General features: G+C 38.5%; 2 protein-coding genes across 2 annotated transcripts; one reads left to right on the forward strand and one right to left on the reverse strand.

Annotated features, from left to right (window-relative positions):
- Positions 1 to 3078: 3078 nt before the first annotated feature.
- On the forward strand, positions 3079 to 20916 carry LOC145060479 (uncharacterized). Its single transcript, XM_079008133.1, has 4 exons — positions 3079 to 4381; positions 20016 to 20285; positions 20348 to 20539; positions 20717 to 20916. Exons 1-4 carry the CDS (start codon positions 3079 to 3081, stop codon positions 20914 to 20916), a joined length of 1965 nt encoding a protein of 654 aa, XP_078864259.1.
- A 38014-nt stretch (positions 20917 to 58930) lies between these two features.
- On the reverse strand, positions 58931 to 60471 carry LOC145057549 (1-aminocyclopropane-1-carboxylate oxidase-like). The gene is made up of 3 exons (XM_079005416.1): positions 60285 to 60471; positions 59888 to 60117; positions 58931 to 59802 (listed from the first exon to the last, which is right to left on the reverse strand). The coding sequence occupies exons 1-3, from the start codon at positions 60384 to 60386 to the stop codon at positions 59172 to 59174; spliced, it is 963 nt and encodes a 320-aa protein (XP_078861542.1). The 5' UTR covers positions 60387 to 60471; the 3' UTR covers positions 58931 to 59171.
- Between the last annotated feature and the right edge of the window lie 11618 nt (positions 60472 to 72089).

Raw genomic sequence — 72089 nt, forward strand, 5'->3', positions numbered from 1 at the left:
GCTCATTAAAAACATTAATTTATTTGAAGAGAGTTGTGATTTAAATATGAAGACTTAATATAAATTTTATAATAGATGTTTTAGTGTTTTATGTTATTAAAAGTTATAGTGTTTATTTTTCATATTTTTTATTAATTGTTGTATATATATCTTTTTTAATACATATGTTATAATATATGTTTTTCTATTTTTATGTTACTAAAAGTTGCAGTTCATATTTTTTTTTTCATACGTTTTGTTATCCGTTATATTATCATTCATTCGATATATAATTTACACAATTTTAAACGGTTTATAAAATTATCAAATAATTGTATATATCATAACGACTTAAAAATCAAACTATAATGTTTAATAAAACTAATATGTTAACTACATGTTTGCTTTACTACTAACATTTTGTTTTAACGTACAAATATTAAATAATAATTTGGTAAAAGTTATTACTTTAACTATATAATTCTATTCTCGCGCAACGCGCGTGGATTCGCCTAGTATGTATATATATGTGTACGTATATACGATTTATACTTTATTTTAATACGTAAATATGCTATTATAATTTGTAACTCGTTCATACAAACTCTGTTTTTGACGTTCTTTATATCCACGCGTAGCTGGAGACGTACTCTACAACTTTCGTTTAGACTCTGTCGGCTAATTTTGAATTGATTTTTAAAGTTATATGTTTAGCAGGCCGGGACAAGATTGGTCCGTTAAATCCTCATAACTTCTTTATCCGACGTCCGTTTTCGCCCATCTTTTTCTCGTTATGCTACTCTTAACGAGATCTTCGATTCTTGTTCAGGTCGTGTCGGCTAAAAATCGCTCGATCTAATATTCGAATTTCGGGCTGTACACTACTAATCCGAAACTTCGAAAAATCATAACTTCTTCATACGAAGTCAGATTTGGGCGTTCTTTTTATCGAAGTTCTTAGTTTAACATATTCTACGACTTTCGTTTTGATCGCCAAGGCTAAATCACGCTCTATCATAAATTCACTATTTACGCCTCCCGGTATCGAGCCGGTTCCGTCTCGAAACTTCGACGGGTCATAACTTCTTCGTTATAACTCGGATTTTGGCGTTCTGTATATGTACGGAAACCTAGTGACATATACTACAACTTGGTTCAAATTATTTATAAGCTTCTGTTGAAAAGTCGTTTTCGACACTTATTGCCTCTAACTTGACTAGCCCGGATTTGAGGGGGTGACAATATTCATTTTACTTGTTAATGCAAGTGCAACCTGTGTTTCATGGGTTCCCCACCGCCTAGTCTATAGGTCATGGTGGGAGTTTGACTTCCTCTTATGAAGTTCAAAAATCTAAAAGGAATTAACGGATTTTATCTTGTGAATACAAGATTGCCTAAGCTTCTTAGGCCCTCACCACTTATTCCACGAGTCTTGGTGGGAGTTGGACTTATATTATAATGTCCCAATGGTTTCGGCAAGGAATTGACGGGTTCGAAAGAAGAAAAATTTATCACGAGCAATTAAGGCGAATAAAAGATGTTTGACAGATTGACCACGTCTCAATGTTTTCATCATATCTGGCTCATCGGGACTCCGATTTAGGCGATTCAAGAGGTTTCGGAAACTAGACACAATCATCTACAAGTTTGAAGTTTTGAGTTTTTGCTGAATTGGTCGTTTTCCTGCTCATAATCGACGTTGAAGATGAAGTTGGTTTGCTGTTAGAAAAAAATAAAAGCTGAAAATTGAAATAAAGTTGAAAGATCAAGGGCTAAAGTTATACCATGCTGAAAGCTGAAAGCTAAGGGATAAAATTGTGCAATGCTTGAAAGTTGGAGGATCATTCATGTAATTATGATCTATATATACTTGTTACGTGATCAACCAAAAAAATATACTTACGCATGGAAACGCTACGGCAGAAAGTGGCAGGCATTAGGACATGAATTCGTTCTTGAGGCTACATATGCAGTGTGCAATCACATATACAAAGTAATAGTTGTTTTGTTTATTTAATTATTTTTGTATATCCTTTGCTTTTCATCGTGGGTTAGTTTTATGGTTCTTTTTAATATGACTTTTAAACTTTGTTTATTTACTGTTATCAATTTTAATTTTATGGAGTAGTAATCTTGTGGGTTTGGTTGACTAGGGTAAGACGGTAATTTTAATGTAATTGATTTTGTTTGAACCAATTTTGTTGAAATCGAATAGCATATTCAAATGTATGCTTATTTTAAAAATATGAATTTTGACGGGTAAATTTGATTTTGGCTAGCACTTGATCAACGTTAGTTAGGGTTAAATTCCTTGGTTTAAATTTAATATTTACATGCTTATATTAACTTCGAGAGAAACTTTATTTATGACATCGCTTGAATATGAATGTGCAGTTTTGTTATCTCGCTTAAACATAACATAGACGTGTGTTAGGGCATTTTTAACAAAACTTTATTGGACTTGATGCTTTTTAAAATCATGAACTACATAGAGATATGAGTGAATGTTTTTTTTTTTTAAATCGAATCATAAGACCGAGAGGTAATTGATAACTTTTGTTGGTGTTAAATTATTCGTTTCTATATAATTGGTTTGATAAATTAGTTGCATTAGAAGAACCATTGAACCCATATAAGTCAACTAAACCCCATATTTCTCATAATTGTTGAATCGTTTAATTGTTTGCCTTGTTTGTTCGATTATTCTAGTTGTCATTTTTACGTTGTTGAATTTAGTTTATTTTTATTTTAATAGTTTCTTTAGTTTAATAAAATCAATCACTTTTGCAATCAATTGCCTAGTTCTCTCTTCCTTAGAATAGGATAGTCCATGTGGGTTCGATATCTGGTCTTACGACTATATTACTTGCACGACCTCGTATACTTGCGAGTACGCGTTTTCGTCAACAAGTTTTTGGCGCCGTTGCTGGGGAACTATTTTTATTTTTAAGTTAGAACATTAGGTAGTTGTTAGACTCTTAAACATCTTGAGGATATTTTACTCTGGCTGGTCGAAGATTCAGACCACCTGAATTTGCGCTTGATTGGGAGATTGAAAGAACTTTGAGTGGGTTGAGGAGACTTCGGATTCAAGAAGATATGGGAGACAACGTAAACGAAAACAATAATGGGAATAGAGGTTTCGAAGGAACAAACCCGCCGATTGTCAGCACAACAACTAATGCTGACAATTTTGAATTCAAGCCTGTGATGTTTCAGATGATAATCAACAATGGTCTCTTTGGAGGCATGCCTGGTGATGAGCCTTTGTCCCATCTGCGTTCCTTTAACAAGATGTGCGATAATTTCAAACAAAGAGGCATGACGGCTGATGCATTTAGGCTGAGATTATTTCCTTACACACTACAAGGGAAAGCTCGAGACTGGTTTGAGTCTTTGCCTTCTGATTCCATCACCACTTGGGAGGAATTAAGAGAAAAATTCCTAAAGAGATTTTTCCCACCCACGCGAAATGCAAATCTAAGAAATTCCATCACATCATTCCGAAAAATGGATGGTGAATCGTTATGGGAAGTGTGGGAGAGATGGAACAATTTGCTAAGAAAATGTCCAACACATCGACTCCCTGATGATGTTAAACTAGAGACATTTTACCAAGGTTTGGATGCTCAAACACGCATGCTAGTAGATACATCAGCTGGAGGAGCTTTACTCACAAAGAGCTATGAGGAGAGCGTGGAGATATTGGATAGAATAGCAACCAATAATTTCCAGTGGCCCACAGATAGGGTACATGCAAGTTGTTCGAAAGGAAGTACACCGGATGAAGTTCGTCTTGTAGCTCAAAATGATGCATTAGCAGCCGAGTTGGCCACAATCAAGAGCATGATGAAGAATATGATGTCAAGCAATGGGATGAAAGAGAAGAAGGTTGACTTTTGTGCGGTTCGTCAAGGCGTCCATGATTATAGTGAGTGCCCACAGAATCCTGAATCTGTATTTTTCATGAGAAGTCAAAATTTCCCACGACAAAACAATCCATACTCTGAAACATACAATCCAGGATGGAGAAATCATCCTAATTTTTCATGGGGTGGACAACAACAACAAATGCATCCTCAACAAGAGCAGTTTCAGCAAAGGCCTCAAAACCCACCGGGGTTTTGTCAAATGCCAAATCAGCAAGTGAGACCACAAGGAGGTGCATTCCACCAGGCATCAGGAAGTAGTTCAAAACCAGCAGCGCCTTCATCAAATCAAGAGATGTCACCTTTTGAGAAAGCCATGATGGAGTTTATGATCAAACAAGATCAAAAGACCGAGGCACGTAAAAATAATCAAGCAATTGCTATGAGAAATTTAGAAAATCAATTAGGGCAATTAGCACAGGCACTGAACTCACGAGAACCTGGAACGTTGCCAAGTAACACTCAAAATCCAGGTAATGGCAATGATAAGAGGTAGTGTAATTGATGAGTTATTAAAATAAACTTGAAGATCGATTAGATCTTTGTAACAGGTATTACGATGAACACAAAAACAATAAATAACGCAAATGTGGATCAAAATATGTCGAATGATTAGATCAAACAATCCTCAGCAGAGCTCGACTAAGAACTTCCGCTGTAGAGGATTTAGGGTTACAAGAACGATAATAATAAACTTGCTGAATAATACTCTGATCGTTCTATTCTTTCGTTAACACCTAAGATGCATGCAAGCACCTTTATTTATACTAAACCCTACAAAACTCACGGATGGATAGGCCCATACCGGAGATACAAAATGGACTAGCTAATGAGCCCAATAGACGCAACACTTTATACAAAACACGACCCAACAATCTCCCCCTTTGCGTCAAATTGGAGCGAGACTACTTCTTCTTCTTACTTGGGCCAGCAGCGGGAACTTTCTTCGTAGTATCAAACAGACGTGAGATTAGAGCGAGAATAGTCTGTCTAAACCGAATGTACCATTGAATCATGTCATCAAAGTACTTGACATCATCCGCTGTGTTCTGCTTGCATCTGTGGATGATCCCCAAAACGTGCTCTAAACAGGCAGTGGTGTAGAGGTGTTTGTCAGCCAAGGCGAAAAGACATTTTTGTCCTTCGTTCCTGGTAAACATGACCGAATTCCTCCTCGAGTCAATTTTACCCATCTGCATTTGGTTGAGATCACTGGCAGAGCCAACAGGAGATATTGTAGGTTTCTTCTTAAACACGCTCGCAATCTCCTTATCCATCAATGCAACTTCCATGATGTAGCACACGAGCATCCTCTTGAAATTGTCGATGATCGGACCGTATTCAGCTTAGTTGGTGAGGAGGATGTTGTGCAAGATAATCCAATCATGGGGATTAAGGTTGGGAAGATCTGCAAGGGAAATAGCATGTTCAGTTTTGGCAGATCCCCAAAGTACCTTGAACCGAATGTTGATGAAGTTCCCTTCACTGTACGGCTTCAAGACCCGAACGTTGACAATTTTCTGAGCGCTCCAAGTCTGATAATGGGGTTGAGCAGCCTTCAGATAGAAATTGATTAAATCCCGATCAACCTGTGGATGAGGATGAGGGATCTCTGCAACGTTGGAAAAGACATGAAAGATAAATGTAACATCCCGGGTTTTCTCGGTACGTTTGGTTATTTTAATTTAATTATCCTTGTAACCTTGGGTTAATTTATTCAACCAATGTCTGATTTCTTATGTTAATGGACTCTTTTGATCATTTTGTAAACTCCTTTTATCGAAGTCCATGGACTATGGGCCTATTTGCAAAGTCCATCTAGTTAATAGTACTTAATGTGTAAATTGAATCATTTGGAACACACACAAGGAAAACACTCTAAACCCTCCCTCTCTCTCAAAAATCGTCCCTCTCTCTCTCTTTGGGATCAAGAGCAGCCAAGGGGCTGTTTGGAGCTTAATTCTTGTTCATTTCCAGCCTTGATTCGTATTGGTATGAACCTCCTTATCCTTTCTTACAACTTGATTCATAACCTTGTTCTAGTTTTATGATTTCATCTTCACCTCTTCTCCTTCTTATTTTATTTGTAATTGTATGTTACACATCAACTCAAGATCCTATCTTCACCCCATATGTGGTGGATGATGGATCTAGGGGATTACATGTGGCAAAAGATCATGGAAACCCTAAAAGGAAGAATGATGATTTTATGTGCTTATGTTTATTTTCATGTTGATTATTATTACATCCTTGTGGCTAAATGAAATCCTAATGATCCCTAACCCTTTTTAGTACCACCATATCATGGGGACTGAATTGGGATGATGAACACATCTTAAAATGTGTTTCAAAAGGAGAAGGATGGATAAGCCAAAAAGGAATCATGGGTGGCTACGATTCTGTTTTCCATCAGATCTGTAGTCATTTTGTAAAAATCATATCTGGAGCTCTAGAACTCAAACGGACCCCAAACCAGTTCCAAAAGTTCACAAATTGAGTTGGCTAACTTTATTAAGAAGGCCAACCTCACTGATAAGGGCTTTATCTATGTGAAAGAATGGCATCTTTGCTGTTAGGTCTGATCCGGGTCTGTTCTGATATGTCATTTTGTTTTCATCATTTCTAAGGCTTGGAAAAGGATCCAGAGTGATTCCAAGTTTCTATATGTTCCTTATATTAAGAATTTAAGATCTGGAGAATATGGGGTGTTATTTCCAATTATAAATTGGTTAGAATGGATCCACACTCCAGGTCAGTGGGCAGTCACCAGCTTTTGCTAGTGCTGTGATTGTCCACAATGTGAATTTTATATCTGGAGTTTGAGAGATGCTTTTCATTCAATTCCAACTCTGAGACTTTCACTTGTATGTCCTTTACTTCTCTTAATTTTCTTTTGGACGAATTCTACTCACAAGTTGGGTAGAATTGGCCAACATCACTTGACTGTATTGTTGGAGACAGAAGTGATACACCATTTTGTAAAATTCATATTTAATTCATCTTTTGGAGTTAGAATTAGTTCTTTATAGTTATGGAATCCTGAGCAATCATAGTTTCCTATAAAATTTAGTTAAAGCTATGTTTCTGTTTTAGATTTTGGAGTAAATCCGTTTTGAACAGCAGGTCTGTTTTAGAGACCTTGCTGTGATTACTCTTTTCTCAACTCATAGCTTCATTACTTCTCGTTTCTAACCTTTAGTCCTTCTTAGGCGAGGTTTTGAAGTTTGCTCAAGCTTGGTAGCATTATTTGATTGTTAGCCATCCTTAATACTCACTCAAGGTGAGTTCTCTCACACCGTTGTATTAATGATTGTGTTTGCTAGTTAGCTCGTGTGTGATTATTTGAATTTATTATAAAAGCATGCTATATAAGTATTGTTTTAATTCGTACATGTGCACTGTATGTAACTAATTATGGATATGGGGACACCACCAAAGGATACGGATTTACCGGTGCGGTGGGTAGGTAAGATCACCAACGTAATACTCTTCGTGAGGTGCGGTGATTAGGGCCAAATGATATGGGATCTTCCCGGTGCGGTTCAAACCTACAAGTCCTTCTCGTAATATAGACATTGATTCGTTCTTTGCCTTTATCATTATAATTGGAAAATGGATTAGGGCTAGTAAATATGAATGTTAGTACAATGTCTGTGTTTGAATTCACTAAGCTTCGTGCTTACGTTTTTCCCTTATAACTTTTCAGGTGTTAAGATTAAAGAGGCTAAGGCTTGACATGGAGCATCGGGACATCGCTACTAGTTATTTTGTTGGGACCTTATTATTGTTATTACTTCCGCACTTATTTTATATGATTATTAAGTTGATGGATTATGTTATGACTATTTCAGTTGTTTTAATTTAATTTAAGATGGGTTTTAAAAGTTTAAAATTTTTGCAAAAAAAAAAAATTGGGTGTCACAATAAATGCCTTTCGGGTCAGTGGCATGTCGAACTGTGAGTCGACAGTGTTGGACCGATCTAAAGAGATCACAGGTTCCAGCCACAAGATACTCGGTGTGTCAATGGCTTCTTTAATCATCCTCTAGAGAGTCCAAGCAGGAAAAAGAGTTTTCCTACTCTCAAGAAGGTCGTGGGTTTCCTTCTGTTTTCGTTCGGCTTCTTCAGCCTCTCTTGCCACACGAGCACTGATATCAGCCTCATTGTTTCGACTTTTTCGCTTCAACAAGTCAGCGATTGTCTCTTTATCTTCATCTTCTTCCTCCTCAGCAATCTTTTTGCCTTTGTCTTTCACACCAGAACCAGAGGGTTGGCCTACTGGAGGAGGTTCGGTAGTGTGAGTTGTCGTTGAGGTAGGAGGTGGTTGAGACATTGTTTCCTTCTCTCCCCCTTGTTTTGGAATGGACACGAAATCAAGTAGCCCTTCGATTTTGCTGAGTAGGGCAAGGGTGGGAGCGAGCTTCTCTGCAAGGTCACGCCTCACAGTGTAGTTAAGAATTGGATCATGTGCTTCTAGGATGTTGGATATGGCAGAGTGGACATTCGAAACACACGATTTTATCACCTCCGTTTCAGATCGAAGAGAGTCAATCTCCTGTTGAGAGTTGGAGAGTTGAATGCTCTTGACCTTCAGAGCGGTGGTCTTCCTGGCTAGAACATCCATAAGAGAGTTCTCGGTAGCCAAATCTTCTTGAAGCTTTGAGAGCCGGTCTTCAATGGTTGTTCGGAAAGCTGAGTTGTCGTCAGAAATTGTTTGACGAAGAGAAGCGAAGGACTTCAACTCAGTTACGACGGATGTTGCCAGCTGTTGGACAATAGGTTCCAGCGTAGTCTTGGCAGCATTGGCACTCTCCTGTAAAGACTTCAGCAGGGTAGAGGCATCAGTAAATAGTTTATCAACTTTTTCGGTTGCAGCTTGACATGCTTTTGTAGAGGCATCTATGGCGGTGGTTGCAGAAGCAAGGGAATCTTGCTGAGCTTTGGAGAAAGCATCAACAATTTTCTGAACTGCAGCTTCAGAAAGGGATGACTGAGAAGTGGAAGAAGAGGCGATGAGCAAGTCAATTTTGTCATGGAGCTCCTGGAGATGCCTTTTAGTGACAGGAGCGTCGTCATCGTCATCGCTTTGAACTTGAAACGGACTATAGTAGACCGAGTCAAACGTCATATTTTCCCCGCCAAGGAGTGGTTCTTCTCCCTCTGATGCATGACCAGGAGAAGGTGGTGGTGGTGAAGCTGGTGGTTCGGTAGTATGGGTAGGTTCGGGTTGAGTTGTTTCGGGTGTAGGTGTAGGTTCGGGTGCTGGTGTGGTTTCGGGTGCTGGGGTGGATTTGGGTGCTTCAGTATGAACCCCCGTATCAGATACGTTGGTTCTAACAGCTGCAGTGGTTGTTGTGGTTGCTTCGGTGAATATTAGTGTAGGTATTGGGATGGAAGTGGGTGGTATGTGAGTAGTGGAAGTTATGGGGGGAATAGAAATAGGAATGGTTTTAGGTGGAGAGGAAATTGGAGAAGTAGAGACATGAACTTCAGGGGTTGGAGATCTGGGTGGAATGTTGCCTCGTGGAGATTCATCAGAATCTGAACTCTCACCCTTAGATTCGCTTGAGGAGGAAGCGATAACCAGCTTTCGCCTCGGCTGAGTTTTTCTCCTCTTCTGCTGTGGAGACTGAGCAGCCCTTGTGGGTTTCCTCTTCCTTGGAGACGGGCCTTTTGCCCCCTTAACCACCTGTTTCCCCTTATCAGCCTTCTTGCCTCTTGGAGCAGGCTTGTCGACGTCATGTATGGATTTCAGCATCTCCGGAGTAAGATCCCTCGGACCAGAACGCTTGGATTCCTTGTACGTCCTGATAATCCGGCTATCAACGGGAACATCGCCATACATGGTTTCCGGAATAGACCCGTTGAACGAAAACTTTGAAGCGTCCGACACAATGATCTTCGTGGTATGAAAGGTACCAATCGAAGACATTGGAGCACCAGCGACAATGGGGACGTGGTACTTGTCCATCACCCATTTCGTGATAATAGTCCAGAACCTAGCATACGAAATCTCTGAATGTCTGGAAGTAGAGAAGAGACTCTGGATGAGTTGTTGCCATAGAACGGACCCGTAGTCCATGTTGATGCCATTGTAGATACCATACATAATGGAGAGAAATAAGCGGCTGGCTCCATCAGACCCGACACTTCGTTCAGATAAACCTTTGAACAAAACCGTGAACATCCCATTCCACTGTGGAGGTAGGCACGACTTCTTGAATTTCGTGACCGTAGTAAGCACCTCCGTGTATCCCATGTTGTAGAACATGTTGAACAAATGACCCATGGGGATGGATTCTGGATTGACCCTGGAAGAATCCACGTCAAACCCTAATAGTGAACAGAACCGCTGCTTTGAAATTGACGCCTTGTGCTCAAAGACATCAAAGAAAATTTTGTCAACGACCTTGTCGTAGTGAGCAGTCGCAAAGATCTGTGACAAGAACTCCATCGGAACAGTTTCAACCCTGGTGAGTGCAGAAGCGATTGGAGAAAACTTCAGACACTCAATAATGGGGAACATGAATGCGTCGTAAGCATGAGGGGTTAGATCGATGATCAAGCTTTGCTGTGGGCGAATGGGCAAAATGTGGGATGTTGCGTGAACTGAGGAAGAATCTGACATTGCTTGAAGAAAGTGAAGGAGATGATGAATAGTGAAGGATTAAGGATTACTTGCTCTCTAGGAATTTTAATTGCAGTAAAGAGGTAAACGGTGGATGATGTTGCCTTTTATACTGGGGGTTAAGGAGAGAGAAAGATCTTCCCAAATCTTCGATTGAAAAACGAAGGGTTTTTCGGAGTTGACTGATGCGTGACAGTTGGGGTTGCCGATGATCACGCATGAGAGAGAGTGTCAGGCCCCTAATAACACGCCTTCCCATCAGGCGCCGTTTGGAGACGAAACGGTTCAGATTCGCACACTTCCCTCTTGCGCCGTTTGAAATCAAATCGATTAGACTCCCGCCTGAGTCATCATGTAGTCATCTGATCCCTTTAAATTGTAACGGCATCTTTTTTTTAAAAATGCTCCCACGTGGATTAAAATCAACCACAGCCTTTAATCAACCGTCAATCCAATTAAAATGCCTTGTAATGAATAGAACCTGAATATTGGAAAATCAAAGATTTTCGTGCTTAGGGTGTAAAAAAAAAGAAATAAAGCAACACTTTTGGGAAAAAATGTGATGTCAATAAGGACACGAAACAAATGATCATGGGAACGAATCTCTTCCTTCAAAGTCAAGAGAGACTTTAAAGTGTTTGTGTGGTTTCCCGTTGAATAACGATCAGACACTTATTAAGAAGTGTTGAAAGGATTCTTTTAATTAGGCTTATGAGGGTGGCTATTGCTTCGATTCAAAATTCCTAATCTTGATATAAGACAGAAATCGAACGAAGTACTTGTGAGAACGGTGTAGTCTATTGAACAAGTAGGTTGGAGATCATTTAATTTGGCTAGGAAATTTATAAAATCTCAACAAAAATTAAAACTGGATCCCAAGGGAAGAAATGTTATTGGTTTTAACAATTTCATAGGAATCACACAAAAGAAAATTTTGAGATTTCATGGAGGCACGTCCGTCAATTCATTAGTGAAAACTAGAGCAAATTAATTGTTCACCGTCAATTCGTATTGGGTATTGAATTTTGGGTTTCACTTAGCTCGTAGTGGCACGAAGCTAAGATCATAAACGCAGAAATTTGCAACCATAAACCTCGGTGGTAATTTCTGAGAGTCTCAAGGGTTACGTTTGTGAAGCGAATGTGATGGAGAAATGCAATGTAGATGGTGTAAAGAAACCAAAGTACCTCTGCTATAAATAAATAGGACCAAGCAGAAAACTCATATCTCATGTGAGAAGAGAGTTAGGTAGCTCATGATTAGAATAAATAAGAAAGCCTAATTGGGAAGACAAGGTTTGTTTATACCAAATCAGTAAGGCTTATTATTCAGAATCAGGTGAGGCTTTGGACACATACAACAACATGCTTCTAGGGACACTTAGCCAATGAAATTATATATCCACAAGAAGAAAAAAAAAATAAAAGCCAAGCTAAATAAGATAAAAAAAATAAAATATTTTTGGAGTTTTTGAATTTATAAGAAAAATATGTTTGGAATTTTGATAAAAAAAAATAAAAAAAATAAGTCACACAAAAAAATTAAAGCCGAACCCGAGCGTTCGATCTATTTCGGTTGAGAAAAACTTTGGAACCGAACCTGAGCGTTCGGTCTATTTCGGGTGAGAAAAATTTTGGAACCGAACCCGAACGTTCGGTTGATTTCGGTCGCCAAAGAAAATAGATTTGAAAAAGAGAATGACTTTGATAATAAGGAAAATGAATTTGGAAAATTTATACATAAGAGTTACAACCAAGGAAACTACCTTTGAGTGATGAGCGAAAAGTAGATAATGCAACCGAACCCGAGCGTTCGGTTCATTTCGGTATATTAGCACAAGACCCGAACCCGAACGTTCGGTCTATTTCGCTTCTTGCCTTAGAGCTTGAGAGATAATTTTTGGTACTGACTCCGATTCCATCATACCTAGCCCTTGTAGTATTTTGTTAAAAGATGCTTCAGGAAGAGCTTTGGTAAAGATGTCAGCCAGTTGATCAGTGGTTTGAACAAAGTGTATTTCGACGTTCCCATCTTCCACATGATCCTTAATGAAGTGATACCTCAATGCTATGTGCTTAGTCTTGGAGTGTTTTTGAACAAAGTGTATTTCGACGTTCCCATCTTCCACATGATCCTTAATGAAGTGATACCTCAATGCTATGTGCTTAGTCTTGGAGTGTTGCACTGGGTTATGACAGATCCTAATTGCACTTTCAGAGTCGCAATATAGTGGGATCTTTTTCATATTGAGTCCATAGTCCCGGAGTTGGCTTTGGATCCAAATCACTTGAGAAGTACAGGAGGCAGCTGCGATGTATTCTGCTTCAGCGGTAGACAGGGATACACAGGTTTGTTTCTTTGATTGCCAACTAACCAACTTCCCGTCAAGAAATTGGCAGCCTCCAGTGGTGCTTTTCCTGTCTAGTCCACAACCTCCAAGGTCTGCATCTGAATAGGCTTGAACGAAGAAGCCTGAGTTGGATGGATACCATAGGCCTAAAAAGGTAGTTCGCTTGAGATACCGGAGTATGTTCTTCACTGCAAGCATGTGAGGTTCACGAGGATTTGCCTGAAATCTAGCACAGTAACAAACAGAAAACATTATATCAGGCCTGCTAGCAGTAAGGTACATTAAAGAGCCTATCATTTGGTGATATAGAGTAATATCGACAGCTGGCTTATCCAAGGATGGAGTAAGCTTGGTGCAGAACGCCATTGGAATTTTAACCTTTGAGTCTCCCATCATGCCAAATTTAGCAAGGAGAGTCTTCGTGTAAGCTTCCTGGTTAATAAAGATGCCTTCGGGTCCCTGTCTGATATTTAAACAAAGGAAAAAGTTAATTGGACCCATTGAGATCATTTCAAATTTAGTCTCCATCAGCTTTCTGAATGCAGCTGTTAAGCTAGGATTCGTTGAGCCAAAGATGATATCATCGACATAGATTTGAACAATCATAAGGTGGTTACCTTCCTTCTTACGAAAGAAGGTTGGGTCAACCGAACCTTGTTTGAATTTGGACATCTTTAAAAACTTGGTTAGCGTTTCATACCAGGCCCTCGGTGCTTGTTTCAGTCCATATACTGCTTTGTCCAGAATATAACAATGATTGGGGAATTTTTCATTGACAAATCCAGGTGGTTGCTCTACGTACACCGTTTCTTCGAGTTCTCCATTTAGAAATGCGCACTTTACGTCCATTTGGAAGACCTCAAAGTTCTTGTGTGCAACATAGGCAAGAAATATGCGAACAGATTCCAGCCTAGCCACAGGAGCAAAAGTTTCCTCATAATCGATTCCTTCCTCCTGGCAATATCCTTTCACCACCAGACGTGCTTTGTTTCTTATCACATTGCCTTCCTTATCCATCTTATTTCTAAAGACCCATTTGAGACCAACAACCGAGGCATATTGAGGAGTTGGAATGAGGTGCCAAACTTTATTTCTTTCGAATTCATTAAGTTCATCTTGCATGGCTTGAACCCAATCGGAGTGATCAAGAGCAGTGTTAACTGTCTTTGGTTCAACTTTTGAGACGAAGGAGTTAAACATACAGAACTCTACTTTTGAAAATAAGGAAGTTTGCTTTGCCTTTAGTTGTGATCGAGTTAGGACCTTTTCAGAGACATTACCAACAACCTGTGAAACAGGATGATCTCTGGTCCATTTAACAAGAGGAGGATAATTTGGATCATAGGATGGATCCAATTCAGCATTTACCAGCTCTTCTAGTTCAGATTGACTATCATAGTCATAAGACATATCTGCATTCTCCCCCTCGACAGATAAGCTTTCAGGTGTATCTTGACTTTCCGGAGCTACAGGAGTTTCGGGTGGTGTTGAGCTTTCGGGTACCACAGGACTTTCGGGTGCAGATTGGCTTTCGGATACAGCTGGGCGTTCGGGAGCAGCTGGAGAACAGTTCTCCCCCTCAACATGTAAGCCCTGCTGTGAAGAAGAAGGTGGATCCTCCCCCTCAACTGAAGCATCGTGCTGTGGAGGGTCGTTGGAATTTGATCCTCCTTCATTCATTTGCTTGGCAGTATCTTCGATGAGTTACTTCAGATGATCTACTTTGTTGTCTGCTGCACAAGCTTCCGAGAGAGTGGCCTTCTCTGGATCATCGAATAACTCAACAAACTTCTCAAATAGGTTTGCAATCGAGGCTGTGACTTGGCCTGTTTGAGTAAAAATTTCTCCAACTGTGTCTTCACTGGCCTTCAGCTTTTTGACATAGCTGTCATCGAAAGTCACATAATAAGTTTCTTCAATCTTCCTCGAACGCTTGTTCAAAACCCTGTATGCTTTTGAAGTGAGAGAGTATCCCAAAAATATCCCTTCATCGGCTTTCACGTCGAACTTGTTACGATGTTCTTTAGAATTGAAGATGAAACACCGTGAGCCGAATACATGGAAGAATTTGACATTTGGCTTCCTGTTGTTGATGATCTCATAAGGAGTGAGATTAAAGCGTTTATTGAGATAGGACCTGTTCTGCGTAAAACACGCTGCAACAATAGCATCAGCCCAAAAATATAAAGGTAAAGAGGCAAAACTTAGCATGGTTCGGGCCGCCTCACACAAAGATCGGTTTCGTCTTTCGACAATTCCGTTTTGTTGAGGGGTGTAGGGAGCTGAGAAGTTGTGACTGATTCCTTTTTCTGCTAAGAAGTCATCGAATTCTTTATTTTTGAACTCCAGCCCATTGTCGCTCTTGATGTTGCGAACGACTTTCCTTAGCTGCACTTCAACCTGCTTGATAAACATCTTTAGCTTGAGAGTTGCTTTAGATTTGTGCTTCAGAAAGAACACCCATGTAAAACGTGAAAAGTCATCAACAATGACAAGAATATACTTGCTACCGCTGATGCTTTCGATAGATGATGGACCACACAAGTCAATGTGAATTAACTCTAATGGTTCAACAACTTTAGTGTTTACAATCGATGGGTGACTTTGACGACTCTGCTTCCCCATTTCACATGCAGCACATAAATGTTCTCGATCGAATTTGAGCAATGGAAGACCTCGAACATGACCACATGTGACAAGTTTGTTGATATCCTTGAAGTTGAGATGAGAGAGCCTTCGGTGCCAAAGCCAGCTTTCGTCAGATTGTGCTTTGGATAATAGGCAGATAGCTGGATTTCCTTTGATGGGTTTGAGATTCAGGGGAAACATTTCGCCTTTGCACTCCGATTTGAGAATTACTCTTTTCGTTTTCTTTTCAATTATCTCTGAACCCTCATCGTCGAAAGAGACCTTGAGACCGGTACCTCCAACTGATGAGGTTGTGCTGCAGTCCTTCAACGTAGACAACCTTTCTAATTGTAAAATCTCCATTTGTTATCATTCCATACCCTTTTATCGTGCCGAATGAGTTGTTCCCGAACTTGACATTCCCACCATTTGAAAGAGACCGAAATTCCCTCAGCTCTTCCTTCCTTCCTGTCATGTGACGTGAGCAGCCACTGTCAATATACCATTCTTCGTCAAACTGCTCGTCACTGATAACCTGCAAAAATTAAGCAGATTTAGGAACCCAAAGTTTCTTGGGTCCACGTGAGCCTTTCACAGGAACAGGAATAGTAAGAGAGATGTCAACAAGATATGTTCTTTTTATTAAAGTTGTTTCATCTTTCTTTTTAATGGTGAAAACCTTAATTTTATTGGGATTTGTTACTTTCGGTTTGGATTCAGGTTTAGGCATTTGGACATTGGGATTATTTTGACCTGTTTTGACTGAGGAAACCTTCGATTTTCCTTTCAAATCCTTTGAAGATTTTGGATTTTGAGATCGAGCAGAATTGGATTTAGAGAGGGGTTGAGAGGAATTAGAAGAATTAGAAGAAGTAGAATGAGAGAATTTAGACTGAGATGTTTTCTTGACTTGAGGTTCTAAGTGACCCTTTAGTTTTTGATCATTAGTGGGACCGAACCTAGAACTTTGGTCACTTTTGCTCTCGGAACCGAACCTCTTCTTTCGGTAGATAGTGTTCTCTGAACCGAACCTTTGCCTTCGGTTGTCATATTTTTCAGAACCGAACCTGTCCTCTCGGTTGTTATGCTTCTTAGAACCAAACCTCTCCTTTCGGTTGTTATTACTTTCTTGCGGTCTAACAACATTTTTCTCTGACTTCGAATTTCTGTCATGATAAGAGAAGTGGGCGTTTTGAGATCGCCAAAACTGTTTTCGTTCTGAGAGATTCTTCTTGTATCTCAGATTCCTTTGCTGCTTCTGATCCTTTACTTGCTTCGGCTGTCGGTGGATGTTGGCTTTTTGCTTTTGCTTTTTGTCATCCGGTGCACTTTGTACTGATGATGTTTCGCTTGAAGGAGTGATATTTTTTTGTAGGAACTCCTTTTTCTTTAGGAACATCTTTTGTACCACTAGTACTTGGCACGTCGAAGTTATCAGGTTTATTCAAAGGCTCTGGCACATATCTGCCTTTGGTTTTCCAGGACGTCCGTTTAGACAGACCAACGGTTTCGTCAGCATTGTCGATAGGAGCGGACCAGAAGAACTCATCACAGCCATCAGCATTATCTTCATTTACAATGGCTGTGAGTTCGGCTGTCTGATGTTCGGTTACACCTGTGACCTTATACACCTGATTTGGAGTCGTCCTTACCTTTTGGTATACAACAGCCTTTTCTTCAAGGATCGGGGACTTTTGTTGGGACAGTCAAGCAAACTCTACAGAATTTTCTGAAATAAGATTTTTGTGGTTTTCGGGTTTGCTCTTGACAAACTCAGAACAGTCAACTACATCCTCTACAGAAATTTCACTCATATCATCATCCTCATTAAGCTCAGATGCATTTTCAACATCAATTTTATTTTCTGAGCTCAAGTTCGCATTCAATGAGTAAAACTTTTGTATGGTTTCGGTCCTTAGTTTCAGTTTATCATTTTCATCCAAAAGATTTTTCAGCATGTCCTTATGGTCCTTGGAATTTATGAAAGATTCTATTTTGTCTAGACCATACATATATGTCGGATTTAAATCCTCAGACGAAACTACACTTTCGCAATTGTATGCTTCAGCGTCAATTTCATCCTCCTTAAACTCAAGGAAGGGCAAAATCATATGATGAATTTTCTGCCCTATTTCACAGTTCAAATGAAGTTGAGTGATATTAGTGTAAAGACGCTTAGCAATTAAACAAAAGACATTTCTCTGTTTCAAAAGTTTCAAATTGTCTCTTTGTAAATAAATGTTTTCGTCCTTGGATTTGATTAACTCCGACTCCTTCAACTCTATCCACATCCTCCGTTCCTCACTCTTTGAAGACACCCTGCTTATTTGGTCAGTTAGGTTAGAATTGGTGACCTGTGTTTGAGTTAAACTGCTGTCTAGATGTGAGATTCTTGAATTTACATTTTTTAATTCTTTTTCATATGAACTTTGTGGGACTTTGAATGAAACAAAAATGGATTGTACCTTCTTGATTAATTCATCAAGCTCGTTAAACTGTACGCTGAGAGGTTTTGTTGTGAAGCACAAGTCCTCTCGCTCCTTCATGTCTTCATTCCCACCGTCTGTGTTGTATCCCCTCATTTGAGATACATCTGACACCATCAAACACTTTCCACGACTTCCTTCACCTTTCGCAACATAAGCCTTTCCATGAGATGGCTTCCTGACTTCATCATCCTCAAAATCGGTTGACCAAACCTCCACGCCACCGAACTCATCATCCGCTACCGAACCCTGCACAATTAAAGCATTCATAGAAGGGTTAGAAACAATTTTCTTTCTCTTGATCTCTTCCAGCTTTTTCATCAACATAGCTTCTTCATCTTTCTCCTCATCCTTTTCTGCCATTTTCTTTAGGACACAGTCTTTGGCATAGTGGTTCTTTCCTCCACAATAGTAGCAGTTCACACCCGAATCTCCTTCAGCTTTCGGTTCTTTCTTTGGTTCTTCTGCCTTCGGTTCTTCCCTGACCTTTTCAGAACTATAACTTCCCTGCCAATTTCGGTTCTTATTGGTAGGAAACCTTTTCTTGATGAACCTCTTCGGGTTTGACACCATCATTGCATAGTCTTCTGAGGTAATGTCATAGTCTTCTAAGTTAAGGTCTTCATCTTCCATCACACCTTTGCTTTTAGAAAGAAGGGCCAAGGAACCCAAGCTTGAAACCACATTCTTCTCCTGCAAGACAATCTTTTCTTGGGATTTCAAGATTCCTACCAGCTTAGCTAATGAATAAGATTTGAATTGCTCATGAGCTTTAACAGTGGACACAACCGCTCTCCACTCAGATCTAAGACCGTTTAAAAACGTAACCTTTTGTTCAATCAACTTCCTTTCAATATCGTGTTTAATCATCTTACTAAGAAGATGATTGAAGCGATCGAACGTCTGAGTAACAGTTTCTTCAGGATTCTGCTTAAATTCACCAAACTCAGACAAAAGTAAGGTTTGAATAGAATGCTCGAGATCTTCGTCTGTGGAATAAAGCTCTCGCAGCCTATCCCATATTTCTTTGGCAGTGCTGAACGAACTCACTAGCCTGAAAGTATCAGATTGAAGAGCGAATCTGATTAGTCTCAATGCTTTAATATTGCACTGAAATTTATCCTTTTCGTCTTGGGCAATATCTTTTACGTCTTTCAACAGATCATTATACTCTTTCTGAGTTTTAATGATTCTTGACGTTGCTGAATGAGCGAATGGTCCAGACACGATTGCTTCCCAAATAATATATCCATTGTCTTCAGATCCAATAACATAATCTTCAAAGTGATGTGCCCAGACTTCGTAATCCTGGGTGTAAAGGATGGGAATCTTCGTCGTTGATCCAATGCTGTTTGAGATGTTAATGGGATTTGATTGTGACTCGTCCATGCTTGATCGAATAACCTGTTTGAAAGATCAGACTTGTAATACATTAAATTAGGGTAAAACAAATAAATGCTGAGTTACGTCAATTATGGGATGACGGCTCAATAAATATTAGTTAATGCGGAATAACCCTAATCGCGACCTTTTTCACAGAAAAGATGTGTATGATTTACACAACCTCCTGCTCTGATACCAATTGATGAGTTATTAAAATAAACTTGAAGATCGATTAGATCTTTGTAACAGGTATTACGATGAACACAAAAACAATAAATAACGCAAATGTGGATCAAAATATGTCGAATGATTAGATCAAACAATCCTCAGCAGAGCTCGACTAAGAACTTCCGCTGTAGAGGATTTAGGGTTAAAAGAACAATAATAATAAACTTGCTGAATAATACTCTGATCGTTCTATTCTTTCGTTAACACCTAAGATGCATGCAAGCACCTTTATTTATACTAAACCCTACTAAACTCACGGATGGACAGGCCCATACCGGAGATACAAAATGGACTAGCTAACGATCCCAATAGACGCAACACTTTATACAAAACACGACCCAACAGTAATGTCATCACGCTTAGATCGAGAAAGGAGTTAACTCCAAAGAATCATGACTTACCAGCCACATATGATGAGCAACATTCGGTAAGTGTTGAGACTAAAAAGAAGAAGCAAGATGTAAAAGACGATGAAAAAGAGTATGTCGAGATTAAAGACATAACCGATGAGGAGTACGTGCAGAAGAAACTGAACAAGGAAGGTCCAACAAGTTCAAGTCCAAGCACTGGAAATTCAAAGAAGGCCCAAGAAAAAGATGTTCGAACTGGTGCGACAGTTGCACCAACAACTTTACCTTTCCCACTTAGGCAAAATAAGTCTAAAGTGGATGATGGCAATTTAAGAAGTTTTTAGAGATCCTTTCTCAACTTCATATTAACATCCCCTTTGTTGAAGCCTTAAAACAAATGCCCACATATGCAAAGTTCATGAAGGAAGTTCTTACAAGAAAAAGAGTTTGGAGAGAGTTTGAGACTGTTGCAATGACAAAAGGTTGCACATCAATAATCAAAAACAAATTACCTGTGAAGAAGGATGATCCATGTAGTTTCATTCTACCGTGCAAAATTGGAAAATTTGACAAGATAGGTTTGTGCGACCTGGGTGCAAGTATCAATTTAATGCCTTTGTCAATTTTTCGAAAATTAGGACTTGGTGAAGCTAGAACGACCACAGTTTCACTCCAGCTAGCAGACCGATCTATGGTATATCCATAAGGTAAAATAGACGATATCATTATCAAAGTTGATAATCTTTTCATTCCAGCTGATTTTATCATTTTGGATTATGAAGCTGAAGATGATTGTGGAATAATTTTAGGGAGGCCATTTTTGGAAACTGCTGAAGCTTTAATTGATGTCAAAAAGGGAAAAGTTACATTGAGAGTAAATGATGAGCAAAAGACTTTTAATATGTTTAAGGCTATCAAACAACCTTTTAATGTGGAAGAATGCTTATTCATATGAGTCATGGATGGATTGGTAGATTTAAAGGAGGCCCACTTGAGTAAGGTGACTCATAACATTGAGGAAAATAGAGAGTCCATAGTTCAAAGTGTAGTGAGTCGGGTCAAGAAGAAGCATGAATTAAATGATAGTGTGACTGAATCAACTTTGCCACCCTTGAAAAAGTATATGTTTTAGAGTTGAAGCGGCCTCCAGAACACTTGATGAAGGTTGGAAAGAAAATGATGAAGCATTTGTTGAGACATGCGTTTAAAATGCAAAATCATAAAAATACCAAAATTCAAAAGTTTAGGGATGAAAAATGGCAGGCCAAAGAGATTTTGAAAATAGACAACGAGAGAAAGGATTTGGGTGATCAAACAACGAGAAAAATACCATTTTGGAGAATGAAAAGATGAAGTGATGATGCTTCATTTGAAGCAGGTTGAAGAGTAATTTGTTTGTTTTATTATTATTTTTTTTAGTTTTTTTTTTAATTTTTATTATTATTAGTTTTAGTATTATTATTTTTGTTTTATTTTTTCTTTTGTTTTATATTTGTTTTTTTTGTTTATTTCTATTATTTTCATTTTCGCATTGTTGCTTATTTCATTTCTTATTATTTGTTTTGTTCTAATAAATTTGTCGAGTGTGCAGCCCTTGTTTGCTATCCAGGTAGTTGGTGATGAAGTGAGAGTCGTGGAAAACAAAAAGTTTGAGCTATACTTAGAGATCAGCCATCACAATATATGTTCTTGGTTTATCATATCATGTGAGAAGACATACCATTAGGGAGTATTTTTTTTATTCTATTTTTATTGCTCGGGACGAGCAATGTTTAAAGTTTGGGGATGTGTTTAGTGCTCGTTTTTCGATCACTAAATGAACTAAAAGATTATTTTTGTCCCTGAATTTTACAATTTATGTTATTTTTTTGATCTTAAAAAGATAAATTTACGTTAATAAGTGTAATAGACCTAATATTTCTCGGTTGGTATATTTGTGCCTATTCAGTTGGGTTTTTGACTTGTCTTGCATGGGTTCCTCATTTCTTATTCTACAGGACGATGGGAGTTGGACTTCTTCTTATGAAGTCCAAAGTTCTTAAAGGAATTGACGTCTCATTAACTTGTTTTTACAAGTTCACCTAAGCTTCTTAGGTCCCCTCCTCCTATTCTACAGGTTAGTGGGAGATGCTTTTCTTGCACGAAATCCATAATATAGCACCACATGCTTCTCATTTGAATTGACGGCTTTCATCATCACTTGTCAAAACAAGTGCAACTCGAGTTTCTTGAGTTCCCCTCTGCTTATTCTACAGGTTGGTGGGAGTTGGTTTTCTTGCACGCAATCCAAAATATAGCACATCGTGCTTTGCATCGGAATTGACGGTATTCATTTTACTTGTTAATGCAAGTGCAACCTGTGTTTCATGGGTTCCCCACCGCCTAGTCTACAGGTCATGGTGGGAGTTTGACTTCCTCTTATGAAGTTCAAAAATCTAAAAGGAATTAACGGATTTTATCTTGTGAATACAAGATTGCCAAAGCTTCTTAGGCCCTCACCACTTATTCCACGAGTCTTGGTGGGAGTTGGACTTATATTATAATGTCCCAATGGTTTCGGCAAGGAATTGACGGGTTCGAAAGAAGAAAAATTTATCACGAGCAATTAAGGCGAATAAAAGATGTTTGACAGATTGACCACGTCTCAATGTTTTCATCATATCTGGCTCATCGGGACTCCGATTTAGGCGATTCAAGAGGTTTCGGAAACTAGACACAATCATCTACAAGTTTGAAGTTTTGAGTTTTTGCTGAATTGGTCGTTTTCCTGCTCATAATCGACGTTGAAGATGAAGTTGGTTTGCTGTTAGAAAAAAATAAAAGCTGAAAATTGAAATAAAGTTGAAAGATCAAGGGCTAAAGTTATACCATGCTGAAAGCTGAAAGCTAAGGGATAAAATTGTGCAATGCTTGAAAGTTGGAGGATCATTCATGTAATTATGATCTATATATACTTGTTACGTGATCAACCAAAAAAATATACTTACGCATGGAAACGCTACGGCAGAAAGTGGCAGGCATTAGGACATGAATTCGTTCTTGAGGCTACATATGCAGTGTGCAATCACATATACAAAGTAATAGTTGTTTTGTTTATTTAATTATTTTTGTATATCCTTTGCTTTTCATCGTGGGTTAGTTTTATGGTTCTTTTTAATATGACTTTTAAACTTTGTTTATTTGCTGTTATCAATTTTAATTTTATGGAGTAGTAATCTTGTGGGTTTGGTTGACTAGGGTAAGACGGTAATTTTAATGTAATTGATTTTGTTTGAACCAATTTTGTTGAAATCGAATAGCATATTCAAATGTATGCTTATTTTAAAAATATGAATTTTGACGGGTAAATTTGATTTTGGCTAGCACTTGATCAACGTTAGTTAGGGTTAAATTCCTTGGTTTAAATTTAATATTTACATGCTTATATTAACTTCGAGAGAAACTTTATTTATGACATCGCTTGAATATGAATGTGCGGTTTCGTTATCTCGCTTAAACATAACATAGACGTGTGTTAGGGCATTTTTAACAAAACTTTATTGGACTTAATGTTTTTTAAAATCATGAACTACATAGAGATATGAGTGAATGTTTTTTTTTTTTTTTTTTTTTTTTTTTTTTTTTTTTAAATCGAATCATGAGACCGAGAGGTAATTGATAACTTTTGTTGGTGTTAAGTTATTCGTTCTATATAATTGGTTTGACAAATTAGTTGCATTAGAAGAACCATTGAACCCGTATAAGTCAACTAAACCCCATACTTCTCATAATTGTTAAATCATTTAATTGTTTGTCTTGTTTGTTCGATTATTCTAGTTGTCATTTTGACGTTGTTGAATTTAGTTTATTTTTATTTTAATAGTTTTTTTAGTTTAATAAAATCAATCACTTTAGCAATCAATTGCCTAGTTCTCTCTTCCTTAGAATAGGATAGTCCCTATGGGTTCGATATCTAGTCTTACGACTATATTACTTGCACGACCTCGTATACTTGCGAGTACGCGTTTTCGTCAACAATAACGAAGAAGTTATGACCCGTCGAATTTTCGCGACGGAACCGACGTGACACCAGGAAGCGTAAATAGTGAATTTACGATAAAACAAGTTTTAACCTTAGCGACCTAAAAGAAAGCCGTATAATATGTTAAACCGAGAGCGTCCATAAAGAAAACGCCCAAATCTGACTTCGTATAAGAAAGTTATGATTTTTAGAAGTTTCGACTTAGCGGTGTACAACCGAAGTTCGAATATTAGATCGAGCAATTTTTAGCCGACACAACCTAAAACGAGAATCGAAGATCTCGTTAATAGTAGCATAGCGATAAAAAGACAGACGAAAACGGACGTCGGATGAAAAAGTTATGAGATTTTAACGAACCAATCATGTCCTGGCCTGTTAATAATATAACTTTTAAAATAAATTCAAAATTAGCCAACGGGGTCTAAATGAAAGTTGTAGAGTACGTTCCCACATACGTGTGTATATAAAGAACGTCGAAAACGGAGCTCGTATGCGAAAGTTACTAATTTTAGAAGTCGGGAATGCAAAATGCGAAGTCTGATGCGAATTTGGTGACGTGGCAGCACCACAACCTTCCGATGATGATCAACCTCGCATTCGATGAACGATGCGTCACCCTTCTCTACGCCCCACGTCTGTGGCCAGGTACTCCCAGCGTACCTCGGTTGTTATCCGTCCAATATTGCGAGCCAGCTGGTGCGAGCTGGCAGTCTTATCCGAGGTTACACTCAGCTTAACCGAAGGCTACGCTCATCGTAGGTCCGAAGTCCAACCCTATAAATACCATGCGAAATGTTCCGGATTTCTCACTCATTTCTTCATTCTTTCTCTAAATACTTTCTCTCTCTAAGGTTTCTAAACCCTCCTAACCCTAGGTAAACCCCCTAGCACCCGAAGGAAGCCCAGAGTCTCCCAGAGTCTTTGAGAAAAAAAGTTTTTCGGTTTGAAACTCTGCCCGCACGAAGCCTGGTTTTCAAGAAAACCTCCCAGTTTCGTCAAAGAAGATTATTTTAGAAGCGAGGTGTTGTCTGAATCACTATGTATCAGGTGTGTGTATAGTCATTTTCATCTTACACATAGATATGAAGTATTTTATATAAATTATGTGCTATGTGTACATATATGTTATCGGTTTACCTGAGATGTTTACTGGATGAGAAGATCTATACTTCTTTCTTTCATATCTGAAACTTTTTCCTTCAGGTCTACACTTTCTCATCTTAGATCTAAACTTTTTTTTTCATATCTAAACTGTATACTCTGAGATCTATGTTAGATGAAAGATCTGAACTTCTTTCTTTCAGATTTGAAACCTTTTCCTTCATATCTACACTTTCTCATCTCAGATCTAAACTTTTTCCTTCATATCTAAACTGTATACTTTGAGATCTATGTTGGATGAAAGATCTGAACATCTTTCTTTCAGATCTAAAACTTTTTCCTTCAGATCTACACTTTCTCATCACATATCTAAACTTTTTCTTCTGATCTAATCTGTATACTTTGAGATCTATGTTGGATGAAAGATCTGAACTTCTTCCCTGTAGATCTGAACTTTTTCTTCAGATCTAGACCATATATGTATTTTATGCTTTGAATTTTATGTTGGATGAAAGATGTAAACATTATTTTTTCAGATCTAGACTGTATAAATATTTTATGCTTTGAAAGTTATGCTGGATGAAAGATGTAAACATTGTTTTTTTTTAGATCTAGACTGTGTATATATTTTATATCTACAAATATGTTAGGTAGAACAATGGGTAGATGAAATAGATGACGTGTGTTAAAAAGATGAGAGGCCTCGATGTTTACGATGTTTAAGATAATCCAGTCGTCTAGCGGAGTATAGATGACAACCACAGACTTTTCTATGCAGTCCAGTGGAACGCTAGCATGCTTGCAACCTGTAGGTGTTTTGAAGATGTACTCCATCCCCCCATGGTTGCCTTACGGACACATATGGCTAAGGAATCCCCTTAGCAGTAGTGCCCATCCCGATGAAATTCCTTAGGATAGGTCCCTTACAATAGATGCTTTAGGGACGTAAAGTGAGGATAACGGGAACGGGTAATCGGGTTAGTGATTTGATGAAAATAAATAATGAACTTATTATTGTGGGTTGAAAACCCTATATGCTCACCAGGCTCCCCAGCCTGACTCACTCAGTTTCTTGTATTACCTATAGTGGCAGAAGCATAGTTGGATGATTTGATGAGAGATTACAGATTTGAGGCCATATAGTGTTTTGTGGCCTAAGATGTTTATTTCTTATAGTTTATGCTTATGGTCTGTATTGATGATGGACATCTCGAGTTTTTGTAATGAAATAAAAATACGTTTCTTTAAGAAATGCTTTGATAAAATTTATATCATATTTTGTTTTGGGAGCAAATTCCGCAGTACTTTTCTTAAGATGTTACTCTGATTTTTATTAAAAAGCGTAAACAAAATCAGTCTTTTCCGGCCGTAAAAGTGTGGACGTCATAGCCTATACACCCGGTTCATGATATCCATGAGCACTTCTGGTGCGTTGGTGAGCCCAGAAGGCATCACCAAACCCATAATTCCCCAAAGCGAGTTCGGAAATCCGTCTTCGGGATATCCTCCTCTTGAGCCTTCATCTGATGGTATATGGACCTCAAGTCGATCTTGTAAAACCAAGATGCCCCCAACAACAGATTAAAAAGGTCTTGAATCCGTAGTAATGGATATTGGTTCTTCATTGTCAATCTGTTCAATTCCTGGTAATAAATGCACATCCGGTTTGAACCATCATTCTTTCTGACAAAAAGGATCAATGCTCCCCACGGTGAGCTACTAGGTCGAATAAACCCCTTCGCCAATGACTCCTGCAGCTGTGAGGATAACTCTTGCATCTCTGGTAGTGCAAGGAGATATGGTTCCTTTACAATCGGGGCGACACCAGGGATCATATCGGTCTTGAACACGACATGCCTCTCGGGAGGCATGCCAAGATATTCCTCTGAGAAAACATCGGGGAACCCCCTCACGATTAGGAAATCGAAAAATGACATCTTCTTCCAAACTCGCGTGTCAACCACGTACACCAAATATCCCATACATCCGTGCTGCAGGCACTATCTTGCATTGGCGGCAGAATAAAAAGCGGATCCAACCCTGGTACCCTCACTATAGATGGTTAGTATGACATCCCCAATTAACGGTCAGAAAAGACAAATTTGTTTATGATTATTCAAAATCAAAGTATGCTTTTTGAGGAATAATACTAAAAAATTTGTTCCAAAAAGCATGATAATGATATCATTAAATCATTTCCGAAGAAATGTATTTTATTTATATTAAAACATTGAGATGTTATCGTCAATACAGAAACATAAGCATAAAAAAATATTACAAGCCTTACAGTAATTAAAATAATGGCATAATACTCCTCGAATCTCTCAGCAGAATGTATCTTTTAAATTGCTATGTGATACCATAAATTGAGTGGGTCAGGTTAGGAAACCTAGTGAGTACATAGGGGTTTCTGTAACACCTGAAATCAGAAAGGTCAAGAAAGGAAAGGAAAACCATAAGTTAAAGAGGGTCGACTTGTCGAGTCCAGGGAGGAACTCGACGAGTCGGAGCGGGATCCGGGTGTAAAGTAAGTGACCGACTCGGTGAGTCGGCAAGTGGACTCGGCGAGTCTGGTCTGAAGAGAAAAACCCTAAATCCGGGGCTTTGTGCACTATTTAAACATCTCATTCTCTTCCTATGGGTTCCTTTACAGTCTCTCTCACCTAGAATACCAAACCCTAGCCGCCATAATCCTTTTTGGAGCAAGATCTAGTTTTGGTGAAGGAAATCTTAAAGATCAAGAAGCCTAGATCAAGGAGACTAGAAGAAATCCGGATTATACTTCAGTGGGAGGTCATTTTGGAGGTAAGGAATCGTTATCCTTGGCATTCTCCTTTCTATTTCAACGTTCATGGAGTTTTAGGGTTTGGTTAGAGAAATATTGATGAGATCTTGAAGCATGAGTTAGATCTGGAGTTGAAACTCCATATCTGAGCTCTATATGAATCATTGATGCAGAAATCCTTTCTAGTTATTATGTAAAAGCCTTTCCCCTAGAGTTAAGTCCCTTTCTAGCTTGGTTTTGGTATTATGAGACAAGAAGCACGTAAAGGTAGCAACTTTATGTTGCTAATGGACTGTAGGAACCCAGATCTATTGTTTGGAGCAAAGGAGTAGCTCTATGACTCGAGATTATGAGAATACATGAAAGGACTCAGCGAGTCTGGGAGATGACTCGACGAGTTGGGCTAGATATCAGAGTTAGAGTCGCGTAGTAACTCGATGAGTCACATGGGTGGACACGACGAGTTGGATGAAGATAGGCAGGAACTCGACGAGTTGGAAGAACAACTCGATGAGTCTGTTGAAGATTGCCTTGGACTCGACGAGTCTGTTCTTGGACTCGGCGAGTCTTGTCGCAGAACCCCAACCTTTTCTGGTTAAGGCGCAGATCAGTGAGTTGGGTGGTGACTCAGTGAGTTGGTCAAGATGGGACTCAAAGATCGTTGAACTCGACGAGTCTTAGGGTGACTCGGCGAGTTGAGTCGTATTTTGGAGAGTTATGAGTTTAAGAACTCAACGAGTCTACGGGATGACTCGGTGAGTAGAGTCAGTCTGGAGAGTTGACTTTGACCAGGACTTTGACTTTGACAAAGTTGACTTAGTTGACTTTTGGAGGACAGCTTGACTAAGTGTTATATTTGGTATTAGTAGACCGGGGAGTTTTTGGAGCAGCAGTTCGAGAGTGTCTGATAGCAGTCAGAAGAGTATCAACAAAAACTCCAGCAGTGTAGGTGAGTTTCCTTCCAGTAGGAACGGGTCTAAGGCCACAATGCCGTCCCGTTTAGTTAGCAGTAGTTTCTGGACTTCGGTCCGATGCAGTAGTTAGTATGTTTGATGCCTTCGTGGCTCAGACAGGATTATGTGTTATGTGTTCATGCTAGTTCATATGTTATGCTATGCTATGTTTAGTCAGTTCCAGACTTCGGTTCGATGCAGGGGACAAGGTCCCAGTCAGTCCGGACTTCGGTCCGATGCAGGGCAAGGCCCCGGTTAGTCTGGACTTCAGTCCGATGCAGGGGACAAGGTCCCAGTTAGTCAGGACCTCAGTCCGATGCAGTGGGCAAGGCCCATTATGTGCTTTATATGTTTGTATGGTATGTGGTAGTTTGGGGGAGCCCACTAAGCTTCGTGCTTACGGTTTCAGTTTTTGGTTTCAGGTACTTAGTTTTCAAAGGAGGAGCTTGGAGAGGTTGCAGTGCACACACAATAGTCTGTTAGCCTGGGATGTTTTACTCTGATAATAAGTTTATGATTTGAATTAATACTATGAAATTATGTTACAACTTATGAAACGGTTTTTATAAATATGGTTTTAGTAATGTTTTAAAAAAAAAAATTTAGTCGTGAACATTGGGTCGTTTCAAGTTTGTATCAGAGCCTTGGTTTAAGGGATTCGGATACACTTCGGGTGTGTCTGAACTCAAAATAAGGAAACGGTAAAAGGTTTTCAAAAGAAAAACATTTTCGAAAAGAATTTTTGAGAAAAGAAAAGAGTTTTAGAAAAAGTGAAAATAATTTTTTTTAGAAAGAAAAGAACTTTGAAAAGAGAGAAAGGGTGTGGTGCATGTAATCAGCCGAGCTCAAGTAAGTACTCCCAAATTACCCATACAAGTTTATGACTATCAGTTTCAGTTTCAGTTCCAGTTTCAGTTTCAGTAGAACATCATGCTAGTATAGGACTAAGGATCTAGGAGGATGCCTTATGTGCCTGCTTTATGTGTTTCAGCCTTATGCGAATTGCATGCTAGTATTGAGTAGACAACAGTAGGATAGCGTGTTTAGGTTATGCCTGATAGTATGAGTTCAACATTGTATGCTAGTACAGATTATTGGTTATGAGAATAGATTTGCTTGAGTTAGTTTCCTTCTGGTCTGAATGCTGCTTGCTTTGTGCTTTGTGGGATTGTGAGTGATGGGAGTTAGCTGTTAGGTGAATACGTTAAGTCACATTCGACAGCAAGAAGTGCTACGAATGTGGAAGTAATGGGCATATTTCAAAGGATTGTCCAAAGAAAAACGAAGCAGCAAGACCAAATGCACCGCCAAAACCAAGGGCATTCCACATGATCCTCGACGAAGCAGAAAACCATGCGAGGAATCAAGGATGGGGACTTCATATCCGAAGATCAAGTTATGCAGTAGCCATAGTATCGTATGATGTAGCCTATTAGAGGCATAGTCTAGGGAGAACTTGAACACCTATGTAATAATTTCGAGAAATAATAAAGCCCTCGTTTTGTTATCTGATGTGTTAAACTGTTATGTGATTTTCCTGTATGGTGACTTGGAAACTGCGAGACAATACTTGGGACGAGTATGAGTAAGTGTGAATGGTAGTAGAGGCCTATACTACCGGAAGCACAGGACTCACACTTGGATCAGGGAAAGTCACAAGATTACCAAGAAGCTAGTAATTGATTTTGTTTTATTCAAGTATGTCATTACCATTGTTTCGGTAATGACTAAGAAGGTTGTTGTTATCCCGACCCTAGTGGTAATATCACATTGAGTCCGACTACGATGAGTAGGTTACGTGGTTCAAAGAACCAAGTTTGATGTAGCGTCCGACTTAAACCAAACAATTGAAATCAAAGAAATCAATAGAAGTATCGCGCTCGTTGTTAAAAAAGTTGGTAGCTAGAAATGTTACATGTTAAAATGTGATTATATCACATTAGACCATGAAGGAAGGCATATTCCATTCCGGAATTTGACTCTAAGAGACCTGAGTCTAAGCGTTACTACATACGATGATAGGTCATTAGAATATGACACATCGGTCAATTGTAGTAATCAAATTAACTTATCCTAAGTTTTTTTAAGAAGAAGAAGAAATCTCTGATAAAGAATGAGGTTGTGACACGAAGGTCATGATGGAAAGTCTAACGAGCAAGTGCAAGACTGAGCATCGCCTGTAGTCAAGGAGTCCAAGAGTTAGATACTCGTTCGAAGCAACATAGAAGTTACAATTATTACCTAGGATGAAGAGATAACATATGGAGTCATTATACAATCCTGTTTCATTGACGATTACAGGACGTAATCATCCTATGGGGGAGATAATTGGAACGCCCGTAGATCCGGGCAAGTCAATTTAGAGATAATAGGGGTCGAAAACGACTTTTCGACAAAATATTATTTATAATAAATAATCTTAACCAAGTTTTAGAATATGCCTCAAGGGTTCCATACATATAAAAAACGCCGAAATCCGAGTTATAACGAAGAAGTTATGGCCCGTCGAAGTTTTTCGGCAAAACCGGCACGACACCGGGAGACATAAATAGTGAATTTAAGATAGAGGACTTTTTAGCCTTAGGGATCTAAATGGAAGTTGTAGAATACATCTCCACCTACGCGTGGATATAAATAACGTCAAAAACGGAGTTCGTATGCAAAAGTTATGGCATTTCGAAGATTTAGCTTTTAAAACCCCTAAACTAGCTAATTCACGACCTGAGAATTATGACGCTCGCGATATTCTGTCATAATTTGGAAACTAGCAGCTGCGAGAGGATAATATCCCATTTACGACGTGAGCTTTATGACACTCACGATGTGAGGTGTCATGGCCACCATCTGAAGCAAGAGACGCAAATGGCAAGTCTACGGAGTGAATCATGAGATTCACGACGTGAGGATTATGACACTCACGACGTGAGTGTCACAAAAACTTACTATAAATAGCATGCGAGCCATTCCGAAAATCTCACACCTTTCTTCCTTTCTTCTCTCTAAACTTTCTCTCTCTAAGGGTTTTAACCCTCCCCTAAGCCTAGGTGATCCCCTAGCACCCTAAGGAAGCCCCAAGGCTTTCGGAGTCCCGAGAAAAAGAGTCTTTCGGTTTCGAAACGCTGCTCCAGCAAAGCCCGATTTTCTTTAAAATCCGCTGTAAGTGAGCTACGCCTACGCTATTTTTAATATAGCTTCTAATTAATTATAGTAGCATTATTAGGACCTTAAAATAATTGTTTTGGCTATTATTATGAGTTATATAGTGTTGTTTAACGCTTATATAATAATAATAATAGCTAGACTATTAATTAGTCGTGGTTAACGTTAGACTAAACCCTAGTGGTATTGATACTTGGTTTTGTCGAGGAAAATTGTTTTAAGAGTTACGAAGTACTGTCCGAGAACCGAGTCACCACCTACTGAGGTGAGTGCATAGTTACTTTCATCTTACACATAGATATGAAGTATTTTACATAAATTACGTGCTATGTGTGCATATTATCTGAATACTTGTTGTCTATGTTGGATGAATGATTTTATATATGTTTTAAATGATTTAAACTGTATATTTATATTATATCTACAAATATGTTGGGATAAAACATGGGTAGATGAAATAGTTGGTGTGTGATGAAATAAAATAATGAGAGATAGGTGATGATAGGAAGGTGATGATAATTAGGTGAGGATAGATAGGTGATGATGAATCGGTGATGTAGGATACTACAACCTTGTCCGACAATTTGGAGATGTAGTCATGTACTAGAGTATAGATGGCAACCACGAACTACTCTAGACAACCCCGTGGAAACACTAGCAGGCTCATAACCTGTAGGTGATGAATTACGAGTTCAGGTGATGTTGTAACTACGTATTCATGCAATGACACTCTAACCCCTTACTATGATTTATGAGTTCAGGCGATGTTGTAACTACGTATTCATGCGATGATACCCTAACCCTTGTTGGGCACGTATTGAGGGAGTAATCCCTGAATCAATACTGTCTATGTGATGTAGGTAATGATCCTAAGGGAGAGTCCTTAGGAACAAACATGTAAGGAAATGCGATGTAAGGAGATGAGAGGAAAATATGATATAGGAGACAACCCTTAGGATAAATCCTTAGGGAAGGTACTTAGGAATAAAGTAGATAATGGGGATGGGTAATTAGGTTAATTGTTTGTTGATTAAACATAATAATTATATTATTGTGGGTTGAAAACCCTATGTACTCACCAGGTTTCCCAACCTGACCCACTCAGTTTACTTGTATCACAGGTGACGATGTGAAGTTACATTACATTGAGAGATTAAGGAGATATAGATCACTAGTGTAAATGAATGTAAGTTCTGTTTATGCTTATGTTTCTGTATTGACGATGACATCCCAAATGTTTTGAAATGAATACAAATACGTTTCTTCGAAAATCCTTTGATAATGAAATTATCATGTTTTTTTGGGAACAAATTCCGCAACGTTTTTATTAAAAAGAGATACTCTGATTTTTTTTATAAAGCATAAACAATAATCGGTCTTTTATGGCCGTGAAAATGGGGATGTCACAGTTGGTATCAGAGCATTAGTTTAAGCGAACTAGGAGTATGTATCTGTTTCTAGACTTAAACTTAGAATGCTAAGCGATGATTGTGAGGTGTGAGCACTAGCTTATTTTAAGAATTATGCCTAAAATGATTTTATGTACTAAATGCTTTATGCCTCATATGTTGTTATTTATTCGGATCTACAGTCTGTTGCCGACCGGATCTGGAAACCTTATGTGTTTAGGATTCTAAATGTATGACTACGATATTAGAACTAACATGTAAACGTTTCGGAGTGATAAGGATGATTTAAACGTCTATCTTAAATAAAGATCTAGATTCACCTTATTCAGTGTATAGATCAAGATGGCAAGGACCCGTAGCGGAAACGTGAATGTGTAACACCGAAAATTTCAAACAAATTTTTCATTTTGAAATAATCATTTAATTCTTAGAAACACTTGTTTAAATTCTCATTCATAATCGAATTACAAAACATGACTCCATTTTCACTTGTATAGAAAACCAGGATCCTCAAAACATGACTCTTTCTCTGGTGTGTACAATCAAGCCGGTGTCGTCCCGTGATCCTGAAAGAAACCTGCAACACAACATACAACAAAACACTGTAAGCACGAAGCTTAGTGAGTTCCCCAAAATACCACACATAACACATATTAGCCACTCGAGGCTATAACTCTGTGGGTTCGTGGACCCTGCTCTGTGAACCCTCTGTTTCTAACTCTGTGAACCTTCCGATTCTAACTCTAGGAACCCTCCGGTTCCAACTCTGGAAACATGCACAACATAAATCACATAGAAATAATGCAGTACAACACATATCATACATAGCATACAAATAATCTGTCACATAAATCTGGTTACCTACTCAAGGTAAAGTATAGTGAGAAGACTCACCTGGCAAGCAGAAAGCAGATATCCCCACACTTGAATCTCGAACTCGCCACCGCCTAACACGTAAGGCATATACTCTCATGAATATAACTCTCGAGACTAGAATCAACCCTCTCTTGGCACCCTCTTAAGGGTAAAAGACTATTTTACCCCTCTCTTGGCCCAAAGGCCACATCGCTGACCAAGCCCTAAAAGTCAACGGTCAACTCATGGTCAAAGTCCTCAGTCAAAGTCAACCCTCCTGGTTGACCCTGCTCGTCGAGTCAACCCATCGACTCGTCGAGTCCCCATGCTCAGAACTTCCCCAGGCGGCGACTCAACTCGCCGAGTCACCCCGAGACTCGCCGAGTTCCACAACTCTGAGTCTACTCGCACACAACTCACCGAGTCATCCCTTGACTCGCCGATTCTCGACTCAACCAGAAAATATTGGGACTCTTCGACAAGACTCGCCGAGTCCAACAACAGACTCGCCGAGTCTAAGGCTATCTTCAACCTACTCGCCGAGTTGTTCATACAACTCGCCGAGTTCCAGGCCATCTTCATCCAACTCGTCGAGTCCACCCATGTGACTCACCGAGTATCACCGGTCTGAACCCATACAGAAGCATTCCAGGCCATGCAATTGATCCAAAACATAGATCTAGCCTCCTACAACTCATCCATCACGTAAAGTGGCAAACTTTACGTGAATCCAAAGAGATCTATGCAATTTCACATTATGGCTAAGGTTTGGGACAAAATATCTCCATCAACCACTCACAAACAGGGACTTTCATGCGTTCCAACCCTTCTCCATTCCAGATCTGAGGTAGCAACCTCAGATCTAACCTCTAAACTCCAATACATCCAAAGATATGATCTCTAATACCCCCAAAATGATGCATCTAGGAAATAGCAGCTCAAAAACGAGATATTACCTTAGAAGAACATCCCAACTGCAATGAAACTCAATTCCAAGCAAAGCCCCTTGCTCCAAGCCTTTTCTTCTCTAAGATCTCTTCAACAACCACCTCTCCAAGCTCCAATTTGCTCAACAATGGGGTTCCTCCATGAAATTAGGATTTCTGGGACTCAAGGGGTGATAAAGAGGTTGGGAAGGAAACATAATGTTCTTTATATAGGGCTCAACCCCGAGAACTAGGGTTTTCTCCACTCAATGCCTACTCGCCGAGCACGCGACTAAATCGCGACTCTACTCGCCGAGTCCATCCATGGACTCGCCGAGTCACTCTTTCCCAATTTACTCTTTTAGCCCTTCAATTCTACTCTTGATATTTCGGGATGTTACAATTCTCCCCCACTTAAATTAGGCTTCGCCCTCGAAGCCTATGGTAACCCAACTCCAAAATACTCCCACGACGCGCCACCTGGCCCTAACTGGACACCAGCTGAAACCGTCTGAAACCGGGCACCAGCTGTACCCGGGCACCAGCTGTACCCTCTGATAATCACACTCAACAATCGAGAATTACCCATGAAGCATCACTGCCCCAAATCTCAACAATCACTCGACCCATAAGGGCTAGAAAGCCATGAACCATCGGATCCCCGATCCGAATCCCACTCTATCCATTCCGCTGACAGAAAGACCCACTCTTCAATCTCAGAGCAACTCCCACGAGTTCTCCTCTTGCAATCACATACGCATGCTGAACTTGCTCCAGCACCCTCAGGTTGGGAAAAACCCGATGCACTGATGATATCCTCCAACATCCCCCAGGATGAACCACTAGTACATATCCAATACCCTGATCAGAATCAAGCTGGGAGTCCCAGACTCCCTCCCTGCATCCATCCTGAGACTCTTCACTCTACACCCGCGGAACCCCTTCCGCGTCCTCAGCAGACATCCCATCATGATGTCATTCCATACCACTATCACAGACACAGTGTTCAACCACCATACTCCAAATCATCCATTCTCACTACTACTTTCACTTCCGTGGACCAACACTTCCCCCCCCCCCCCCCCCGGGGGGGGGGGGGGGTTACATACCTTTCACTTCCCTTACCCAGGGAAATCCACTTGTCAATGTTGCCACTACTCCATGTTTCGCACATGCTCTGGATTTGCTCGCAAGGGCTCTCGGGTCCATGCGCTACCTCTCCCCAATAAATGAGGGTCCGGCACCTCCTCCCACACAACAGCTCAAAGGGTGGCATACCAATGCACTAATGATGGCTGTTGATATAGGATAACTCAACCAAGGATAAATACGTGCCGCAACTCCCTACGAAATCTAATACACGTGCCCGAAGCATGTCTTTGAGCGTCTGAATCGCTCGCTCGCTCTGAAGTGTCCTCAGACATCATCATGATAAGCTCTAGCTCATTTCTCATATCCCTCTTCGAGACTGAGCACCAGGTCAGCTTTTGACTCCACACCTGAACCTCCAAAGGTCACCCATATCATGATCCAAATATCCTACTAACTTCCTCCCCGTGACCACTATCCCAGCCCAGGGACACGCAAGTCACAAAATTCCCTTTTCCTCATGCGAGAAAATACAATCCAACCGAGGATCGTCAACTCTAATCTTTGGTTTCTGCTGCGCATATCCCTTGCACATCTTGCCGCATCTCCCGACAGAGACGGAGACCCCAGTCTTGCCCCCGGTTCAACACCCAGGCTCCAAAAACTCAATACTAGGCTACTCAAGCCCAAAACTCTTCCACATCATACACTGATCGGAGAACATTCCATCATCACATTCTCTTGCCATCTAGTGAGTACTACGGCTCCCCGCAGTATCACAACACCCTCTGACTAGTGAGTACTACGGCTCCCTGCAGTATCACAACACCCTCTGACTAGTGTGTACTACGGCTCCCCGCAGTATCACAACACCCTCTGACTAGTGAGTACTATGGCTCCCTGCAGTATCACAACACCCTCTGACTAGTGAGTACTATGGCTCCCCGCAGTATCACAACACCCTCTGACTCCACTAGCTCATGCTCCGTAGACTATCATAGGCAGCTACCCATACTCGACTCGAATATGCATCACAGACTCTGGAGGCAATCGACATATCAAAATGCCCCCCCCCCCTTGCGAAGATCCACTTCCTCAAATAATCTCCCTGGATGCCCATACTCGAAGGGCTCCCACTAGATCCATAGATACCTGATATACCACAAGTCGCCTCAACTCCAGATTCACGAGTAACCCCGAAATAAAGATATCATACCCGGATACCTCGGAATATCCCAACAGAATCATCAGAAGATCCTGCCACAACCACTAATCTCCTGCCCCCAAGCATCATATAGATATAATAATACATTTTCTCTAAACCCCATAATTAGATCTACATCTTTCCCAAAATGCAACTTCAGTGTATCCAATTTCTCAATTGGAATACGAGAAAACGCTAGCGCTACGAAATACGCTGATAATTCTCCGAAACCCTTTTTCCCACCGCTCCAAAATCCAAGCAAGGATACGCATACCGACCCGGGAGTTGGCTGCCCAATCATTCTCTAACAACACTGACCACTACCAGGTTCCTAACCATTAAACACCTGCCGTGGTGACACTCATCCTTCTCAAACAAGTACTTCCCGCATTAACTCACTCTGACCCCCTTCCCTCGATCACCGACATCTCTGGTCTCATGATTTCTTACCGCAAATCTCTATACTCCACTTATAACTGCTCTTGGCAAAACTATGCTTTCTTACATACGGTACCCGGTTCTCCCCCACTCAGGGTTCGAACCATCACCAATTAGCACACAACCAACCCACAACTATTTCACCAGCAAAATCGCACCTGCCCCTGGAAAGTGCTACACAACGCCCGATAATCCCCTTTAAGGAAATCAATCGACCTCATATACTCTGAACCTCTGATGGACTCCTCAAGAACTTCTCGACACGACTGCCCCTAATCGTTCCAAATCTCGTACCAATCTAGCACCAAACAACTCAACTGCTCAATAACATCCCTGGCTCATAGACTGAACCACAAAATCATCGTACCCCTCACCTCAACTCATCAACCAACGATCCAACACCGGGATCATCCCAAGAACAGAGACCCACTCCCATATTCAATACCCAACACAAATAGAAAACTCTCTGCACTGCTAAACTCGACTGAACTCCCCACTGATACCACTACAATACATCCTACTATACTCAAATAGGCATAATGTGGTCCTCGACTATCTCAGTCCCAACTAACTATCTGATCATGATAAATCACTGCCTCGCGGCACACATGCTACCTGATACTCTGGTGGGAAATCATCATCAATGACGACCTGCAGGGTTTACCCCCAAACCCAAAACTTAAACATCATGCTTCTCATATTTTGCACACGAACATAATCAGTACCACCCAGATCATAGAAGGTGACATCTCCTTTATCGACTGATCGCTCAACTCAGATCGAAATTCTCCCTTCTCACTGACTCCTTACTAAAATACTCTGAGAAGCTCTCGATCTCCCTCTCAAGGGACGCCTCTTCGAACTCAAACATGACCGGATATCCGGAGAACCACAAGCATCATTCCCTACGAACCATGGTACTCATTCCATGACATCTCTTCCAAAATGCTCCGGCGTACGGTACTCGAACCGTAACATCACTCCTTAGTCTGCTCCGATGTATGGTACCCGAACCATAACATCACTCCTCAATCCGCTCCGATATATGGTACTCGAACCATAACATCACTCCTCAATCCGCTCCGATGTATGGTACTCGAACCATAACATCACTCCTCAATCCGCTCCGATGTATGGTACCCGAACCATAACATCACTCCTCAATCCGCTCCGATGTATGGTACCCGAACCATAACATCACTCCTCAATCCGCTCCGATGTATGGTACCCGAACCATAACATCACTCCTCAATCCACTCCGATGTATGGTACTCTAACCATAACATCACTCCTCAATCCGCTCCGATGTATGGTACTCTAACCATAACATCACTCATCAATCCGCTCCGATGTATGGTACTCGAACCATAACATCACTCCTCAATCCGTTCCTTAGAACCTTCAGAATACTCCCTGTATCAAGTATGGGTCCTCTGCTTTCAGTAGTACGGGCCCATACTACCTGCCACATCTACCCATACTTTCCACACGGACCATCCCAGAGCTCCTAAGTAGCTGCTCGACCTGCTCTTTCACCAATCCCATCGCGCGTGCTCGCTCCCCAGCGAAATTCTCTACCCTACCAGCGCACTCATCTGGCTAAGGTTACTCTCTAGGCTCTTCCTTGGTCCTCCTACTTCTTTGCTATCAGCTGCTATAGAGCTCCTAATGATGTCAGCCATCTACCTCCTGAATATCGTCATATTCGCTTGGTAGCTGACTCCCATCATTGAGAGTTCCACAAAGCACAAAGCAAGCAGCATTCGAGCATCGAAGAATACATAGAACTCACTCTCGGTGATAACTCCACTTTCTCGGCTCATCCTCGAAAGTACCACCGAACTCTGTAACTCTACCCCTCATGGGTTCTAACTGGATACTCTCACTCATCACATACTCAAAAGCATAGCACATATAACAACAAGTCCTAGACTAAGGCATCACAAATCAGGCCACTCTAGTCCTAAGATATGAAATACCTAGCCTGTCTCTAGCATGCAATAATATCTCATAAAGTGCATCATAAATATCTCATAACACAAAAGTAAGGGTATTTTGGGAAATCACCGTTCGGGCTCTGGCTGATTGTACACACTGCTCTTTCTCGCTTTCTCTTTGAACTGTTATTCATTTTTAGAAATTCCTTTCTTTTGAAAACTTTTCTTACTTCCTCAGCTTGAGTCCAGATTTACCCGAAGGCGCATCCGAATCCCTCAAACCAAGGCTCTGATACCAACTTGTAACACCGAAAATTTCAAACAAAATTTTCATTTTAAAATAATCGTTTAATTCTTAGAAACACTTGTTTAAATTCTCATTCATAATCGAATTACAAAACATGACTCCATTTTCACTTGTATAGAAAACCAGGATCCTCAAAACATGACTCTTTCTCTGGTGTGTACAATCAAGCCGGTGCCGTCCCGTGATCCTGAAAGAAACCTGCAACACAACATAAAACAAAACACTATAAGCACGAAGCTTAGTGAGTTCCCCAAAATACCACACATAACACATATTAGCCACTCGAGGCTATAACTCTGTGGGTCCGTGGACCCTGCTCTATGAACCCTCTGGTTCTAACTCTGTGAACCTTCCGGTTCTAACTCTAGGAACCCTCCGGTTCCAACTCTGGAAACATGCACAGCATAAATCACATAGAAATAATGCAGTACAACACATATCATACATAGCATACAAATACTCTGTCACATAACTCTGGTTACCTACTCAAGGTAAAGTATAGTGAGAAGACTCACCTGGCAAGCAGAAAGCAGCTATCCCCACACTTGAATCTCGAACTCGCCACCGCCTAACACGTAAGGCATATACTCTCATGAATATAACTCTCGAGACTAGAATCAACCCTCTCTTGGCACCCTCTTAAGGGTAAAAGACTATTTTACCCCTCTCTTGGCCCAAAGGCCACATTGCTGACCAAGCCCTAAAAGTCAACGGTCAACTCATGGTCAAAGTCCTCAGTCAAAGTCAACCCTCCTGGTTGACCCTGCTCGCCGAGTCAACCCGTCGACTCCCCATGCTCAGAACTTCCCCAGGCCGCGACTCAACTCGCCGAGTCACCCCGAGACTCGCCGAGTTCCACAACTCTGAGTCTACTCGCACACAACTCACCGAGTCATCCCTTGACTCGCCGATTCTCGACTCAACCAGAAAATATTGGGACTCTTCGAAAAGACTCGCCGGGTCCAACAACAGACTCGCCGAGTCTAAGGCTATCTTCAACCTACTCGCCGAGTTGTTCATACAACTCGCCGAGTTCCAGGCCATCTTCATCCAACTCGTCGAGTCCACCCATGTGACTCACCGAGTATCACCGGTCTGAACCCATACAGAAGCATTCCAGGCCATGCAATTGATCCAAAACATAGATCTAGCCTCCTACAAATCATCCATCACGTAAAGTGGCAAACTTTACGTGAATCCAAAGAGATCTATGCAATTTCACATTATGGCTAAGGTTTGGGACAAAATATCTCCATCAACCAATCACAAACAGGGACTTTCATGCGTTCCAACCCTTCTCCATTCCAGATTTGAGGTAGCAACCTCAGATCTAACCTCTAAACTCCAATACATCCAAAGATATGATCTCTAATACCCCCAAAATGATGCATCTAGGAAATAGCAGCTCAAAAACGAGATATTACCTTAGAAGAACACCCCAACTGAAATGAAACTCAATTCCAAGCAAAGCCCCTTGCTCCAAGCCTCTTCTTCTCTAAGATCTCTTCAACAACCACCTCTCCAAGCTCCAATTTGCTCAACAATGGGGTTCCTCCACGAAATTAGGATTTCTGGGACTCAAGGGGTGATAAAGAGGCTGGGAAGGAAACATAATGTTCTTTATATAGGGCTCAACCCCAAGAAATAGGGTTTTCTCCACTCAACGCCTACTCGCCGAGTCCATCTCATTGACTCGCCGAGTCGGCTACTTAACACGCGACTAAATCGCGACTCTACTCGCCGAGTCCATCCATGGACTCGCCGAGTCACTCTTTCCCAATTTACTCTTTTAGCCCTTCAATTCTACTCTTGATATTTCGGGATGTTACAATTCTCCCCCACTTAAATTAGGCTTCGCCCTCGAAGCCTATGGTAACTCAACTCCAAAATACTCCCACGACGCGCCACCTGGCCCTAACTGGACTAGGTTCCTCAAGCATAACCATCAAACTCGAACTCACTTCCTCTTTCCTTGCGGTGTCCTAACCACCGTCTGAAACCGGGCACTAGCTGTACCCTCTGATAATCACACTCAACAATCGAGAATTACCCATGAAGCATCACTGCCCCAAATCTCAACAATCACTCGACCCATAAGGGCTAGAAAGCCATGAACCATCGGATCCCCGGTGATTCAGCAAATACCTATTGTAGTAGAAGATGTACCCGAGCCAATCACCATGGCTGGAGTTCAAGCCATGATTCGGGCTATGCTAGCTGAACAAAGGGAAGAAATGAGGCAGATGTTCCACGAAAATAGGGACGAAGCTACCATACATGCGGAGCCGACCGAGCCAATTCCCGAGCAATCTGAGGAAGGGAACTACAGCCGCCAAGTGAGTCAAGTAGGGACTCAAGGTGAACGAAGTGATGGCCCGGGGAGGAGAAACGACAAGGATGGGCGAATGTACAAGAATTTCTTAAGTGCAAGACCACCAAGTCTCTCTGGGATCCCGAAGCATGTGGAAATTATGGACTGGATCTCCGAGATGGAGATGGTGTTTGACAGTTGTGACTGTGGCAACAAGCACAAAACCGTCTTTGCGGTCAGACAACTAAAGACCGGAGTCTTGAGCTGCTGGAAGTTATTGGCAGATACGATGCCCAAGGGAGAAGCAATCAAGATGTCCTGGGAAGATTTTCTGAAGCAATTGAAAATGCAGTACTGCTCTGAGCAGGATCTACTAGAGATCAACAACGAGTTTCAGAACCTAAAGAAAGGAAAAATGAGTGTCACCGAGTACGCTGCAAGTTTTACGGAGAATATGAAGCTTGTTCCTTACCTAGTTCCAACGGAACTTTCCAAGGTCAATAGGTTTGCCAATGGATTACCAGCGGACTTTGGTCCAATGTTCAAACAAGCAACCACTTTAAAAGCCGCCATCTGGGCAACCAAGAATGTTGAGACCCAAATAAGGGAAAAGGGTCTGGAGAAAGTTGAAGTTGGTGAAAAGAGGAAGTTTGAAGGATCCTCAAGACCTGATAATAAGGGAAAGTTCTCGAAGTCTAACCTGGACGACCGAAGGAATGGAGGCAAGTGGTGTGAGAAGTGCAAGAAGAAGCACTTCGGAAGATGCGATGGAGAAGTGACGTGCTATAAGTGTGGTAGGACCGGTCACTATTCCAGAGATTGTATATTCGACAAAAAGAAGTGCTACGAATGTGGAAGTAATGCGCATACTTCAAAGGACCGTCCAAAGAAAAACGAAGCAGCAAGACCAAATGCACCGCCAAAACCAAGGGCATTCCACATGATCCTCGACGAAGCAGAAAACCATGCGAGGAATCAAGGATGGGAACTTCATATCCGAAGATCAAGTTATGTAGTAGCCATAGTATCGCAAATGTTTTCAAATGAATAAAAATACATTTCTTCGGAAATGCTTTGATAATGAAATTATCATGTTTTTCTGGGAACAAATTCTGCAACGTTTTTATTAAAAAGAGATACTCTGATTTTTTTTATAAAGCATAAACAATAATCGGTCTTTTCTGGCCGTGAAAATGGGGATGTCACAAGTAGTGTTGTAAGTCTACGGGGGTAGCCATAGCATTCACTAGCAGTCAAATAGTAGTAGAATGATGTAAGTCTGCGGGGGTAGCCATAGCATTCACTAGCAGCCAGATAGTATTAGGGAGTTGTAAGTCTGCGGATGTAGTCGTAGCGTTCGTCAGGTTAGTAGATAGCATGAGCGTGTTGTTTGGACACGGAGGAAGCAGTAGTACCCACCAGTTCAGGTGCAACAGTGAGGATATAGGAATCCACGAGTTAGATTTCGGATCTCCCGAATGGTTCAGTTATGGTTGAGCCGATGATTCGACAGTTGGATCATCACCACAGTTATGAGATCAAGGAAGCAGTGGACCCATTAGGTTCATGCACGTTAAGGGCTACCGTTGGTTTTGGAACCATCGTTTTTAGTCTTGGATCTGATGATGTCAGGATTCGACGTATGGACCCGGTTGGTTGGATTGGGAGGTTGTTAGGGTCACAGTGACAGGGTAACTAGTGGAAACAAGTTCCAGAGAAGGAATTCATTTAGAAGTCGTGGGAGCGACTAAGTGAGGAGTCCTTGGACTCCACAGTTGAGTTAGAACTCGGTGTTGCAGATAACCGAAGGATGATTGGAGTCCAGGAAGGTCTCGAGATATTTTGGGAAGCGGCCATATAGTAGTTTAGTGTTCCAGATAGCTCAGTGTTTCAGGCAGATCAGTGTTTCAGGCAGTTTAGTTTTTCAGGCGGTTCAGTGTTTCAGTCAGTTCAGTGTTTTAGGCAGATCAGTGTTTCAGGCAGTTCAGTGTTTCAGGCAGTTTAGTTTTTCAGGTAGTTCAGTGTTTTAGTTAGTTCGGTGTTTCAGGCAGATCAGTGTTTTAGGCAGTTCAATGTTTCAGGCAGATAAGTGTTTTAGGCAGTTCAGTGTTTCAACAATATTGATTCAGTATGAATGAAAAAGTAGATAGAACAGTTATAGATAGTCGAAGTATCTTCAGAAGTTGCTTGGGGCGACTAGGAGATTGCGATGGGGTATAGTGACCGGTTGGAGTCCGGTAACCTAGATATTGGCAGATTAGTTGGACCAGGGTAGTCTCAGTTCATCCGGTAGGCGGATAAGGGGCAACAGAATTTTCAAGCCAGTAGTAGTAACGATAAGGGAAGTATGGTAGAGGCAGCAGGTTAACTGAGGGTGCTACGCCTCTCACATCAGGGTTGGATAATCTCAGGGGGGAGGGTTTGACCTTGTTGCGCAGGTCTTGTATGAGTCTTAACCGTTGCAGGGGTGAACCTTTTACTCGAAGGATTATCTGATCCATTCGCTGGGACGGGTCCTCAACACTAAGTTATAGCAGTAAGAAGCATTCAGTATGTACCAGCAATAGTGACCAACACTGGGTGTGGCTGAAGTGATGGACATCGTGAAGGGTACGGTCCTTCATAGTGATAGGGGAGGTAGTTGGTTATGGAATGTCGACTTGGGGAGTCCAGAGAACACACAAGGAAAAAGGGAGTGAACCCGAGAATTTTATCCGCAAGGATTAATGATAGTCAGAATGACCGAGCAGAAGGCCAACGGAGGTAGTCAACGGGTGTTAGGTTTCACAAATAGAGTGTTGGAGGCAGATCACAGGTCAGCTGGCCATAGCGAACTTCGAGGACGAAGTTTAGTTTAAGTGGGGGAGAGTTGTAACACCCGAAATCAGAAAGTTCAACAAAGGAAAGGAAAACCATAAGTTAAAGAGGGTCGACTCGTCGAGTCCAGGGAGGAACTCGACGAGTCAGAGCGGGATCCAGGTGTAAAGTAAGTGACCGACTCGGCGAATCAACAAGTAGACTCGCCGAGTCTGGTCTGAAGAGAAAAACCCTAAATCCGAGACTTTGTGCACTATTTAAACGTCTCATTCTCTTCCTTAGGGTTCCTTTACAGTCTCTCTCACCTAGAATACCAAACCCTAGCCGCCATAATCCTTTTTGGAGCAAGATCTAGTTTTGGTGAAGGAAATCTTGAAGATCAAGGAGACTAGAAGAAATCTGGATTATACTTCAGTGGGAGCTTATTTTGGAGGTAAGGAATCGTTATCCTTGGCCTTCTCCTTTCTATTTCAACTTTCATGGAGTTTTAGGGTTTGGTTAGAGAAATATTGATAAGATCTTGAAGCATGAGTTAGATCTGGAGTTGAAACTCCAGATCTGAGCTCTATATGAATCATTGATGCAGAAACCCTTTCTAGTTGTTATGAAAAAGCCTTTCCCCAAGAGTTAAGTCCCTTTCTAGCCTTGTTTTGGTATTATGAGACAAGAAGCACGTAAAGGTAGCAACTTTATGTTGCTAATGGACTCTAGGAACCCAGATCTATTGTTTCGAGCAAAGGAGTAGCTCTGTGACTCGAGATTATGAGAATACACGAAAGGACTCTGTGAGTATGGGAGATGACTCGACGAGTCGGGGTAGATATCAGACTTAAAGTCGCGTAGTAACTCGACGAGTCACATGAGTGGACACGATGAGTTGGATGAAGATAGGCAGGAACTCAACGAGTTGGAAGAACAACTCGGCGAGTCTGTTGAAGATTGCCTTGGACTCGGCGAGTCTTGTCGCAGAACCCCAACCTTTCCTGGTTAAGACGCAGATTAGTGAGTTGGGTGGTGACTCAATGAGTTGGTCAGGATAGGACTCAGAGATCGTTGAACTCGACGAGTCTTGGGGTGACTCGACGAGTTGAGTCGTATTTTGGAGAGTTATGAGTTTAAGAACTCAACGAGTCTACGGGCTGACTCGGTGAGTAGAGTCAGTCTGGAGAGTTGACTTTGACCAGGACTTTGACTTTGACAGAGTTGACTTGGTTGACTTTTGGAGGACAGTTAGAGTAAGTGTTATATTTGGTATTAGTAGAACGAGGAGTTTTTGGAGCAGCAGTTCGAGAGTGTCTGATAGCAGTCAGAAGGGTATCATTAAAAACTCCAACAGTGCAGGTGAGTTTCCTTCCAGTAGGAACGGGTCTAAGGCCACAATGTCGTCCCGTTTAGTTAGCAGTAGTTTCTGAACTTCGGTGAGTTTCATTTTTAACGCTTATTATATCTTAATTGACTAGACCGAATCGATGAGTGTTATAGTAGGTACTCCCCAACTGGGGTCGCAAATCCTCACTAACTGATTCTCGCAGTCGATTGGTTCTCGAAGTCGACTCAGCCAATCCATAACCGCAATCATGCAGACATCTCCCATCACAATAGGGATAAGATCAATCGGAAACCCGACACCAAAAATCTGCAATAAAGAATCCCAATAAACTTTAGTCGCTGAAACCGTGCGCTCATGAAGTATAGCAACCCTAAAAGGTTGTGTTATGGCCTCACGAGCAACAATGAAACCTCTACAGGAAAATGTAGATACAAAAGACCGACTCGCACTTGAGTCAACTAACACCAAGGTAGGTACAAAGCTCACAAGAAATGTACCCAATAAAATCACATCATAACCATAAAAAAGTAGTTTAGTAGGAAAATAAAACAGATACATACCAGCGACGACATCGAGTGCTGCTCTGGCCTCATATCTAGTCAATGTAAAGCACGAACACTGGCCTCAGGGCGTCAGCCTTACCTTGACGCCCATCAATGATGCGCTTGGTAATAGGAGCAGGAGTCTGAACTGGTGTAACACTCGGATCAGGTGTACATTATTATTATTATTATTATTATTATTATTATTATTATTATTATTATTATTATTATATTTTTTTTTTAATTATTATTGTCACACCCCGCTAAAGCGGAAACACGGGGCATGGCAGTACAAGGGTTTCATAGCAAAAGATAAAGATAACACCAACCATAGTATTAGAAGCATTACAATTTATAATGAGTTTGAACAACCTTTTAAAATAAATTACAATGTATTTGAAATATAACACATGCAAATGACCCTGTTATTTTTGACAAACTCCAAAAAAGACCATTTTGCCCTTTATCCATTTCTTGTACCAAAACATCCGACCTCCTTTAAAAATCCCCTGATATCTTCTCCTTTTTCTTTTCTTTTTCCCTCTGTATCAATCGATAACCATAAAACCAAGAATAAACATGTATCTTAAATAATAACCAAAAAATGACCATTTTGCCTTGTAGAAAGATCTTAATCAATTTTTAGTTGTTCATCACAAATTTAACCGCATGAATGATAAAATCATCAAAGTACAAAGATTTTAAAGGTAAAGAATTTACTTGTTGTTGTACTTCTGTAGAGATCCCAAGTTTTTTTTACAAATCAGTCTATCTAAAGCTTCACATTAAGAAATCTAATCATCACTGCATTACTAACCAATACCTTAAACATAAATTTACAAAAAGAAAAAAAAATAATAAGTTAGTGTTTTGACATTAATACCCTTCCATCTTAAAACAACACTAATAATTAGCAAAAGAATGACCAAAAAGATCATGCTTCCATTTTATATCTTTTTGATAATGTGATCTGAAAGAAAGATGTACCTTTAGTTGAAATTTAGGGCTTGCAATCATAGGCTTTATCCTCTCTCATGTCTGAAAAAAATATCAAGATTGAGAGTGAAACAAAACTAAAATCCATATAAAATGTTCACAAAAAAAAACTTTTTGGGATTACCTGATTTAGAGGGGTTTATGTAAGAACAAATAGAATAGAGATATTGATTTCCTAATGCTATTCCCAATTTTATCCTGCAACAATAGAAACCCGAAAATCAAAAAGTAACAAAGAGAAGTCACATTTTATAATTAAAAAAAGACTGACCTGGATCTAAGTTTAAGCAGAAGGAAAAAAAAACTAAGCCATATTAGGTTTTAATGCCTGAATTGTATTCCTACAACTTGTTGTCCACCACTTTCATAAAAACTGCAATGATTATTCAATCTAGAACTCAATGTTAGCAATTTTAGGTTATCAGTTCACATAACTAATGAAATATAATTTAACAACTTACCTGTCCCAAACCCATTGTGACACCACAAGAGTAACATGACACAGGAACAATGTTTTTATTGGCTGCAATGTGAACAACTTCCAATACTTGTTCAACTCTTCACACTCACAAAAAAACACTCTTTCAAAACAGGGAATATCTAAAATAAAAAAAAAGAATAATTTTAATTGCTTTTATTGTACTAATCGTTGTTCCTCATCCTTGTCGGGACATACTTATGAATGTTTCTTTTGTTCAGAAAAATAATCATAACTTTTGTATAGAGGAATCAAACAAATTTGTGAACCAAATGATGAATATATATATATACTTTCAACTTCTGAACATTCACACATCACACATGAATCAGGAGATGAAAGAACAAGAACTTTAGGCAGCCATCTTGCTTCATGACCTTCATCTATAAAGTTGAAATATACCAAAATTAGTATTGAAGAAGCACAATTTCGAAAAAAAATAAAAATTAAAACAGAACAGATAAACCCACTGCTGGTTAGACTGAATTGAAGAAGCACATATTGGTGTATGAGTCAATAAAAAAAAAGTCTTACCATACCTTGCTAAATTTTAAACCTTGTCCTCATAAGAAAGATTCCATAGTCAAATTCCAACAGGTTAGACTGAATTGATAATACCCAATCTTTTGTTCTTATGTTGCAAGCCCTACAAACTTCCATCATTTACCTTCTCCCCATGGCAAGCTATCAAGTTAAGATGGTGACTAACCTGTGATGGTACTTGAAAACTTTATGTGATGGTAATTGAAAACTTTAAGTATGACAAATAATAGATCTATTTCCTTATAAAAGGTTTGTATCTTTAGGTGTCATGGGTCACCTGCCAAATATAAAATGATTTTGATTATGTTATCAAAATAATTTATTTGTTATATAAAACATTATCTTTGATAAAAAGAAAAAGAAAAAAAAAGAGTTTAAAAGTTATCCACCAAGGAGCAAATCATAGCAGTATCTCCTTGACTCATGACATACCATCCACTAAAGCTCTTCAAAAACCAACATGAACCTAATTTAATCTCCACTTCAGTTAGATCTAGTAATTTTTCTCTTTTACCCCTGTTTTCAACTTGGAGTGAAGTAAATTGCATAAAAACAACAAATCTAGCTCTTCTTAAGTCATTATGCCATAAAAATCAAAACTTAGTATCAATAACCAAATAAAATACAACTATCTACAACACTAACCGGTTGATAACCAAAGAAAATAAAAGAATCTAAAACACCATTGGGCATAAGGCTGAGCCTTTAATAGGGTACTCGGATGAAAAGAATGAAAAGGAAGAAGATGAGAAAGGAACAAAGCCTAAAAGAGAGGAAAAAAACTTTCATATCTTAAAAAATTATCAGCCAAAATATGAATTACCTCGATGAGGGAAGGAAGAAGCTGGTGGTGATGTCCAGATTTTCCCTAACCATTTGTTCAAACAAAAAAAAACATACAGAGAAGAAAAGAATATATCAGGTGTAATAATTTTTTATGTTTAGAAACGACAACCATGGGGTTTCAAGGTCAAGGCATAATCACAAAACATACACACATTAGCAAAAATTAGAAACATATAACCGTTGATATAACTTGCATAAATAAATTTCAGTGACTTCTTCATTTAGGACTACCCTTTGTTATAACTTCACCTCAATAACCGGGACTACATCTATATTCATACCTAGTCTTATCAGTTCCCTAGTTCCCTTTTCGCTATGGCCTACAATTTAAAATTCTTGAAATTAAAGCAAATACAAATTATAAAAAGGGAGCATATATGATTATTTTAAAGCATCAAACTATATCAAATGTGTAAAGCTTACTTTCATACAATTTTTGACTCATGTACTTGTAACTCTAAAGAGGGAAGAGCTTAAAACTCTATAATATTGATGTTACCTAAAAAAGCAACGCTAAAATCTTTGACCAAAAATAAAATTCATTAATTAAACACATATCATCATTTTCACATCATACAATAAATCATACCAATTACACATTTTCAAAATATATAACCATATGAATAAGGTAGAGGAGAATACCGGAGGATTGTGTGATCCATAAGTCGTATATGGCATTTGTTCTATAAATATGGAACACCTGTACCACATAAATAAGAAAAATAAAACCTAATTTCATAACCAAAATACAGAAAAATAGAAAAACCAAAAGAAGATACAAATAAAAAAATATGTTTACCTATCTATGAAGCATGTCTCACTGCAGAGTCTACTCCTTGATAATCTGATTATCCGACTGGAACTGGTTTTACTGGTGGTTGTGTTAATGACTGTTGCGGTGGTTATCGTAACTATGTGGTGGCGGGGATGGAGAACAATTTAGGGTAGAGAAAGAGTGAAACTGACGGATCACGATGGGTTGGTATTACCGGAAAAAGTTCTGTGAAAGCGCAAAGTTCGTGGAGACGACGATTAGAAATGGCGGTGTTGTGAGGTTGGAGAGCGGGTGGTGGTTCACTGCCATGGTGATGAGGACGATGACTCGGGCGGATCAGTTGCGCTTCTGATTAGGTTTTTGATATTTGTTTGAGGGCTTTATCGAATGTAGAGGTACATAAGAGGAAAGTAGAAATTATTATTTAATTTCTTGATTTAGTTTCTAAACTTAATTTGTGAAACATAAGTGTAAAGTGATGTATTGATTGGTAAGCATAAATTGATTGTACATGAGGTAATAGATATTATACCTCTTAATTTTCAAGAAATGGGCAATATCCTTAATAATATATATATATATATATATATATATATATATATATATATATATATATATATATATATATATAAGACTTCAACTATATAGGTGTTTCTGCATAGCGCGCAGGCATTGCCTACTATATATATATATATTCCTATTCTAATAAAAGAATAGTTTTACTATCTTTTTGTCATGTGTCTGTATAATACACATCCTAACTAATACTATGTCATATGTCACTTTATTGCTTTTCAATTTTAAATTTACCCAAATCAATCACTAATAAATGTGGCTCGATAAATCAAAATATAATCCCATAAAACCAACATTTCCTTTCCAAAATGCTATAAATAAACAACTATTAAAAACTTAATCAACTTAAATACTTTAAATGATTAGATGTGTAAATTATGTAAAAAAAATATTTTTTTTGCATGATTAATGATTGTTATTCTTATAGTCTCTTTGCTGTTTTATTAATATCAACCAACCGTACAGTACACGGATTATCACCTAGTGTGTGTATATATATATATATATATATATATATATATATATATATATATATATATATATATATATATATATATATATATATAGAGAGAGAGAGAGAGAGAGAGAGAGAGAGAGAGTTAGGTTCAAATGTTTTTAGCAAGTATTGTGTGCCTAAATGCACCAATGAGAATTCAAGAAATAATAAATCATTAAATAAATCATTAAAGGGTATTGCGGACATTTTGTACTTTTAATTAAGGAAATCATTTAATTTAAATCTTAAAATTAAGGAAATAAAGAAATATATTTGACCTAGTCTTTTTTGTTCTCGTTTATAGGCGTGCATATTGTTTCGTTCCAACCCTAGCACATCTATTTCTTTTTTGCGGCCTTCTTTAGCAACCTGTCGGAGTTATAGAAGACAACCGGAGATCACTCTCCTTAAGCCGACCACCCTCCTCTGCGGTGGATGCATAGTGTTGAGAAACGACAGCCGACATGGGTCCCCTTCACCGACATGTAACTTTTTTCTCCTTGTATTGGGTATTTAAGATTGGTGGTGAAATTAAGTGAGAATTAATCAAACGATTTGTTGTGTTGCTTGTTATTCTAATGAAATTCCATTTTCTCTTTGTATTGAGTATTTAACATGTATGGCTAGTTATTCTAATGAAATCCATGTGAAATGAGTAAGAATCGTCGAACAAAAGCCATACCACTGAAAGAGAAATGTGAATGGGTAATTAAAAAATTAAAACATTAATGTAATAAATGGAGATTTCGAAGGCAGCTAGCTTACATTTCTTTCTTTCTTTGTGTAAAAAAAATTTCTGTTGTTGGTTTATTAGGTTGCTGTCATTGTTTTCCACAATCAATTTAGAAATTTGAAAGATAATCAATTAAATCTTTAATTTTTAATTAAAAGATAAAAAACGGTTGCACAATAACTACTAGTTATTTCAATTTTTGATGTGTTGGTATTAGTTTGATTTATTATGTGAAAATATTAGGTTTTTGATTTGCTTATGTGAAAAACTTAATTTACGTTTGATTATATAGGACCTATTTTGTTTGGTAACTTTTATGATTAACAAATCAATACTTACCTTTTGGCTTGTTTTAAAATAATGTGTAACAAGTGTTTGTTGAAATGCCTGAAAGAGAATCTAAAGAATCTAACCATATTGTAATGTATTCTGTCATAATTAATTTATATAAATGCACACCAACTGTTTGTTAATATGTCTCGGTGAACTTCAGTTACTTATTCTAAAATTGGTTCTTTCTTGCTTAATGAGACACTTTCAGTTAAAAGGAAGCATAGAAAAAGATGTAAGTTTGTATGGTTCCAGCTCTTGTATCGGGCCTTATAATGTAAGTAACATTCTTTATTAATGTGTTCAAGTTGATGAGTTTCAATTTCTCTTATGTGGATGCTCTTATTTCTTACAAAATAATGTTTTCAAATCTTATATGAAAACCATGTTTCTATGCTTTATTGGGTCTGACATATATTTTTTTTCTTTCGGTTATGGAATATAATTCTAGGTTGTTTGTGCCTTTTTATTTTTTATCAACAAAAATTAATTTACTCTTTGAACTTTGTGGTATGCATTCTAAATCAAATATGTTGCTGGAAATTATGTATTCTACCAGAATAAAATCGATGTATTCTGCCAGAATGTTTTGTGTATTCTGTCATATTCTATTTATTCTACCAGAATATATTAAGTGATAGTCAATTGCAAGTAACATGTTTTTAACAATTATTAGTTTTTGTTGTATTTGTGATAGGAATGGATGGAAGAAGGCGTTGAAGACCTTGATATTCTTTTAGAATATGTATAATTATATTAAAATGTATAAGAATTTTAGTCTGTAAGAATATGTATTAATTTGTATTTAAGTTCGGATGTATAAGAATATATTAGAATGTTTGTTATTTTTCAACATCTGATTCAACAATTTTGTTTTTCTTCAATGATATTCTATTAGAATAAAATTATGAAAGAGCATTATTCTAACAAAATAATATTCTATTAGAATAAAATTCTAAAAGAGCATCATTCTAACAAAAAATATTCTGACAGAATATAGTAGGTAAAAATTGAAATTGAATTAATTAAAAAATTCAGATTTTTTTAAATTAGGAGAATTAATCATCCCTAAAAATCCGAAAATTTCCTTTTATAAATGTAGTTAATTGTCCAAAATACCATTTTGCTAAAAATTGTGTGATTATATGGTACATGTTACCCCATTGTAATATCATACACTCTCAAATCATGTTCATTGATTAATTTCATCCGTTGGTCCAGATCTGTGTATTCTGGCACACAATACTTAGTAAAAACAAAATAACCTATATATATATATATATATATATATATATATATATATATTCTTATTCTAATAACTATTCTAATAAAAGAATAGTTTTACTATCATTTTGCCATATGTCTGTATAATACACATCCTAACTAATACTATGTCATGTGTCACTTTATTGCTTTTCAATTTTAAATTTACCCAAATCAATCACTAATAAATGTGGCTCAATAAATCAAAATATAATCCCATAAAACCAACATTTCGTTTCCAAAATGCTATAAATAAACAACTATTAAAAACTTAATCAAGTTATATATTTTAAATGATTAGATGTGTAAATTATGTAAAAAAAAATATGTGTTTGCATGATTAATGATTGTTATTCTTATAGTCTCTATGTTGTTTTATTAATATCAACCAACCGTATAGTATACGGATTATCACCTAGTGTGTGTGTGTGTATATATATATATATATATATATATATATATATATATATATATATATATATATATATATATATATATCTCCATACTTAATAAAAACCTCTCTTATGTGCCACTTGTCATTTTTTTAGACTTCATTTTGCCACGTGTCCTGTTTCTGTTTAACCAAAATTTGTTTTCCCGCTCATCTTCCTTCCTTTATTAACGGATGTCATCCCAAAAAAATTAGGGATCTTAATTTAAAACTTAGCTGTTATCCCAATAAATCAGGAATCCTAATTCATCTCTTAATTTCTATATTTGTATTACGCATTCCATTGATGCATCTCACGGTTTGCTATTCCCTATGTGATGCGTCGATTAAACTCTAGAATACATAGCTCTCTCCTACATCTTTTTCTCTCGCCAACAGTTAGTTCCAGAAGAAATCAAATATACTTCCGCCTTCGCCGTGTATTCTCCCTGCAACAACTGCAACAACAGGTATACCACTTTTGCCACCGTCAGCGATTAGGTTGTTCCTCCGGTAACCGACCTTCCCAGCAAGAAAACGCACCAGCCAAGATTCGTCGTTTTGGGTTCCGGTTGCACCTACCTGCATAATTGGACATCCGAGGCAAGATTCCCAAAGTCAAGCCCTATGCTTTCACGAAACCGCCAAGAATCATGCTTATATGTACTCCGACTGTGAACCCTAATCCTCTCCGGTAAGCATCGGGTTTGAATTTTTCAAAATTTTACTTAGTTACACAACATCGATGAGGGGAAAATGCTTATGCCATACATGTTTGGTGGACATGTTTTTTTTAATGAATTGGTTTCAATTTCACTTTGTGTTTTTTTTTTTTACTTATATTAATGATGAGCTTTATAATTTCCAGTTACTATTCAGGTTCAACAATCTTGAGCATGATTTTTTTTGCTAATGTGATTTCTTATAAGTAATGTAACATGTAGATACTTCCAAAGTTGGTATACATAATGATATGTTAAACATCAGCTTTGGTTTTTATTCAATTTACTTTTTTATTAATTAACAAAGATTTTGTGTTAATTGGACAGGTGGTTTTAATTGGTTTGGTGAAAAGCTTTTTTTTTTTCTTATAAAAGTGAAGAAATCAAACTTTTTTACTGTTGTATATAAACAAACTTCATTTTTTTTACATCCCATGGTTTTACCTCCACGGTTTCCTCTTTTAAATCTTACAATCAAAATAATATTGCCCAAAGGTTGATAATCATCATTTTATTCAACATGCTCTGGTCAGATGGGATTTTTTTTCTATTGAATTTTTGGCATCTAAGTTGCATCTTCTGTTTTGTTATTATCATTTGAGATAAATGGATAAAGTTAGTTTTGTTTAAAGGGGCGATGGAGTGTACCATTAAGAAAGTAAGAGAAAGCAACATAAACTGGACGACTTGAAAACAGGGTGGAGCTGCAAAAGGAGCTTTTTTCCGTATTATCTAAGGAATTACAGGTAATAGGCTTGTATTTTTAGTCTTTAGTTATGGTTGAACAGTGTATTTGTGCTAAAATTGGTTAAACTTTTTGGACATGGTAAATCTTCTTTTATGATAGCAGTTGTGGTACTAACACAGACAGGGAGACAGGAGACAGGAAATGGAACTATCATCGCGGTCATTTTCTAAATCATTGATTAATCACTCTTTTAGACACATTTTTGGTTGAGAGTTTGGTAATGAGGTAATTAGTTATTTCTAAATGTTTACTAAGGTGAAAATAAGTTTTTCTTTTTTACTTGATCTTTTTTTCATATTGATACCGGAATGATATGTTTGTTTGTTTGGTTTCTATTACTCAAAATGGAATTTAGATTTATTTTTCTAAAATTGTGTTTGATTTGTACAATATAAAAGGTTAAATAAATGATTAAATACGAAACCTTATTTGCCCTACAACAACACTGAATAGCAGCTTTATTGGTTTATGTATTAGAAAGTATGGTAATGTTTTCTTGGCATTGCCCTACAACATACATGTACTAAAATAGCAATGTACTTTGGTCGTTTGTATTTTTTTAGAACATCAAAAAACAGTCCAATACTACTTTTATTATTTACAATTAAATCTTAAAATCATATAAAATATTAACGCACCTAACGCTTATGAACAGTTAGCTGATTTTCTGCATTCTAAATCACAAGGATAACCAAAATACCCTCCACCTACCTTGAATCATATCTAAGGAGAAGAAGCAACATAAATTTGAAGCTAAATAGGAGCAGACTATGACATATATAAAGAGGCAATAACAAATCCACAATGGTTCCAGTAAGTTGATTTTCTGCATTTCAAAAATACCCAATTTCAGGGCTTTTGGATCACTTCTTGACTAAAAACTGGACAAAACATAGGTTTTCATGAATGATGGTCAACAAAAGGTGTAGCTGAAGGACTGATTTTGTAGTTTAGTTAAATTAATAGCTTACTTAATGAAGAAGCTGATTTTGAAAATTATTTTTTGTATATAATTGATGTATAATTGTACAAGCGGGTTAGTTGTTATAAAGTTTTAAGACTAACATCTAGATTTTATTGTTTTAATTAAATGACCGGAGAGAGATGCAATAAAAAATGGCTATTTTTGGAATCGTACAAGTTTCTCTTCCCTGTTTACAAAAAGAGGTATAATTTTGACTTTTAAAACCCCTGGTTAGTAATTCTCAACTTTGTTTATATTCATAGTTCTAATTTTTGGGAATTGAGCTAAAAATAGCATGCTACTTTCTTTTTAAAACAAAAAGTAGCATGCTACTTTCATTTTAAATAGTATCTTACTTATCAGTCATATCTTAGATTACCATCTTTTGATTTTTTATTATACAAACTTAAATTGCATAACTGATTTTGTTCTTCAGTGGTTAGAAGATGAGGTTGGAGAAGAAGTATCAATTGATTCTATTAACAGGGGAAACCGAGAAAAAATAAGGGCTAAATACAAGAATTGTCGATCATCTTTTCATTTTTTTCTTAGTATTAGAATATACTTTTGTTTATTCTTATTATAGCATTGTATTTTCATTTAAAATTTATTACATCATTATATATTGAAAAGTCCATCAATCTTGACCATGATTTTTTTTAGTTTTATTTTAACAGTAATATCATATTTTATATCGGTTATGATTGTGGAACTGATAAAACTTCCCTAAAATTATACCAAAAGGGTTAAACAAAATGAAACAAAACAAAAATTTCAAGCTCAATTTCCTATATAAACCAAAATGTATTATAATAATATAACACTGAAGCTCTATATTTCTATCGAAATCTTACAAATTTGCATTTTAAAGAACAGATTTAGTTCCAAAAGCCACCTTTCAGAAAAGAAGAGATGTTTAATTTGAGGTTTTAAGGGGGGAATCTATAGCTCTTGAGGATCATCAAACATGAAAACATATTAATTTTGTTATCTTAAGTTAGGAACCCATATATTTTTTGTTATTTTAAGTTATTAACCCATGTATCATGTTTTAATACATCAAATTTTGTAAATACACGGGTCTTACATTTAGTATATATATATATATATATATATATATATATATATATATATATATATATATATATATATATATAGGAATGAGTTCTATGGAAAACAAATAACTAGGGCAACATCTACCGGAACCAATAATCAAATGACACGTGTCCATTTCTTTCTTTACAAGTAATGTATTGTGGAAGTGATGTGTTGTCATGTTTTCATTGGTTCAAATATGTGTTGCCCTAATCATTCATTTTCCATATAACTCTTCCCTATATATATATATATATATATATATATATATATATATATATATATATATATATATATATATATATAACTTATGATAATGAACTACGGCAAGGTTGATCTTGTACTTTGACTGCAATAAATAATATGAGAATTAAATAATGAAATGAAAGGTCATCAGTAGAACTAAATATTTATAAATCTACGTGCCTAGATATGGGGAGGCAAGACTTTTACCGTTTTACGTTATTATTTCTATATTAAATCTTATTAATATATTTGTAAAGGTATTGACTATGGACATTTGTAACTCTACCTTTTGGTATTTTACAATGGGTAATTATATATATAAGGGGTATTTACTATGGAAGAAATGTGTAGGAAGTGGCCAATCAAGCTTTTATCTATAAATTAATGCGTAGCTAAACATCATATTAAATATATGTTTGAACTTAATTTGAACATAGAGATTGCTAATGAGCATACATGACAAACAAATTCTTTAAAAAAAACACACATAAGTGCCTTCGCTTAGATGTTACATTACTGAGTATATTTTACAATGTATTACTAATTACATGAAGAAATAGAGTAAATTGAAGATATACCAGTGACACAAAGCAGCAATCATGAACAGTATCAAGATTTGCAATGGTGTGGAAAGCAAACACACAACGGAAACAACAAATAGAATAATAGTAAAGCTGTGTACACAATCTGCATAACTAGCAGCAGAAGGACAAACCCACGAGACCATTTTTGCCACTTGGGTAAAAGCTTATAGTTACCCATGATCATCATCTTTATCACAAACCCTAAACTGAAAAGATTAAATCTTTCTCATCGTATGCACCTCTTACAGCTTCGAACCTCGGTTCTTTTGGGAGGAACTTCTGTTCGGTATATACGGACATGTAGTCACCAAAGATGAACTTGGGGTAATCAAATTGTTTAGCCTCTTTGTTGTCTTTTTCAACTAGTTGTGTTGCAGGTTCTATGGTGGCATTAAGAGATGGATTATAAAACGAGGCTATTGATCTCCTAGTCCCATTGGGCATAGCCTGAACACGATGCCAAACACTCTTGTATCTTCCATTACTCAAGACTTCAATCTGGTCACCAGTATTGATGACAATCGAGTTGCGGAGTGGTTGAACATCTGTCCATTTACCGTCTTTGAGAATCTCAAGACCACCGACCTCATCGTCCTGGAAGAGGAGGATGATGCCTCCAGCATCAGTGTGAGCCCGCAGACCTGTCACCATTTCTGGATGAGGGCAAGGTGGATAATGGCTGACCTTTGTCCCAAAAAACGCCTTTTCTCCTTCTCCTCCATTGAAAGCCTTCTTGATGCACCCCTTCGGTAATCCCAAGTTTTCATCCATCACTTCCATTAGCTTCTCTGCCAGTTTCTTCAATTCTGCTCGGTATTCAGTCATGGTTTCCCTATATATAAACCATTTTATTCACAAGTTAGATCCATGTAAAATCCATTACTTAGTAGTACTCGGAAAATAGTATTAGTGCTTACTTGAATCCTGCGGTCTTTGGTGGCCATTCGTTATCATCTGAGAGAAGGAAGACATCTTCCCAGTCCATGTTATCTACCTTGTCTTCACTTTTCTTATGGACTAACTCCTTCAATAGCTTTACGGGTGCTGAGTCTTTGAAGAAGTGCTCTTCCCTCTCTAACTTATAGCAGTCGGTGCTCACCTTTTTCACCCTCTCAAGAAGCTCAACTGGAATCCCATGATTCACCAACTGCAAATGAAAAAACACATTGCCAACCCTTATTACAACGACATGCTATATATATATATATATATATATATATATATATATATATATATATATATATATATATATATATATATATATATATAAGGTGTGTGTGTGTGGGTGTGTGCATGCTCATGCGAGATGAGTACCTGAAAGAATCCCCATTCTTCACATCCATTTGCTATCTGAGCCATAGTCTGAGTTCGCTGTTCACCATTAAGCTTGGAGAAGTCAATAACCGGGATCGGCATTTTTCAGAGGGAATTTGAAACACGTTAGTATTGTTGTTTGAGTTTGAGTTTGATATTCAAGTTACACTGGTTTGGCAATGAAAAGATCGTTATGGTATGGCTTATTTATAGCCTCAGTAGTGTACATGAAAATGTCAACTGTACGATATATTATAATCATTGCTTGCGTGAAAGCATGATTTGGCAGCCATTAGAGGAAGGTGGTTGATTGGTGACTGATGATTGGGTGCAAAGCAAGGTCAATGCCATGCTTTGTGAGATAGCCTACCGAGATGCTGCTAAGCCGCATTGTCTTTCGGTTTATAATGATTGATGATTATTTTAACATACATATATAGCAACAAGTAATTTACAATTGCACCGGCCCTTCTATTATTTCAAATGTAAGATTGGGAACTAGGACATTGAAAGATCAAAAACACAAGTCATTTAATAATATTGTGAGTGGTTTTTATTTTTTGATGGGGAATTTCTGAAAAATTACCTTATTAAATATCTTCCACATCAAAAAATATGACAACCACACCATAAAATAATTTTATTAGTGCGGTTTCCAAAATGACACCACTAAAGAATTTTTTGATGTGTTTTTCCAAAACTGGTTGCGAAGGGCTTTACTTAAATTCATGGAGTTGATTATGATAAAACATTCTTGTCAGTAGCGAAGATTAAATCTATTAGGGTTATGCTAGCCATAGCTGCATTTCATGACTATGAAATATGAAAAACGGATGTCAAAACCGCTTTCCTTAATGAAAAGTTAGTTGAAGATGTTTACATGAGTCAGCCAGAGGGTTTTGTCAATACATGAGTCGAGTACCATATGCTTCCGCGATTGGCTCGATCATGTATGTTATGACTTGTACTCGTCCTGATGTGGCCTTTTCCTTGAGCATAGTCAGCAGATATCAAGGGAATCCTGGTAAAGCTCACTAGACAGCGGTTAAGAACCTTCTCAAGTACCTGTAGAGGACTAAGGATTGAGTATTTACCGTCAGTAAGAGTGATGACAAGAGTGACAAGGTATAGTGACGCCAGCTTTCAGACCGACAAAGATAATTTCCGCTCTTAGTCAGGATGGGTTTTACCATGAATGGAGGAGCAATAACTTGGAAAAAAAAATCCAAACAAGAGACTGTAGCTGATTCAACGTGCGAATCAGAGTACATAGCAGCAAGCGAAGCGTCGAAGGAGGAGATATGGCTGAAGAACTTCATCGAAGACCTTGGAGTTGTACCAGCTGTAAAGGAGACTATGGATATTTTCTGTGACAATGAGGGTGCGGTCGCCTTAACCAAGGAACCAATGGATCATGACAGATCCAGGCACATCGACAGAAAATATCACTTCATAAGACATCGTGTGGAAGCAGGACTCCTCGTAAAGTTACTTGTATTACATAAAATGTAATTGACATTTGATGATTAAATAAAAGATGTTTTATTTATAAGTAAAGTTACTATCTCATGTCAATTGTTTACTATTGTTTCATTTTGCATGTTTTCACTTCCACTATAATAAGATTATTCAAATTATCCACGGTTGATCATACTTTGGAAGTAGGTATTGAGGCAAGACTGTCATGAATTTGGCTTGTAGATTGTCTGAAGTGTTTAGACATAGCAAAAGATTGCTATAACATTCATGAGTGCTCATAAGGTCTGAGTATTGGATTAAAGCCATGCTCACATGAATCACTTCATGGAATTTATCACGAGTGATTGTGAGATGATAATATCATATAGGTCTTCAAACTGAGATATATGATTTGCTGACTATGAGTTGGTTGTACAATGATAGTGTGAAAACGCATCAGTAACTTGATGTTATAAAATGCACTGTTGTGTAGGATTTAACGAATAGTCAGTATAAACATATAATGTCGAAGTTTATCTGTTCCTTTTAATTCTTGGAGGATTAAAAGCGATATTTTGGGCCCTCGATGATTTTGTCTTGACTTATGTGTCGGGCCCGGTCAGGACTCAATTGATGTGTTCAGTTAAGTTCAATGTCAAAAAAATTGGAAATCGGGAAACAAACTGCTGGACAATAAGTATGACATTGTTCTCCATGTATTTGTCCGACTAATATATTGAAGAACAGTGGACTATATGGTCTCTTACCTAAAGGACGCGTTAGAGTTCGACAGCAACTTTTAAGAGCTACGATTGCTTGTCGGTTTTTGAGTCGTACTTGCAATTATAGTTATTAGACTTATCCAAGTGGGAGACTGTTGGATTAGGTGTCTAAGTGAATAACTATAATTGGTATGTACTTGACCCGAGAGTAGCATGATCCTTTTGGGTTGGCTTCACCAAAACAATCTGATAGGATGGACATTTGAGAAAGCGGTTATTTATGATTTATTAATATATTACAAGTATAATATATTAATATGAAATCATGTTATTTAATTAGTATTTATGAAGAATTAATTTGTAATTAATTTAGTGATCAAAAGAGACTAATTAAATTAACGGGGACTGATTATGTAAATTAATGATATATATATATATATATATATATATATATATATATATATATATGTGTGTGTGTGTGTGTGTGTGTGTATGTGTGTGTGTGTGTTTTGGGCTATTGATCCATGATGGGATAAGTTTATGTAAGTTTCCATAAAGAATTAGCCCACATGAGATATGAATCATAATCCAACTGTATGGATTAGGGTTTGCCCACGACTCTTGGATTCCTACACTATATATATATATATATATATATATATATATATATATATATATATATATATGTGTGTGTGTGTGTGTGTGTGTGTGTGTGACCTCATGGCCTAAAATCGGTTAACCCCTGTGTTCTTAGAGTTCATAGAGCCGATATTAGTGCATTGGAACCTCTCTCTCAAGTCATCCAATTGTTGGTGGTGTTTGTGACTTATTAGGGGCATCACATTTGAGGTGTTAAGTTGTTAAAGGCCAAAGATAGCAAGTACAACAAGAGTTGAACAATCTAACTAGTCTTATGATTCAATTATCAAATTTTGTATGCTAGTTTAGGCTTCATGCTTTGGAAAAAAATATTGCGTGTATTTGTAGAGAAAACTTAGATCCAAAACATCTAGAGTTGTATGTGCACCATAGGATTGTTATAGTTCTCAAAACCCTTCATGATCCATGATTGATTAGTGATGGACTAAGTTTATGTGAGAGTCCATGAAGTGTTAGTCCATAAGGCTTATCATATGGATTATTGGATTAAAGGCCCAAGGAATGAATTAGGGTTTACAAGTTGAAACCCTAGGAATTCCACACTATAAAAGTAACCCCTTAGCTCCAAATTCAACACCCTAAGGGTTCTAAGAGAACCCTCTCTGATTTTGGTGGTTCTAGCCTCCCTCTCAAAGTCCTCCATTTTTCATGGTGTTTGTGAATTGTTTGAGGCATCACACTTGAGGTGCTAAGCTCTTGAAAGGCCAACAACTACAACCTACTAGGTATTCTTCTAACTAGTTTTATGATTCATGTACCAAATTTGTGTGCTAGACAGGTTTCATGCTTTGGATAATTTTTGTTGCATGTATAACTAGAGAAAAATTAGATCCAAAGCATTAGGGTTGTATGTGCACCATAGGAGTGTTATAGTACTTAAAACCCAACATGTTTTTCTATACACCTCCGGACCACCAAGATGTATCGAGATCTAAGATTCAGTTACTGGTGGCCGTGTATAAAGAAGGAGATAGCCTGATATGTTGAGAGGTGCTTAACCTGTAGGATGGTCAAGGCCGAGCATCAGAGGCTGCATGGGAAGTTTCAGCCTTTGGAGGTTCGCATGTGGATGTGGGAACAAATCACCATAGATTTTATCACCAAGTTGTCGAAGACGGTCAAGGGTTTTGATACTATATGGGTCATCGTGGATCCATTGACCAAGAGTGCCCATTCTTTGGCCTTCCGGGAGAGCTCTTCGGCCGAAAAGTTGGCCGATGTATATTTTCGGGAGATCATTACTCGTTATGGGGTTCTGGTTTCTATTTTTTCTGACCGAGATGTTCGGTTCATGTCTCAATTTTGGCAGAAGTTCCATGAGGAACTAGGCACGAGGTTGCATTTTAGCACCGCTTATCAATCGCAGACCGAAGGTCAATATGAGTGGACCATCCAGACCCTTGAGGACATGTTGTGGGTATCCATCATTGATTTCAATGGGAGTTGGGACTCTTACCTACCTCTTGTGAAGTTCTCCTACAATACCAATTATCACTCCAACATTGGTGCCTTACCTTTTGAGCTCTTTTATGGTCGGAGATGTCGCACCCATGTATATTGGGGAAAGGTTGGTCATTTGGTAATGGGAAGGACTGAAGTAGTCCTTCAGATCACGGAGCTTATTCAGCAGATCAGGTGAAGACTGCAGACATCACACAGTTGGCAAAAGAGTTATGCCAACTAGCATCGGTCTGAGTTAGAGTTTTAGGTTGGTGATATGGTATTATTGAAAGTCTCACCTTGGAAGGGTGTGATACACTTCAGGAAGAGGGGGAAGTTGGGTCCCCGGTATATTGGACCTTTCTGTGTGACCGCCAGGGTAGGCAAGGTTGCTTATCAGTTGATTTCAACGAGCGAGCTCAGTCAGATACACAACATTTTCCATGTCTCTCAGTTGCAGAAGTGTGTGTTGGACGGTGAGGCAGTGGTAGTGGTTCCGTTGGATGATATTCATGTCAATGAGCTCATGAACTATATTCAGAGGACGGTGGCTATTCTGGAAAGAAAGAAGAAGGTCCTACATAAAAAGGAGATACCTTTGGTAAAGGTTCAGTGGCAGCATCGGAGAGACTCCGAGAGGACCTGGGAGCTGGAGGCTAAGATGTGGGAACATTATCCCGAGTAATTCGCCACATCTAACTTCGAGGATGAAATCTAGTTCAAGTGGGGGTTGATTATAACATCCCAACGCTGAGGTACTTCTAAATTTGACCCTATAATCGAATTATATTTCATTTTGGTCCTTAGGTTTAAGAAAGAATGCACAAAGGGCCCATAGTGGCATTTTGGTAAATTGGGACTTTGAGGAGTATGTTGTGCGTATGTGTGTACGTTGAGCATACTAGGATGTGCCTTAGTATGCGAGGCGCAAACCTAGTATGCAGGGCGTACGTAGAAAGCATGCAAACCCTAAATTTTAGGGTTTTTGATCGTATTTAAGCATCCTTAAGGCCTCACATTTCATTCTTACCCAGCCTCCTTCTGTGACATCGACCCCCAAGTAACGCTAAGAGCAAGAGAGAAATTTGTGAGCCTTTAAGATATTTTGAAGTGGTATTGAAGAAAGAAGAAGGTGGTGAGAAGATCTTGGAATTCAGAGCACTTTGGATCTGTGATTTCTACCTTCTTTGCAACATCTTGAAGGTATAATGTTTGCAAATTTACCCCTCCATCTTGGATCTGTGGTCCCAAAATGGTGATTCTTGAGCATGGATTGTTCTGGACCCATTAAGCCGTCCTTTCAGACCTTAGGAAGGGTCTTGAATCGTAAAAATGGGGTCTTAATGGTTGGTTTTGCTCCATGCATTCTCTAGAAGGTCTTAATGTATTAAGACCTTAAGTTAAGCACTTAACGAAATTGAGGATGATTTATCCTTGGATCTGAAATTTGGACTTAAGAGCTTAAGGCATTAAGCTGTTAATGAGCTTTTGGGAAAACTGGGCGTACAACCTGTGTAATCTGAGTACGCAACGCGTACGTGTTCAACCACCCCGATAGTGGTTAATGCTCAAGTACGCCCAACGTACCTTAGGAGTACGCCCTGCATACGCTCACTGTGTCGACTCGGCTGATTTGACTCACCTGGGTTGACTTGGATGACTGAACTAGTTTGACTTTGACTTTGACGAAGTTTGACCTAAGGGTATTTTAGGTATTTTGGGATTGTGATTGAGGATGGGTCAATTGGTTGGATAGGTGATAGTTAGAGCTGAGATTCGGAGTTGAGACCTCATCAGCTTTTCTTAAGACTGTAAGGTGAGTTTTTCCTCACTGTACCTTCGAGTCTAAGTCACCAAGGCCGGCCCATTGGATTAGATATCTTGTTATGTGATAGTATGTTATCGTGTTGTAGTGATCTGTTAGATCTATATCTTGGTATATAGGATGATGTTATGCTTAGTGATCTGTAGATATGTCTGATTGTCTGTTGACTGATTACATGTTTATATGTTATATGTGCACATATTTTGGTTTGTGGTTGAGGCTTTGCTGCTTTGTGTGTGGGCCAACAGACCAAGGGAATTCCTACCCGATGGTTGATTGGGCCCGAGTGTATTTGATGTTGTCATATTTATACATATTTTTAGGCAATATTTATTTACACTTTGATTAATATTTTGGTTATTTTCATAGATAAATGGTACTTATAAGGTTATATTATGTTTTGCAGCCAAAAGAAGACATTTTGAAGAAAAAGGACTGAAAGCATTAAAGATTGGAACTTTGGAGGTTAAGAGCATCAAAGATGAAAAATCCAGCAAAAAGTGTTCTCACGACGTGAGGAGTTAAGTCTCACAACGTGAACTCGTACATTCTTGAAGATAGACATCGCGAAGCAAGAGTCTGTGTTGGATACGGATAATTACTAGACTCAAGACGTGAGAATCCTATGCTCATCCATTTAGTTTTTTTCTTAGTTTAGCTTTTAGTAGTTATTTTATTAATTAAATATTGTTACATGTGATCGACACCCGACTTACCTAAACTATTATACAATTCGACTAGGTACACTGCATAGGTGCATTCTAGCTAGTTAAGTTTATTAGGTTATAAATTCAAAACTATATAGGTATAATTTTTGCACATCAGTATTCCATCTCGAGGATGAATGGACCCGTTGTATGTTGGCATTCCAACCCGATGGTTGACTGGGCCTGGGGTATTCCAACCTGATGGTTGACTAGACCCATTTTATATTGGCATTCCACCTAGGGTATTCCATTTTGAGGATGACTGGACCCAGAGGGTGACTGGGCATGGGGTTTTCTAACCTGATGGTTGATTGGACCCAACATGTTGTTGTATATGTTATCTATTTATGTGTTGGTACTTTGGGGGAACTCACTAAGCTTTGGCTTATAGTTTTTAGGTATTGTTTCAGGTACTTCTGATGATTGCAGGAAGGTGAAGGTGTGACCTTACACATCCTCTGTTTTATGTACTTTCGATCTATGGGAGAATCTGATCTGGAAGAATACTTTGAAAACAATGATTTTGTAAACATTCTATGATTTGGGGTTGTTTTCAAAAGTTTAAATTTCTTGTGATTTTTATTGATGTTACACTTCTATACTACTACACAATAATATTCACCTTATATAATGTATATATAAAAATTGCTAATAGCATGATATAAATCTACCTAATATGCAACAACACACATCTATATCACCACGTGCTAGAGTAGAGTTACTCACCTAGCTAGTTAGTAGATTAACTCAACCTTTAGTATCTAGCCCGCGTTGCCTCACTGCTTGCTATGTATCAACACCTATTCAATAATTAAAAAGTTCCTCAGAACTTGTAACAAATTACTACTTGCTAAACTTTGTGACCATTTGTCACCAAAATAATTAAACTCCATAATACAATTTCCACTAACTCAACCCCATAACTCATAAGCTAAGTCTTATACATCCAGTAACTTCTGTAAATTGGGGTTTATAACCCTCAATATCCATACTATATTTATGATCATATGATTTATCTACTAATCTTACTACCGACTTCGTAATAGCACCATATCATTAACTCCTGTAACATATATTCGGGTCTAACAATTTGTTGGATAAGGCGTCTAAGTCCATAACTATATTTAGTATGTACTTGACCCGGCTTGGCATGGTCCATTTGGGTTGCATGGCATCTCAACAATTGGATAGAGAAAATGAGAATAAGGATGCTTATGATTTGTTAATATATTCTAATATATTAATATGAAATCATATTATTTAATTAGTATTGATCAAGAATTAATTTGGAATTAATTTTGTGATCAAAAGAGACTAATTAAATATATGGGGATTGATTATGTAAATCTTTCATTCTTATATAGTGGTCTTATGGTCCATGATTCACTAGATTGGGCTAGGACCTGTTGGATGCTCCATGGATGCTCCATGGAGGTTAAAACCCATGGATCATGGGGGAAATGAAAAGCCATGCACATTAGGGATTACATGGTGTAACCCTACATGTGACACACTATATAAAGAACCCCATATGGAGTAAAATCGGCATCTAAGATTAAAAGGGTGAGGGCTAGCCGATTTTGTGATCAAGTGTACTTCTCTCGAGTTATTCCAAGAGTTGTGGTGTTGTGTGAAGCATTTGTGGCATCACATTTGGAGTGCCAGGCTCACAAGGCCTCCCTTCACTGGTACTTGTGCTAGGGGTGAAGGTTTGTTGGACCTCATACACACAGATGTGTGTGGACCCTTCAGAACCGCCACAAGGGATGCTAACCGCTTCTATGTAACTTTTTCCGATGATTATAGTAGATATGGTTATGTCTACTTAATCAAGCATAAGTCAGAAACCTTCGAAAAGTTCAAGGAGTTTAAACAGGAAGTGGAGAATCAGTTGGGCAAGAACATTAAGATGCTTTGATACGATCGAGGAGGATTGTATCTTAGTACAGAGTTCCTTAACTATCTTAAGGAGCGTGGAATTATTTCACAATTGACACCACCTCCCAAAACACCACAACTTAATGGTGTGGCTAAGAGGCGCAATCGAACCTTGTTGGACATGGTTCGTTCCATGATGAATCAAGCTTTGTTTCCAATTTCATTTTGGGGTATGCCTTAGAGACTGCCGCCCATATCCTAAATCCAATCCCTACCAAGAAGGTTGCCAATAAACCTCACGAGATGTGGACAGGGAAACTTCCCAATTTAGACCACATCAAGATTTAGGGTTGCGAGGCTTTCGTGAGACGTGAGACTCAGGACAAGTGCGAACCTCGTAGTGAGCAATGTATATTCATCGGCTACCGATAGAAATCCTTTGGTTACCTCTTCTACAGACCCAATGAGAATGTGGTTTTTGTGGCAAGGAGAGGGGTCTTGAGAGAGAGAGAGAGAGAGAAAGAGAGAGAGAGAGAGAGAGAGAGAGAGAGAGATTATAAGCTCAGGAAACAATGGGAGGCAAATTGACCTTGAATAAATTCAAGAGTCAAGTGGTGAAGGAACTGCAAACCCTAGCAATCAACCTGAGGAGGAAACTCCTGTTGATGAGTCTGTACCTCTGAGGCGTTCCACAAGAGTTAGAAATCCACCTGAGCATTACTATGGTTTTCATATTACTGCGGAAGGTGATGCATTTAACAATGATAGTATACTGGTAAATTTGGATGAGCCTAACAACTTTAAGGAAGCCATGTCAGGCCCTGAGTCTGCCAAATGGAAAGAGGCCATGGACAGCGAGATTTAGTCCATGTATGACAATCAAGTTTGGAACTTGGTTGAAAAGGTACCGGGTCGTAAGAAGGTTAGGTGCAAATGAATCTTCAAGAAGAAGACCGACATGGATGGGAATGTACACACTTATAAAGTGCGACTGGTTGCGAAGGGTTTTACTCAAACTCCGGGAGTTGACTATGATGAGACCTTCTCACCAGTAGCGAAGATTAAGTCTATTAGGGTTATGCTAGCCATTGCTGTATTTCATGATTATGATATGTGGCAAATGGATGTCAAATCCTCTATTCTTAATGGAAAGTTGGCTGAGGATGTTTACATGAGTCAGCCAGAGGGTTTTTTCGATGCTATGCACCCTAATAAAGTGTGTAAGCTTGAGAAATCCATCTATGGATTTAAACAAGCATCTCACAGATGGAATCTTTGTTTTGATGAGAAAGTCAAAGAGTTTGGTTTTTCGAGGAGCGAGGATGAGTCATGTTTATATGATAAGGCTAGTGGGAGTATAGTTAGCTTTTTGGTATTGTATGTGGATGACATACTAATCATAGGAAATGACATCCCAACCTTGCAGGACGTTAAATCCTGGCTTGGGAAGTGTTTCGCTATGAGGACCTTGGATAAGTTGCCTATATCCTAGGGATAAGGGTATTAAGAGACAAGAGTAAGAGACGAATTGGAGTTAGTTAAAGTACTTACTTAGATAAGGTGTTGAAAAGGTTCAACATGCAAGATTCCAAGAAAGGTGACTTACCGATCCAGAGTAACGCCAAACTGAGTAAGCCTCAGAGCCCGAGTACAGAGGCTGAGATAGCTGAGATGAGTCGATTACGGTATGCTTCCGCTGTAGGCTCGATCATGTATGCTATGACTTGTAGTTGCACGCCCTGATGTGGCCTTGGCTTTAAGCATGGTCAGTAGATATCAAGGGAATCCGGATAAGGCTCACTGGACTGCGGTGAAGAATATTCTCAAGTACACATAGAGGACTAGGGATCGGGTCCTTACCATTGGTGGGAGTGATGACTTTGGAATTGTGGGGTATAGTGATGCTAGCTTCCAGACTGATAGGGATAATTTCCGCTCTCAGTCAGGCTGGGTCTTTACCCTAAATGGAGGAGCAGTTACTCGTAAAAGTTCCAAGCAGGAAACAGTAGCTGATTCAACTTGCGAATCAGAGTACATAGCAGCAAGCGAGGCAGCAAAAGAGGCAATATGGCTAAAGAACTTCATTGGAGACCTTAGAGTTGTGCCAACTATTAAGGAGTCTATAAAGATTTTCTATGGTAATAAGAGTGCAGTTGCCTTAGCTAAGGAACCAAGGAATCACAGCAGATGCAGGCACATCGACAGAAAATACCACTTCATTAGACATCGGATAGAAGAAGGACTCCTCGTGGCAAAGAGGGTATCATCGGATGAGAACCCAGCAGATCCGCTCACGAAGGGACTGTATATGGTTAAGCATTTGCAGCATGCGAGGCGTATCGGGCTGAAGGATGATATTAGTTTTACAAATTAGATAGTTTTTCTAAACTTGTAAAATGTAATTGACATTTGATGATTAAATAAAAGTTGTTTTTTTATTTATAAGTAATGTGTTGCTATCTTGTGTCAATTGTTTACTATTGTTTCAATTTTGCATGTTTTAACTTCCAGAATAATTATTTTATTCAAACTCTCCACAGTCAGTCATATTTTGGAAGTAGGTATGAATCAAGACTGTCATGAATTGGGCTTGTAGATGTCTAAGGTGTTATACATAGCAAAAGTTGCTAGAACATTCATGATTGCTCATAAGTTATGAGTATTGGATTAAACCCACATTCACTTGTATCAATTCATGGAATTTATCTCGAATGATCGTGATACGGTAATATCATACAAGTCTTCAAACCTAGAGATATGAGTTGGTTGTGCATTGATTGCACGAAAACGCATCTGTAAATTGATTTTATAAACTGTGCTTTTGTGTATGATTCAACAAGTAGTTAGTACAAGCATATGGGTTGAATTTTATCTGTTTCTTTTAATCCTTGGAGGATTAAAAGCGATATTTGGGCCCCTCGATGAGTTTTGTTTTGACCTATGTGTTAGGCCCGGTCAGAACCAAATTGATGTGTTTAGTTTAGTTCTATGTCAAACAAATCGGAAATCAGGAAACAAACTGCTGGACAATAAGTACGACATTGTTCCATGTATTTGTCTGGCTGATATCGAGAATAGAGGACTATATGATCACTTATCTTAAATGGCGCATCAT

The sequence above is a fragment of the Lactuca serriola genome, chromosome 6 (assembly GCF_051521515.1).
Source record: "Lactuca serriola cultivar US96UC23 chromosome 6, Lser_US96UC23_V15, whole genome shotgun sequence".
In the NCBI taxonomy this organism is placed as follows: Eukaryota; Viridiplantae; Streptophyta; class Magnoliopsida; order Asterales; family Asteraceae; genus Lactuca; species Lactuca serriola.

Coding starts and splice junctions, on each gene's coding strand:
- LOC145060479 (XM_079008133.1), top strand. CDS start 3,079: ATGGGAGACAACGTAAACGAAAACAATAATGGGAATAGAGGTTTCGAA. Junction 20,286..20,347: donor TAAGTCTAAAGTGGATGATG/GCAATTTAAGAA, acceptor CCTTTGTTGAAG/CCTTAAAACAAATGCCCACA. Junction 20,540..20,716: donor TGGAAAATTTGACAAGATAG/GTTTGTGCGACC, acceptor TTTTCATTCCAG/CTGATTTTATCATTTTGGAT.
- LOC145057549 (XM_079005416.1), bottom strand. CDS start 60,386: ATGCCGATCCCGGTTATTGACTTCTCCAAGCTTAATGGTGAACAGCGA. Junction 60,118..60,284: donor AAGAATGGGGATTCTTTCAG/GTACTCATCTCG, acceptor TTTCATTTGCAG/TTGGTGAATCATGGGATTCC. Junction 59,803..59,887: donor CCAAAGACCGCAGGATTCAA/GTAAGCACTAAT, acceptor GTTTATATATAG/GGAAACCATGACTGAATACC.